The sequence below is a fragment of the Carya illinoinensis genome, chromosome 12 (assembly GCF_018687715.1).
Source record: "Carya illinoinensis cultivar Pawnee chromosome 12, C.illinoinensisPawnee_v1, whole genome shotgun sequence".
NCBI classification, from domain to species: domain Eukaryota; kingdom Viridiplantae; phylum Streptophyta; class Magnoliopsida; order Fagales; family Juglandaceae; genus Carya; species Carya illinoinensis.
The window spans coordinates 23,550,050-23,621,600 of record NC_056763.1 but is presented as its reverse complement, the minus strand read 5'-3'; the positions used below and the strand labels follow the sequence as shown (position 1 = coordinate 23,621,600).

Below are 71,551 nucleotides of genomic sequence, written 5' to 3'. Positions count from 1 at the left end.
CACTAGTTGTTGTGCCATTTGTTTTCTTCTTAATTCATGCGTTGATGGTGGCTGTACACCATTGATCTGGGTACTTTTTTGCTTTTATTTGTAGACCATCTGTTTTGTGCTCTATTACATTTATTTCAAGTTAAGAAGATCCTTGTGGAAGATCTTTACCACTATTTTGACCTTTGCATCAGATGTGTTACTAGAAGCAGCCTTGGTCAATTTCATTGGTCAGAAGACAGGATTCATAGAACCACCAATTTTTGTGTCTTTGTTCATCAATACTCTTTCATCTGTAAGGGTGTGACATTATGTGTTGCTTACTATTTCCTTTCTTCTTGTAGATAGAATTCTTCTGTCATTCATATCACTCAGAAGTCTTTGCCTCTTCATGGTTCCATGAAAAATGCGTGTGACAAGTTCTCTCATTGTATGAGAAACTAGGAATTGTCCCCTGTGATTTTAAAAACCAGTTATTCATGTAACTCTGCACTTTCTTTTCTTTTTTTCTAGTTTTTATTTTGATCCTCTGAATCTGAAATGACTTTTGAACATGCAGTTCAAAACATGATGGTCAGTTGGTCACTGATGACTTAGAAACAGTTCAACTGTGTTTAGATTTATCCTGATTGCTAATCTTTTGTACTACACCTGAAACTGTTTTCACCTAAATTTTGTATAGTGCGCTTCCTTAAACTTGTTTGATGCCATTAAAAAAAAAAGGATGGTTAGCCATGATCATAATATCCCAATGACCTCACATTTCATTTACTTGGGGGTATGTCAAAATTTAAGAAGAAATTTTGCTTCTAAGAGCATGCGGTTGTACACAACCCCACAACAATCCAGCCTTAGTAATTTCTGTAAATTAAGTACAATGAAACTTGACTGCTTAATTGCTAAAACTTTCTAACAGTTGGTTGCTAAATGTCTGCTCAGGATATGTCTTTTTGCAAATGAGTGCAAAGATGAAGTATTCCTGACATCAGTGGTTTTGCTTTGAAGCCATCCTCGTCTGCCCACACTGATGGGAGAAAAGATTTCTTCCTTAACAAGCCTGACTCCGGGATTTAATTGCATTGAAGAAATTTTTTTGGTAAAGATCCTTAGTCCATCTACACTTTTTCTCTTACACTTCCTTCGATCAACCCAGGTCCTGTAATACATACATATATAAATGCATGTATTTATGTATAAATAATGTCAGCAGAATATTTTATTAGCAATTTCGCAAGTTCTTTCTATAATGTGTAAACACATTGAGCTTATCAAAGCAGAGCTTGGGTTCAGTTTGGCCTGATTTCAGTGAAACCACCAAATTAAGCTCAAATTCATCCTTACAAAACTTCAAACTTTACCATCTTTGATTCCTGTTGTGTTGGATTAAACGGCTTGGAATGATGGAATCATTTCAAAGCAAAGGCTCATGTTCAGTATAGTTGTATCAGACGCAAGTCATATGATTTCCCCCCAACCCCCTTTGGCCACACCACCCTCTAGCTGAAGTGTCAGCTCTTTATATACAACCCCTAGATCGACTTACAAAAGAAAATTTGTACATTACTCTGAGTCTGGGAAGGCTCCTAACATTATAACTTGAAAAGGAATCAGAAAAACAAAGCGCCCCAGAAAGTTAGAGTAGGATTTATAGTTTCTACGGGTCAGTGAGTCTTAACAGCATTCCATGGCTCGGAGGTTGGTTTTGTGTTTGGCTACCCCAGGATCAAAGGTTCAAACTTACTGGAGAAAAAAAAGAAAAAAAAAAAGCATTCTGCAAAATACACTGGGATATGCTCTCTTTCCTATAGAAACATTTGCATTAAGATGGATTAGCATTAGTTTATTCTGATTTAAATAGCGATGATCAGAATCTGTATGAACACACCTAAAGCATACCGTCTCAACCATGGCTATATCCTCCATTGACATAACATGTTGATAGAGATACTTGACACTTTTCCCAGAAACAAAATATAGTCATTTGCTCAGATACGATCTCCAAAGTTTAGCATGGAAGCCAAAGTCAACTTGCCATAGAGATGGCTCAATCAGAATTCAATTTGGATAAACAGATTTTAGTGTTGGATTGCTACATTATCTACTAGATTCTTGCCAAAGTTATTAGTTCCCATGGAGACTTGTTGATTGTTATATGCTGTTGAGGATTTGAACCATGACATTAGATCAGGCTTGCAAATTGATTTTAATTAATGGCATTGTTTTCAGGATTCCATTTAGAATGCGACTGCATTATTATTTCCGAAGACATCCATGAGTGATGAAATAATATTCCATATTATTTTTCATTTTGTATTAATGTCAGGTTATTATTGATGAGATCATGACAAAAAACCATACTGCATTATAATCTTATTGGCAAAGATAAGATTATTTTAAGTCCTAAGTGGTCATCCTTAAATTGCGAGAGCCTTTTCCTGATAATTTGATCGGAGCTGATGCTATATTTTATTATGAATTTTATAGGGGATGTAACAAACTCCATACTGGAAACATGAAGTATGCTTAAAGTCTGCCCTGGCCAGAGTACGCAATGATCAGATAAAACATCTCGATCTCTCTGTGAATATTGTAGTTCTTGTTGGTGCACTCATACTGAACAGCATGCCAGCAACGATGGTTGGCCTTGATAATTGAATTGAAGAATGCTTAATTTACGTGCAAAGGGACGAACACTCGGGAACTTTTAGAACTGGAGAGTGTGATCTTCTTCGCGTAGAACACTTGGGATTTATCTTTCATTCTCCTCCCTATACCGTGGGATATGTTTCATCTCCTTTAAATTTAGTACCGTGTTAAAAACATCAAAATCAAGAGAGTTTCGGCCCAAACAATTGGACTGAAGTTCATTCCTGCAAACACTTCATCAGCCCAATCTATATCCTAGTTTAGGACCATTCATTGGCTTGAAGAACCCCATTTCGTCTGTTTAGAGTAAAGTTTTGAATTTTGTTCTAATAATCTTTCTAGTTGAAATATTAAAACGGAATATTTCGATGTCAATACGATCTCTGCACATCGGCCACTTTAACTGGACTCTCTTTCAGCTCCGACATTAACTATTTATACATATGCTTTCTGAAATTAAGCACTTAATTTAAAACAAATCAATAAAAGAAAAGACATGAGATATTGGTGCATGCCGGTCTTATGAAAGACATGACATGCATGCATAAGTAGTATATTAATAGTTTAGAAGTCACGATACGAAAAGGCCAGGCGGTATGTAGTTTCATGAGGAATAAGAGGCCGAGTAAATTGTAATTAATCTTGGCCTAATAATTATATATGCATATATAATATAATTATCTTTAAATATGTCATATGTGCTATTCTAATTAATTCAATTATGCTTCTCTAGATCTCATGTGGTAACAAGGTACGTTAATATTGTATGTAAGTACGTCCATGCAATAAAATTCCTAATTCCATGTCCACGATGTTATATACAGATTGTTAAAGCCACAAAGGGGATCTCGATAATGTATATATTTTTTTTAACTTAATAATTAAGGAAGTATTTTTTAATTATATTATAAATTTTTTAAAAAATATATTTAAACGTATTAAATAATACATTCAAAAAAGTCAAAAATAATAATTTTTTTACACTGTCAGAAATTAGAATGCCAGTCGAGATTCATGTGTGGCTATATATAGAGTTACTCTATTTTATATATATATATATATATATACGGCCACTCTCACGAATGATGTAGCCTATACTTAAAAGGGATCACGACCTCAAATAAATTCAAAGAAGTTGAAGGTTGAGAATATGTCACATCCTGCCATTAATTCGTAAAAGAAAAAGAAAAATTTCAGGCCGAAAACTAAAGTACTAGTCACTTTCTTGCAGTGTGGGAAGGAATAATTCGCTTTGGCACTCAATTTACGCATACATTTTTAATGTATTTGGCCGAGATAAAAGCATAACTTACACATGACAAAAGTAGCTGCATGCATGCCACCTCAATTAATACTAATTATTCCTTATGAAATAGGTGCCATTAATTATTACATTCATATCAATATAAATATATATATATATATATAGCAATATATATTATCTCATGAGGTGTCTTAATTATAAGCTTAATTCCTGATCATCTAGTTATGAGATTAACTTACCATCATATTATATAAATACTTTGATGTTGACATGACCTGCATCCGCTACCTACCTAGCTTTCATTAATTCAAGAGGCAAAGACTTATAATAAGAACGGTACAAACTTTAAGATAAAATATAAAATTCTTATATCATTATAATTTTTTTAAAATTTTAAATAAAAAATAATAAACAATTCAACTTTTTTAAATTTTAATTCAAAATTTTTAAATTTTAAAATAATAATAATATTAAAAAAATAATATTTTATTTCACTTGCCAAACCTAACCTAAATGCATAGATATATATAGCTCGTTGGGCCATTCATACTCACGAAGGGGCAATCCTTTTTTTTATTATTAAATTAAATTTCAGCACCAACTCCTGTCCTTTAGCTAGTGTGGGTCTGTAATATTCCACTACGATTGAAAATATTGAACTTTTTTAATTGACAGCAAAACTGCATGCCTATATATATATACAAAAAGCATAAATCCCATGCATGCATGGCTGATCTTCATAGAATTCTATCTCGCTACACGCTACAATAGATCAGTGAAAAGACTGCATCATAAAAGGTATTATTTTCACTCCCTTCTATGAAAAATATTATTATTTTTTAATTATTATTTTATGTACTTCACTTTTGTTTCCCTTTTTTTCTGGGCATTTCATCGTACATGCAGATATTGTTAATGAGTATGAACCGTCAGTTCTTCATTTTTAGAATGACATTTGCTTTCTGCAGCTCCCATTGGATTGGCTGGCCAGGGCCCAAAGCCCTACCAAGTGGGGGGGCATGTAAAGGGGTCGGATTTCAGGGGCATGCACCTTAATTATGGGCTGCATTTGAGATAATACTCTACTCTAACGTGCATCAATCGTATTCTCGATCAAATCACTACTTAGTATAAAAAAATTTAAATATTAAATTTAAAAATATAAAATATTTAATTAAATAAGATAAAATATAGATTGAAGTTCAAATTTCGTGAAATCATTACTTATTCTAAAAGTTTAAATAAATTTAATTATTTATATTATATTATTAATATTCCCAATAAATAAATAATAAAATAAGTTGAATGAGTGGATCATTGATGTTCAAGAACTAAGCAAGTTGAGAAGATAGATCAGCAGCTTACCCTCCATAAAATAATAATTAATAAAGCGAAAATGCAGTCATTATCAGCCACATGGGCCGCTAATAATAATCATGGTGCATTACCGGCCACAATTTTTCTTAAATCTTTTCAATTAAATTAATGATATTCAAACTCCACGGAATCTATGCTCTATTGCGTGGGGTTTGGACAATTATTTTGTTCTTTATTAATGTGTAGGGACATGACTTTGAAAACAACGCATAATAATAATAATAATATTATTATTATTATTAATTATTTCTTACTGTCATTAGTTGAATATTATATATTGTGTTCACAAGTTGGATTAATTTAATGTGTAAAGCATTTTTCAAAAAGATGGTTTGGCTGTGTTTGTCCATGTGATGATGCTGATCATCAGTCTAGCTAGATAGAGTCCTTTCAAATCGTATATAACTAAGAAAAATGCTATTTCATGTCCTTTTAATATTATCCTCTAACATCTTCATATCAAATAATTAGTAAATAAGAGAAATATAATAAATAGCTTTCTAATAATAATTTGATGCCACTTCATGAGATAATAAGAAAATTGTAAATAAAAAGATGTTGAATAACATTATGCTACAAATAATTTGGTGGTGGTGTGACTAGCTACCAAATATATGTTAATCATATTGCGTTACAATTGAAACTTGGTTTTAGGTTAGTTTATAGTGTTCTATATTGTAAATCCTGAAGTGTAATGATATTACCGTGGTATTCTTCCGTCACAAATGAGGGTTAATTGATAAATTTGAAAATGAGCCGCTATGTGTGTGGCTACCTGCTCTTCATAAAAATAAAAAATAAAAATTTGAAAGAAGTTAGTCAAGGTTAGAATTAAAACTTAGCTTCAACTAGTAAATGTTCGGATCGTATGTATATGACTCAATGCTCATTAGTAAGAGAGATCGAGCTTTAATTAATATCGAAAAGAGAAATGATATTTACAGTTTTAGAATACATATGTAGATCCTCATTACAAGAGAGGTGAGCTTTTGTGACCAAAATGACTATTTCCTACGAAAAACCATAAGAAATAGTCTTTTTGGTAATTAAATTTTGGTCACAAAAGCCCGCTTCTTTTGTAGTGCCTGCACACTACATTTGAAAAAAAGTAATTAAATATATATAAGATCCAAGTGAACAAATTATTTTTTTAAATGGATTCCAATATTTTTTCGAAAAGTGTTACGAGGCTTATTAACTGTAGAATTATACCTAACATTACTATATGTATATATATATAGAAAGTTAAACACTCCATAAGTTTGCAATGCCCAATGCTGGTGTATGTTATGCCCTAGACCGTACTTCATCAGTACTACTGTTTTATCAAATAAGATCAGTACTTCATGAGTAGTCGGTCATAAAAGAAGAAGAAAATGAAAGGAATTGGTTTTTGAAGACGATCGCGTACGTGATTTATTTACAGTATCTAGTACGGAATATATATTTACTGAGGTCTGATCACAATCATCACATGTTGCATGTTTGTTGAACTTCATGAATTTTCTCATCATGAGTTCGATAAATATTTCATGCATGCATGCACGGAACCAGTACAAATATTTCTGAACCAGTATATTATTATACATAGTTTAATATTTGACTTTTAAATTAAATAGTATAATTCTTATCCATATATTGATCCATTTTTTCATCAACATTATTATTATTAAACACAAAAGAGCCTGTTTTTAACGTACGTGCAGTAAATTAATATTGTTTATCTTCGACCAGTTAAATGATGAACGACCGAGAGCTAGATCAGCTATATATATATTATTAGATAAAATAAAATAATATATATATATATATAGTAGCTATATAATATTAATTTGAACAACTCGAATTAATTAAAGATTGAAAAGAATATGTGATCACTTTGTTATAATTAGTGTATATATATATATATATAGATCCAAGTAGGTCTGCGCTGAGTTTTCCTAATTTTATTATTAATCATGATCATGTACGTTTACTATGGAAATGGATTCTTGTGTCTCTACAGAACAAGTCATGCTGATCATCATATTATAAATTATTGGTCCAAAACCAATATATATATATATATATATAAAACTTATCCCGATCGATCATAACTATAGAAATGACATAAAATATAATTATAATAGAAAGCGCTTTTTAACTCATTAATTAACAAAATAAATAACCAAAAACATATGAAAAGTCTACATGCTATCATAGATTTTTCTCAAATCAAATTAAATACACGATCGATGAACTTTGCAACTCGATCAATAATATTTAAATGAAGGTAGTTATAAGTAGTTACATATAACGTCTTTGCAACTCAATAATATATACATATATATAAGTACTCCTATATATGTAGTTGCAAAACATTAATTAAAGTCTGTTTTTCCTCAAATTTTCTTGTACGTGTATGGTTTTGCTGGATTGTTTATAAATTTTCCAGTACGTGCTAGCTCATGTATCATTGTGTTTTGCTTGTGTTTGTTAGTTTTATTTACCTATGTTCTTTTTGTTATTGGAATCGGGTGTCTGGGACAAAGTCCTACTGATCCCGTGTGATGTTATATATACATACTCTTAGTAAGAATGGACTTTCCTGCAAGTGCATTACAAGTAATTTAAAAAAAAAAAATCTCCAAGTTGATGACTTTACAGGTATGAACATAGAATTCTAAACCTAAAATGTCCCGTTTATACGGCGCACCCAATACTACATGAATACACCTGAATTATTCACTTATATTTAGTTTGCTGGTACTCTCATGTGTCATGGATATTGCTGTCAATCGAGGATGCATGAGCCTTTATTGGTTGTGTGTATAGAATAATATTCCCCGGCCTCTTCCCCCAAAAAAATATACAAAGTGCTAAGTAATATTTAAATAAGTTGTTCTGCAAACAAAAGCTAATTGTGGGGACCTTGGATTGATCAAGCTTTACATATATTAGTGGAAGAAAATAGGCAATTTGGCGTTCAAAGACACGTTAATGCGATATTATTGGTCGAGATGATGAATTATCAAATTAAATGACATGCATTGTCAATATTTTAGGCAGAAAGATGACAAGTTGGTGCATCATGTATTTAATTAGACTCCCTTGGGAGCTAGCACTTACTTGCAAGCATCATAGCCCGAGATAGCTAGGTAACTAGCCATATTGTAAAGGGTGATGCCAGCTAGTGTGCCGCCCAGCTTTGACCGTTGAACATGTAGTACAGCATAATATTATAACTTAGTGCTCTCAATTATTTGAGATTGTCGAATATTTATGACATGATCATAACTATATATATATATATATATATATATATATGATTCTGGTTGGTTTCGAGACCCATGCCCTATTCAAAACTCAATGGTTACCTTTCATACAAACGACACATAAATAATGTACATCGATCTTAAAGCATAAATTATTCACACGTCTGAATTAATACTATAAGAAAAACGATTATATGTGATGAATTAGTTGCAACAAAAATGACTAGTTGCTATGAGAATCTAGCTACACATTTTTATTTTTTTTTTTTAAAAAGTAATAATTTTCGTTGCAAATAATTGATGACGTATAAGCATTTTTCTTGTAATATCTCGATCGTGGGTTTCAAACACGGCTTCCCCTTGTTAATTAACTACTTTGTTACATGATCGATTTTACCATTTGATATTGGTACGTCGTAGCAACCTTACATAATTTTATACCAAACTTGGAATGCCATTATGATCATGCTGATCATCGAGGTATGAAAAAGGAATGTGGTCGAGTTATACTGATAAGGAAAATGCATGATTAAAGCTAATATTGGTTTCTCTGATCATCCCACATATTCACATGACTCAAGTACACTAATACCGAAACACCAAAGTTGTTGACAAGCATTTTCCAAATTTTATAGCTCATCATGATCAAATGAGTTCAAAACTTGAAAAACTATATAGACGGCCAGCAAGTACGCTCATATATATGACCCCATGCATGCAAAGAGTGGCTCACGGCATCTAATTCTAGCGGCTCCAGCCCCGTGAATAAGGGTCGGTGCATGTTCTAACATGTCTGCCCAAGCCACCGACAGTCCGTTAACGTACGTTTGACATTTGAGAGAGAGAGAGAGAGATCAGATGGTGTACGTATACGTTGATGTGTGAGATAGACACGAAGCATATATGGCAAAGATTGAGGGTAGAGATTGGTGGAATATCGATGTTTCATATTATATACATGGATGGACTGAGTCTAATCAACAAGGACAAGAGAGATTGGCTACCTGGGCTTTGCTTTCTCTCTTTCTGACTTCACTCTCTCCCTCTCTCTCTCTGCCCCTTTGATTGCTTCGAAGGTCATTCCCTGTGGGTTTGTCTTTTTATGAATTCAAAGCGATCTTACCCTCCTCTGCATTTATAGTTTAAGATTGATCAGAGTGATCAGCCATCAGAGCCTTTAATTTGGTGATGACTCGTGCATGTGTATGTGGGTGTGAGAGAGAGAAATAAAACATGAGACTCATTAAAGAACTGAACCTCTCCGTGGCCTGAATTAATAATCCTTGGCCTGTGAGTCAAAAGACTGCAGGCATGTTCAGCTGAGTTTGGAAGCCACGTGCCACCAAACCGAATGCGTAGAGGGGAATGAGGAGAGACAAATATGAAGGGACCTCCCCGGGATTTAAGGGTTTGAGATTTGAAATATAAAAGAGATCGAGAGAGATAAAGGAGAGAGAGTACTCAGACCATTTCCCAATCCAAAACGACAAAGCTGCCCGTGGCCGACAGCCATACCATGTATGGCCCCTTAAAATGCGACCGAAAGAGATGAATACATTTTTGTGTGCATGATTAAAATTAAACACATCCAAAAATATGGATAGCATAATACTTCTTTTAACTTATTTTATCACAAATTAATGTTATTCATACACAAATTACTATTTTTTAATATTAATTTTTCATGACATTAATTATATATCTATCTAGCTATCCGTTCCAAAACTAAACGATAACTACTCCTAAAACGTACAAGGAAATTAAGAAGGATTCAAAGCAAGCAGTCTTGGTTGAAAACGAGTACCCCAACTACTCGATAAGCATGGACTAACTCTAAAGTCAAACCAATTGTCAAAGCACCGTTGGAACATCGTACATATCCATTTTTATACATATGAACTTATCCATCACTAGCAACTTGCTTGGCCCCTCAGTGTATATATGCACTTGGACCTTAATTCTAACAAATCATATGGGATTGCCTTTGTGTGGTTGAGAATAGTTTGGAGTTGTTCAATTAAATTCTAGCAACTACAAGGAAGACAAAACAAAAAACCATATCTATCTATCTATATATAGAAAATAATTAGGTATATATATGTATATATTCATGTCCATATATAAAACATCGTGACAAAACTTTTATTGCTTCATAAATAGTCTTGTGTAGTTAATGTCTATTATAAGAAAAATGTTTATTTAGCTCCCGAGGAAATATCCCGATGATGGGTCTTGATAAAAAACAATTATTTTTTACTTAATGATTAAGAAAATATTTTTTAATGATATTGTGTTTTTTTAAATATTGAAAGGGATTAAAAAAATATGTGGAAAAAAAAAAGAAATGTACTAATCAGGAGAATCTCTCGGGAGTTATCATCAGTGACTGTAGTGCTACCCTTATTATAAATAATTCATCACAAATATTTATTTTTATTGTAAGGACCATCTAATATTAATTAATACTACTTTTGATGATGTTTTTTCCTTTATAAAAGCGAGTAGTTGTGCATTTAAATGAACTTTAAGATGTACGGAATGTATTTCTAATTTAGTCTACGTACTAAGGTAATATTACCAAAGTATCGATTATATCTACGTACTAAGGTTATATCTAAGAATTGAATTTGATAATTATCAATCCTTTATTCAATTAAATCTTATTTCGTTCCTTTCAAGTACAACATCCTCAAGAAGGAATGAAACGTGGCTCCGCTTCACACTTACACCTTTGCGTAATTCTTTTGTTTTTTATATGTGAGCTTTGACACAAATAAAATCATACAAAACATGCATGTTTTTGTACTAAAAATGTTAACTGTATGCCCATAAAAACGTATAAAACATTTACGTGCATATGAACGTGGATTTTCACCCTTTATATATAAATATATTTTTAAAATGAAAATTATGTACATGCATGTACGTGAAAAAACCATGTAAATGTGTAAATCTTTTAGACGTTTTTATGCATACAGTTAGCATTGCTCTTTTTGTTGTTGTGAAAAACACAAAGCGACAATTACAAGTGAAAATAAATATAAGCAAATCAATCATGCACACAATCGATATAAAATTAATGTGATTCGACAACATGCATACGTTCATAGAGAGAATTTTATTATATTAAAAAATCACAAAATATACTTTAAGGTGAAATCTCACTATTCCAAACACTCATGTCATACTAAATTATTCATTAAGTACATATTTATAGTACTATCATATGGAAAAAAAACCCTAATTTTCCATTTTCTGCATTATTCGTTTGAGCCGGCACGCATCAAAAGAGATCTCTATCCAATTCTTGCTTAAACTACATGTTGAGCGAGATTCAAACGAACTCTCTGCCTAAACTTCACTCGAGCCACCTGTTATATATATGAAATATTTTGTTGTTTGGATTCAGAAATATTTTCAACTCATCTCATCTCATCATTACAATTTTTTTAAATTCGTAAACAAAATATAATAAATAATTTAATTTTTTCAAATCTCAATTTGACTTTTTCAAATCTTAAAATAATAATAACAATATTTTATTCAACTCATCTAAAACCATTTCATCTTATCTCAAAATTCAAACCACTAAATCTTAGTTTAGATCGATTATGTGGGCGCATCCCATCTAAAGTATAATTCTGGCTTCAGCCTTGTTAATACCCTTTAGCATGGTCCTTATCCACCTAATTACTTAAGAAACTCTTGTCATTCACTTAAGAAACTATTGTCACTTGGGGGTAAAATTTCAACTCACGTGGTCTCCAACTTGGTATATATGGCTAGGTGCATATTGGTTAATTGGTTTGAACGTCAGAGTCGTGATTACTTGTCCAATAGTATTGTATTAATATAATAAAATATAATTAATTGTGGTGATCATATTCGGTAACAATTTGAATTGAAGGTCGCAATTGGTGCACTGGTCTGATCCTTCTTTGCTGAATTTTGTCGTGCCTAATAGATATTCTATTCTTTTCAGTAGCAATGAATTCTTTGATCAGTTAGGTAAGCCATGGTCAAGTAAACGTTTATTACAATGATCTCTCCATAAAAATAAAAAATAAAAAATCAACCCTTGGTTCTTTTATTTACTGCTTAGACCTTGAAATTCAGGGCTTAGTACTGATCAATTGGGTCTTTGCGCTATGACTTTGGTAACTAAAGTACTTCTCTTTAATTTTCGGTCTGTCACGTGTAACAAACATGCATACTTTTGCTTAGGTCTATATTTATAGAGTAATATTAGATATAATTTTGGGGTGTGTAAGTCTCGAACAATATTTTTTTTAAAAAAAAAAAAAAGTGAAATCCACCGTAAAAAAAATGATTTTTCATGTGGGTCTCAGATTTATTCATTATTTCAAATGGAGTATTCATGACTTGCACATTACTATAAAAATGTAAATATCATTTCTCATATTTATATTAATATCGAGTAGGGACTCTTCAAAACCTTTTTGCTTATCAAATTAGTTCTCAACTAACAGAAGCTTCTTGTATGAACTCATGAGTTGTCGAAGTCAAGACTCAAAACTTCTATATGAATTTTTTATATTTGTCACATGTACTTATAAACAAGTTGGAAAAATGGTAATTATTAACTAATTAAATGGTCTTTTTGTCACACCTTTCTTTTATTAGAAAATTAATTCGTAACATGGTTATTAATGGTGTCGAGTTTATTTTCGAACATATTGATAACCACTGAAGTCTCACGCCATGTTATGTGTTTGCACATACTTCTATTGAGCAATATATAGCACCACTTGTTAAAAGGCCATGTAATTCTTATTTTAGTTGAGCGATATATAGCAACAAATCATAATTTATATTTTCATGCCATGTAATTTATATATAATTATTAAATGTTTCCGATCGATATTGTGCATATATTTGAGTAATAGCACACTACAAGAAAAATGAATTTTTACAACTAAAATTTTACAACCAAAAAGACTATTTTTGATAAAAACTAGTACGCTTATCTTGTAGTGGCACCACCACTACTTTTTTTTTTTTTTTGAAAATAGATCATTGAATTCATTCAATAAACCGAAGTTGCAAGTTTGCCTTATCAATACAGGGAAAACCAGACTATAAGCCAACCTATGCATCTGCTCTGAAGCATCCCCGCACACATAGTAGCGGACATTGTCTTAACTTCTTAATCTCTCTTAAACGAGAGAAGATAGCGCTCTGTATTAACAGAGAGGAAAGACCCCCTCCACCCTCCCAGGGAGATGGAGTACAGCACGCTGTTACTATAGACACCAAGTCCAATAGCCTAATTCTATGATATTAATAACTAAATCGCAAACTACAATGCAAAACAAAACCCCAAGCACCGGCCTGAACCCTGACAGCACACCTATCGTAGGCATTGGCTGCACGAGCCCAGAACGGCACGAGCACCCAGCTCACGCATGGACAAACAACCTCTACTATAGAGATCGACCATACGATCACCAACCATAACATCGCCTGCCACTCTCGATCAACTCTTACTCCAGATTGTGTTCAATCAAGCAGCTCATTACCTCACCCGGGTAAAACACTAATGGCCCCCACAACGTGGGCTTTTCATCAATTTTTCAATTTTCCATCCACTACACTGTACATACGACTACAACACTACAGCACATGACACCCGTATGTCCCGACAGCGCATCTGCACATTCTCTGAGCAAAAACACATTTTACCCCACTGTCAACCGATTTGCGCAGCTACGTACAGCAACTACATACAGCAAGCTACGTACAGCAAGCTTTTGAACAACTCCGTTTTGAGCAGCTACGTACAGCAAGCTTCTGAGCAGCACCCTTAACCCACTACGTTTTCACCTCCCGCTAAAAACGCTGCTACAGCAAGCTAAGCCACCCTGGACGCCGCGGTGGATGGTACTCTTCCCCTCTACCCACTGCCGTCGAGGGCCTTATTTTCAGTGCTATGAAATAAAATGCAAAACAGTACTAGCAAATACAAATCTAAACGAAAGAAAAATGCCTAGAAATGAACACAAAAAAGAAAACAGAAAACTAAACAAATAAACACTGAAAAACAACAAACGAAACCTAGCTGCGTCACCCCCATTCCGACCACCTTCCACGAGGACTCCACCATGAGTACCGCATGGCACCACCACTACTTGTTAAAATCATTTGGTAGCAAAAGATTATATAATATTCTTTGTTAGCTATAATTGTCTAAATTGCCATTATTGGACGCCATGCACCTCAACTTTGCCCTCACGATGCCTCGGTCTTTTATCCTATCATTCAAGTGATCTGAAAGGCGCTTGAAGGTCGCACGCCACCTCAAATCACGATTTGCTTTGGATAGATTTGTCTCCAGCTCGCCATATATATCCTTCACCTTTTACCAACTCGTATGGTCAGCAGCTTCAGCTGCGCAACGTGACCTTGCGTGGTCTCTGCTCTCCACCATAATTTCACCTCGTGTACGCAGGTAACACCTAGCTAATTCTCACTCGCTCACAGGAGAATCAATTTTTTTGAACCATTGACATATATTAGAAAATCATTTATATATTAAGACAAATTGGCATTATTTTAAACTTTAAAAAAAAATGAATTAAGACTTTTAACCAAACATGCATATTTAATTGTATTTTCAATAGTTGTTTGAATCTTGCATTCGATCCCAACTCTCATGTATTACTTCTCATTTATTAATATACTGTCAATTGATAAATGAGTCGCATTTTAATTTACGTACCGATTAAAATTTTATTACGTATAAGTAAAGTTACATATTAATTTACATATTAATATTAATTCTTTCATATTTAAAATTTAAATTAATATTATTTTTAATAAAATTTATTTTTTAATCAATTGATGTACATATTAATATATAATTATCCTTATAATTAGATTTTCCATTGCATATTACCAAGCCAAAAAAAAAACGTGCGAGGCATCACATTAAAGAGAAAGAAAGACTAGGGCCGTCCAATTTCCATGCATGGTGGGTGAAAGAAGACAAGGCTGGATGGGTCCCATCGCCGCAGCCCCCCCTCTCCCACTTGCCCATTCCTTCTCCTCGTTTTTGTATATAATTTTTTTAAATTAATTAATATTAAATGTCCTCCTCCTCAAGTTTCAACTTGACCCCAAACCTGGTCAACCTCCATACTTTAACCATGGTTAGGTTAATTCGACCCTAGAAAATTCAGACCCCACCATTATTTTCAAATTATATTATTCGACGTCGTCTAACCCCACCCACACACTCACCTCGTCTAGGGTTTATTTGCTCATATTTAATATGCTTGGTGCCATTGGATCACAAAACCTTCCCCACGCGCCCTTCACATATTTTATTTTCTGTTTTTTTTTTCCCTTATTCAATAGGATTGGAATTTAATTAAAATAGAGGGATGCTACTCATATTTTTTTTATTATTTTATCTTATTTTTATTAAACTAATTAAATTATTTTACGTATTATTTATATACTATATACTTGTTATAGAAAAAAACAATATGGTAGTTTAAATATTTTTTTAATAATACTAGATATGTTCTGAAGAATGTAAGTCTTGTCAGACGTATATTTAAAGAAAATAAGGTCCATCATAAAAAAAATTGGAATTTTTTGTATTTTTTACAAATCTCTCATCTTATATATTATAAGAGAGTCAAGATTTGAGTAGATAAATGTTTTTTCAATACCTTTTCAAAAGACAATCTTGTTAATTAAATTCTTGTTGCAAATCTTTGTCTAAAACATTAAGACAGCCTTGATTCCATCCTTTAAGTTATGTTAAAAAAATAATTCCCGACCACTTCATGGATAAAACCCAAAAAACAAATAGAACTGAAAATGAATAAGTAATATTTAACCTTGAATCTTATACTAGGTAAATTTATATATATTGGTGATCGAGATTTTTATTTTTTATTTTTTGTAGTCATTGATTAATGGATAAATTAATTCTATTATAGGGTACATACATGCTCTAATTTGCAGCTCATCTCAGTCCTCATGATCAGCATGTATAGATTTCAATACACTCTCTCTAAATGAGACTCAGATTTGCATCAGATCCCTCCTCTCTCAGTACAAGAAAGCAAATATTATATAATACACCAACATTTCAACTAATTATTATTCTATGCCCAAATATTTAAACTTTTCGTGTGTGTGAGAAATGACTGCGTTTTGAGTCTTTGTCCCCGGCCCTCAACATCCACCCCCCTCCATCTCTTTCTTCCTCTCCTCGACTTCCATTTCTCTGCAGTCTGCACTCGATCTTGCTCTTCTCTTGTCGTTGATTTTTTAAGAAATAAAATCTTAGGAAAATATCATTTTAAATTTGAGCTTCGAGTACCGGAGCTAGCTCTCGATCTTTCTGATCATATTTTCCTTTCTTTCTTATTTATTTTCCTTTCTTTATCCTCTCTTTTTCTTAATATTTTCCCACTTCCCTTAAAATAAGCAAAAGCTAAAAAATAAGAGTTTAATTTGATTATTTTTAATATTTTTCTTGTTTTCTGTTTTCCTTTTGTTTCCCTTTGATGTGTCTATGGCTGGTTTGGATTTAGGCCCTTCCCCATCTCGCTATATGCACCACCTTCAAAGGGCGGACTTTAACCACCAGAGGCAACAACAGCAGCATCATCAACAACATCAACAGAATGATTCCGACGACGACAACAACCAGGGCGGACAGTACTCCGGGGATCACCAGGACGATGGTCACCATCAGGGCCTCGAGCTGGTGGCCGGCAACTCAGCGGGACCTGGCGACATCGTGGCTCGGCGACCCCGAGGCCGACCCCCAGGGTCCAAGAACAAGCCCAAACCACCGGTCATAATCACCCGTGAGAGCGCAAACACGCTCAGAGCACATATTCTTGAGGTCGGAAGTGGCTGCGATGTTTTCGACTGTATCGCCACCTACGCGCGCCGTCGACAGCGCGGGATCTGTATTCTAAGTGGCAGCGGGACCGTCACCAATGTTGTCCTCAGGCAGCCAGCTGGGGCAGGAGCCGTAGTCACGCTTCATGGGAGGTTTGAGATACTCTCGCTCTCTGGATCTTTCCTGCCACCGCCGGCCCCACCTGGCGCTACTAGCCTGACAATATTCTTAGCCGGTGGGCAGGGCCAGGTGGTGGGAGGTAGTGTGGTGGGGGAGTTGACCGCAGCCGGGCCAGTCATCGTCATAGCGGCGTCGTTTACTAACGTTGCATACGAAAGGTTGCCGCTGGACGAGGAGGAGCAGCTCCAAATTCAGCAGCCTGCATCGCAGGATTCGGGTGGTGGCGGTGGTAGCGGAGGTGTGGGGAACAATCCATTTCCGGACCCGTCTGTGGGATTTCCTTTCTTGAATATGCCGCTTAATATGCCGCCGAATGTTCAGTTACCAGTTGATGGAAATTGGGCGGGGAATTCATCTGCACGAGGTCCGTTCTGAGAGAATTGGAGTTCATCAGGATGTTTGCTGTAATGTGATATTTCGGATAGGAGTATTTTAAAGGCTTTATGCTGGAGGCTTTTGGATCGATCAAATGGTTATAAAAGGTCAGAACAAAATCATGCTGTCATGAACATGATTATGTTTCTTCTTTTTCTTTTTTCTTTTTCCAGTTCTTCTTCTTCGGTTGTTGGTGTTGTGACTACTCTTAATTTCTACTTGATCTTCTTCTACTGCCAATTCCTTTTTCGGATTTTGGTCTCTTTGATTTCTGGGCGTAGTCTTCTGTATCGATCTTACTTCTTAATATTAAGTGGTTTGAGGATTCAGCTTTCTAACAACATTTGTGTATTATTATTATTGTTTAATTATATATATCATTTTGTTTAGAAACTTGCAGTGACTGATCTTTTACTGTTAGTAATAGCTAGATTGGCTAGCTAGGTTTCTCTGTCGTCTTCCCCTTTTTGATATGGAGTACTAGGTTTATCGATCTATTCTTGGATCAACTATATATATATATATTATATGTTTATCCTTCTTTACGTTTATAGTTTTCTATATATATAATGAATCTATGAAAGTCATGTGCTCAATTAATTTGTACATCTTGTAGATTTGGGAACATGGGATTGTGTTTTTTCGCATTGTTTTCGGGCAATAACATATAGAACAGTGTTGAAGGACCAGGGTTTTTCCCAGGGTTAGGATTCTAGCTCCTACCTAGTTGGATGGACAACGTGTCGGTGTCAAACCAACAAAACTTACATTAGTGTTCAACCTTGCCAAGAAAAAAAAAGCAGTAGTGTTTAACCTCAATTTCCTTATCTAATCCTTTTGGGAAATGTGGAGCTCCTTTGTTTCTATTGAAGTACTCGATTAACGTCTCTTCTTATCCAAATCAATGTGTTGAAAATACAAAAAAGAAACACAAACAGCCGGGCATCAACTTGTCTTTTGGCGAGTTTCTAGTGCTAAAACTATTCTTCTCTCGCCCATAAAGTACTCCACATGCATGGGTGAGTACTACTTTATGATAATTCATGCATTATTTACTTCAACATTTGTTTTTTCGGATACAAAAGGTCATTCGAGTTCTTTCTTAAAGCTTGGGTATTCGTGTTTAAATATGATTGTCCTGGCCGGCCAGTATGTCTAGTAACCAACGGGCACCATTACCAGCTTATACGTTGTACCCGAAGGAGAAAAGAGTTATACACACACACACACACATTTGATAGACATTAATGGCCTTGGAACCTTGATTAATTCTGCGGCGGTGTCCTCGATCGGAGTCAAGCATCGATAGATAGTAGGTTTAGACTGTTTTGTAACCTCAGGAAACTGCATATATCCAGGCTGCTGCATGCAGTACTACGGTGGTTTGATCATATGCATAAATAGCAGAGAAACTGCTTAATTCGATTCTCGATGATCTCTAGTAAAGTTCTGATCATCTATTTGATATACTTGTTTACTTAGAAGCTAGAGCCTTTAAGTACATTTCCGGCCAGGCGGCCACATGCAGTCGCCTATCCATAACATGCATGATCACACACGCACATGAATTGATCAGCTCATCGATATCTTTCAGTTGATTAATTAGACAAATTCAATTTCCTGCTTTGATGAGTTAACTTCTTATTCTGTAACGTCGAATTATAGGGACAGTGATCTGCTGAATATTACTTACTAGTCATGAGCTGTTAGGTTTGCATGCATTAGATTATCAGGTTAGAACCTATTGTAATAGCTAGTACTCGATCGTGTCTACTGACCTTAAATTTTCTCCACTGAAATGCTTACATATATATCTACTAGCTAGCTAGTGAATTATATTGTCAGGGAAACCTAATTAGGTTACATTAATACGATTAATGTGCATGCATGCAGACTTGTGAGATAGCTTGCATGCATGAGTGTGAATGTGTGTGCGTCTGCATGTCATGATCATATATGGAAAATAATTTGTATAGATTTAGGTCTTGCAAATTGCATGCATGTGATCTATTAAAAAAAGTGGAATTCACGGAAAAAATCTATTTTTTTTTTTTTTCACGGTGGATATATATCACTCTTTTTTAAAGAAGATTTACACGCCTAAAGTTGTATGAAGATTATAGGGATTGAGAAGATCATCAACTCGTAGCAGTCAAAGATCAGCCGTAGCCTTGACATTCTGAATTAGACTAGCTGCTATATTATATCCTGTTGATAACTCTTGATGACTAGTAAGAATCTCTATAGAGATAAATTCCATTTTCTAGATATATAATATATAATATCCAGGAGTTCTTGTGTGTACTACCTCATGTGGATACTTCAGGTTAATATATTAGCCTCGACACCTTATAATCTGGTATATATGGAAGCTGGAAAAACAAATGCTCCAGCCTAATGTGCTCATTTAAGTTCATATATATAGAATACTCTTTTTTTCTTTTTTGGTGGGTAGAGAGTGATTCAGCACGTACGTACGTACACATCCAACTAGAATGGTTTAGCTCATAATTAGTACCCTAACAAAGCTCAATATTAGATGATGAAACCAACAATATGGACGCTTGATCAATATATATTTAGAGCTTATAATAGAGTCAATCATGTTTATTCAATCCAAGTGGTATTTTTTGAAGCTAGAACAGTTGATGGTTTCAGGGTAGATTTGATAAATAAGATGAGCATTTTGAGTTGAGATAAAAGTTTAAAATATTACTATTTTTGAATATTATTATTGTTTTAGGATTTAAAAAATTGAATTGTATATTATATTTTGTGTGAAAATTTAAAAAGAATTATAATGATAATATAAGAATTTTGAGTTGAGATGAAAATTTTGAATTAAGATATATTTACCAAACCTGCTCTACGGAATTAAGCGGCATTTGGAGATCAAATATATATTCCTTAGATCCAAGAAACATACGAATTGAATTTAAATATTAATATTGCACGTGCACGGCTGGATTAGTGCTACTTTAGTACTTTAAATGTGGATTAAGAATTGTAAATTTACCTGTTAATCGGGTACATGATGTGAATGTGAGACAATATATAATATTAATCGAACAGCTAGCACGAGTACTCATGATGTACAACTCGATCGGTTTTGGTGGCCGGCCATGTCCACAAGCAGTACAAACTGTTTCTTTCTCTTCAGAAAATAAAATTAATGATTAAATTTAGGTAAAGCTGTTTTTTTACGTATCTAGTTAGAGGTAAATTAAAGCTGTCATATTTGACATGATGAAGATGATGTTAACATGATCATCTGCATAGATCAGGAGGAGGGAGCAAGCGGCCAGAGAAAAAGAATTTAAGATCTCCTCATAAAAAGAATTAAGAAGATCGAAGAAGAAATTGTTAAAATAAAAAATAAATAATAAAATTTACCTATTTTTATCAATTTAAGTTTTTAGAACAAATGGTAATTCCACATGGTATTAAAATTAGATTCTGAATTCAAATCTTGACTCTATATTCTATCTCATTAAATTAAATATTTTACATGTTGGGCCACTATTTTTATATAGGGATAATATTATATATAATTATTTTTACGTATTGATCTTTATTATATATAATTATCTGTATTAATTTTTTTAATACAAAATTAATCAAATTAATAAAATATATAAAAATGACTATACATAAAATTTTTATTTATATATATAATATCAAAATTAATTGTGGTACGGCTATGCAGCCGCTTGCCCACAATTTGATTGAAGCTGACAACTATAAATGTTTAATGATAAAGAGGTTTTTTAAAAATAAATTTATATATTGATATAATTTGATGTAATATATAAAAATATAGAATTATTTTTATTATAAAATAAATTTAACGTATCATATAAATCAATATCATCAATTTATAAATTTATTTTTTCATATCAAGAATAACTCATGAATTTTATATATATTCCCACAAGATTCGGTAAGAAAATATTTATGTTTAATCAGTTACTTATGATCATAAAAGGACAACTCTAAACAAATACAATAAGAAGTTGTAAAAGTGCAAAAGAATCACTTCTTGTAGTTGTTCTTTCTGTTGCTCTTCCCTAGAGACGAGAAGATATGGAACAACAAGCTAGAAAGGCGATAATGATAATGGGGCCACTGTATAACAGCAAGACTCTCCCTGAAAAATAGACGATGCCAAACTCTTTAGATCATTGTGTAACAGCAAGACGCTCCCTGAAGCTGTGTTCACTCATGTGTAATGGCAAACATTTCCTTTTTTATATTTCTTCCCCTTCTCCGGTCCTTTTAAATCCACCGAATTTCATACCCATTTTGGTTTAACTCGGTGTTTTGATAAGTATCTGAAGTCCTTAATTTTTGGCTGTTCCCTTCTATCAAGTTGAAATCTTTAACGAAAAGCATAAAAGAAAATTTATAACTCAATAATGGGGATTTTTGGTTCAGGTGCTTTAGATGGACATGGATGGAATGAAAATTGTGGCATCTTTCGAATGGTAGCATTTATCTGTCAAGCAAAAAATATCATATTTATTTATTTTTAATAATATAAGGTTGCGTGATTTTGATCCTTTTCACTTCTTTGATCATGGTTGAGACAATCGAATATGAGTAAGGCCCATAAATATGGGCCGCCAAGAGAAACTCTATAGATCTGAATGGGCAGACAGAGATGTTTAAGAAACCCAAAACGAGCCCAATGAGTGGATGGACACGATAGGAGGGTTCAAAACTAGGTCAATCGACCAACTCGATGGGTTGGTGCATGGCCATCATCGAGTGTGGACTTCGGCTGATCAAAGGAGAAGAAGGTCGGCATGGATTCAATCGTCAAGCTCCCATGAACAACATTCACCTCACCGATCGCTATAAGTCACCCCGAGAAAGCGAACATCTGATTTTAATTTCAAAATGCGACGGATGATCGAGTGTCAGCCACATGATCAGGAGACATCTTCTATGGTGTCGTGAATTTTTCTATTCCATTCAACTCTTGGATTTCATGATTTTCAAGTTGCTTGGTCGTATTGACGGGAAAGATTCTTAGGAAGTGCTGCTTCCTGTCTGGGATGCCAGATTTGAAGTTGGGTTTAAATGATAAAATTGGCCTGGAGAAAGAGTCACAAATTAAATCTCGTCCCACGAAAAGGTAATTTGACGACACTTTCTAGTTCTTCCTTTTAGTGTTCCTCTTTAGATGGTCAAGTGTTCGTAAAAAGTTCTCTTCCGTATGCTTTCCATCACAATTACTCATGTTTATGAAATGCTGGATTGTGCCAAGGCAGCATCTTTATATTTTTGTTTGGCCACTCTATCTCCGAAAATGCTGTGTTTTACAGTGGTAAAACACTTGTGCATTTTCCATCAATGTGTGAATTTGACAAGATTTAACTCAGAGAAGACTGTGAGTTTTGTGCCACCTGATGGAAACAATTCAGCTTTGACGTACGACGATGTCTTTTCCACCCTTCTAAAATTTGTTCATCTGTAAATATTGAGTTTCGTAGAAAACAATGCATTAACCTACTAGCCTCCGTTTCAAAAGCATATACAACTTGCACCCATTTTGATTTAAAAAGCTGCACATCTACACTATTTTCCTGGGGAGTGGATCCAAACATCATTGACAGCTTGGAAAAGCAATCTTGTAAAACATTTTGTTCATTTAGCACTTTTCTCTTGTCAAGGTACCTCTATTTTATCATTTTTGTCATTTTCCTCGACTGGTGAGTGTAATACCTTGCCAAGTTCTCTACATCCGATGCCGATTTAGAGGTGAATGAGTTAAAAGTGCACTTGAGTGCTATGTCCCACCTTGGTTCTTTATAGGTGGAAGTGGGCTTATAGTGATTTTGCTTCTAATTGTAACATTAGATATTACTTTGCTTTATGAGCCTAAACATCGTTTATTGGTGGAACTGACTCGAAACATCGTTTGTGCAGGTTCCTCCCATGTTCACAGCATATGGCTTACAGAGTCCATTTACTCAAAGGTAACTTTTATAGTTTCTCAGTATGGTCTGTGTACTCAATTTTTGAACCTTTTGCTCCGTACAGTTTTCAAGTTTGATCATTTTAATTCTTGTCACTCTCCTGTTAGACCTACTAATGGCATCCATTTCACCTGACTCTTACACCAAGTCATCTCTAATGGGATGTTGACACGTGTGGATATCCTATTCGTGCTGACTTGACTTAGGAGCATTTGGCATGGGCTTGATTAATGCGATTGATGGGAGGGCAATGGATGAATTAAAATGATCGAACTTTACAACACTGTTGAATGGGTCCGTTATATTACCAAAGCTGGTTCTTACGAGATTTGGTGTTAGAACTTAGAAGTTGGAAATGCTGCTTAGGTTTTTGAGGATTTAAAAGGGTAGAGATTGAAATATCGTGAGCTAAAAGTCCTGTACATTTTGAAAAAAGAAAGAAAGAAAAAAGAAAAAAGGGGACTGTTACTTGAAGACTATTAAGTATTTAGAATTATATCCACGTTGGTTTATGTATATACATATGTAAAGTCATATTTGCATAATATAAGCATAAATTTAGCTGCATTGGATTATTCATCTTCAAATATTTGACTAGTTATAAACAGTAATCTCCCACACTCTCTCTCTCGACAACACCCCTCCAACGAGATTATTTCTTTCTGCACATTTCCTCTTTCTCTCTACACGGTTTCCTCCTCTCTGAATCTCCATCCCTCTCTTGACCCAAACAACCCCAACGGTTTCCTCTCTCCCTACACGGTTTCCTCCCCTCCGAATCTCCATCAATCTCTCGACCCAAACAACCCCAACGGAAGATCAAACCCGTACACCTCTCTCTCACGACAACTGTCGACGGAGCTTACGACGGCTTTGGACTTGTCACGATTGCTATTTTTCTTCATTTTATTATTATTTTGTCTCAAATATGTATAAACCAATTTGAAAATTTTGTTTGAATGACAAAGTAGATATGCAAAAGAGGTGATTTTGCATATGAGGTGATTTTGCATATGCATATGCATAGACTAATACAAATGCTCTAAAGTCGTGCCTTGAGAGAACGCATAATCGATGACAACGACCTTGTAGAATGATAGCATCTGTATTATGTCGTGATCGTCGTAGAGAATGGTGCAGAAGTTGAGTTTGTCTTCTCCCATGGTAGTACAGCCTTGGGGCGTCCTTCTTGTGCTGCAATTTGTATGAGCTATGCATTATCTAAATCAGATTATTTCAATTGGGTAAAATCGTTAACTTGTACTTCGTTAGAAATCATATCCAATGAATCTTGCTTTTTCATTCTTCTGAAATGTGATAGCAGCAGCTGGAGACTCGAGTCAATTGATTTGTCTATTCATGCTACAACCTCTTGTGCCTCAAAATGCTCCTCCATTTTTACGAAGGACTAATTTTGAATCTTTGATACCAAAAAACACTAAAAAAACATTGGGATTTGGGCATCTTTGCCCAGAAGTCTTATGTAGTTGAAGCTATGCCAGTTCAAACAAAAGATAATATGAGTTTTGAAGTTTGATTATTGATGTGCTCGTATTTAACATTCAAATACAAAATTCTCAAATTATTAAATTTATTTCAATTCAAAATTTCTTTACACGTAGAATTCATAACTTTTTTCACTCAACACCATACTTATACGTACAATCTATAATATTTTTTAACTTTTTATAAATATATCTAAACTTATCTTATATGAACATCATCAAATCTACCATCTCAATTTATTATTATCTATAAAAAATTTAACTTATCTCAATTTAACTCATACTCAACATCTAAATAGAATCTCAAGCTATATTAGTTGCGTTAATCTTAAATTATCTATATATAATAATAAATAAATAATAAAGATACCAGATATAGTATATTATATTTGTCAAAATTACGTTATAAGAACGAATAGATTAGTGAAGACTGTCTTATCAAAATGGCATGAAGCCATAATAGAAGTCTCGTGATTTTGAGAGGGAGTAGGAAGTTCGAGCCCTTGAGTTGACCAATTACGTACAAAATCGACAGAGGATGGGAAAAAAAAATAAAAAAAATCTTTAATTTTATGTTGAGTTGGCCGTTATTATCCATCACCATCAGATCATCTTTTTCCAAATACGTTATTATTAGGATTACCACATTTAAAAACAAAAAACGAAGGAAGGATCGGGTTGAGTCCATTTTAGGAGTTACAGACTTACAGTCTATTTCGTCCTATTGAGTTCCATAGTCAACAGTCAATGCCGGGTGTCGCCATAAACCAAATCAACTTTTTTTTTTTATATTCTTTTTCTTTTTTATTTTTTATATTTTTAAATAATTTTTAAAAAAATTAAAAAATATATCAATATATTAATAATTACCTTCTTAATTATTCAAATAAATAAATAAATATATGAATAATCAAAATGGATAAAAATATTATCATTTTCTAAAAAATAAATACGCATCACATATTCATAGTTCATAATTGAGATTGTGTCACGTGATAAAAGATTCGGATGAAAGAAGTTGATGAATTAATGATACTGATTAATTGGAGTAACTTGATATAATTATAAGTTTATTTTCAATTTAAGAAATATTTTAGAATTAATTTAACCCAAAGCATAAAATTACAAAAACCCTATTTAAATGTAAACCCTATTTTATAAACTCTATAAACTACAAATTTTACGGCTTCTCTTTTATGATTTCCAGTTGCATTAATTCCATCTCCATTCTCCAATCTCCACTCCCTCTTTCTCTCGTAGGTTTGAAGAATATTTACTCCGCTGATCCAATCTACCTGCATTTTCCTCTAATTTACCGCAAACCAAACACCCCAATAAGTCAAGAAAAACCCAAGAAGGAAAAAACCTGTTGAATGGATTCACGGGAACCTCCTCCTCCTCCCCCTCCTCCACAGAACATGATGGTGGGCCCCACGTCGTACTCCATGCTCAACACCATTGCCACCTCTAACAACAATTCCAATGTTCCTATTATGATCAACACCAGTTCCGGCGGTGGGCCCTCGATGATCCCTCCTCCTACCGCCGCCCGTTTCCCTTTCAACACCGCACTCTCGGCGAAGCCATTGGATTCTTTCAACAGCAGCAGCAACAACAATAACAACGCCAATCCGTACGATGGATCGCCGCCTTCGAGGCAGTCAGGGTTCAGCATTGAAAACTCCTCCACCGCGGCGAAGAAGAAAAGAGGCCGGCCGAGGAAGTACTCGCCTGACGGCAACATTGCGCTCGGCTTGGCTCCGACGCCTATCTCCTCTTCTTCCGTCGCAAATCACGGGGAATCCGGCAGCACCATGCCGTCCTCGGAGCCTCCCCTGAAGAAGCATCGGGGTCGGCCGCCCGGCTCCGGGAAGAAGCAATTGGATGCTTTGGGTAAAATCTAAACTTTATTATCGCTCAGTTTTGATTGTTGTTCATTTCAGAAAGGTAGGTCGTGTTAGTTAAGATTAATTTGGTGTTGCAGGAGCGGGCGGTGTCGGTTTTACTCCGCATGTTATCATGGTGAATGCAGGCGAGGTAAATTTTATTGTAGTAATTGATTGCGATGTTGAGACAATTATTGTAGTTTGTATTAGGCTCTATAATGAAAATGTTATTAGTTGGGATGGAATTTTTTTTTTTTTTTTTTTGGTGAGATGAATGCTTTTATTGTCATGTTTAGTTGCACATATTGACAACGTCTTACACCAAAGAATTATTCTTATTTAGTTTATTGCTTTAATTGTTTGAAAGGAAACTGTAATTTTTATATTAGTGATCCGAAATGCTAGAGTTGGGTAGTTTTGAAAATCTTTTGTGGCTTTTGAACATGCAAGTCCTTTCTTTCAAGGCTGTGCAACACATGATGGAATCGTCATAAAAGTGATATACAGAGTTGGATGCACTAAAACGAAGAGGAATCATTTTGATTGCAATGTAAAGAGTACACAGTTGATGCTTTTGTTTTTAATGCTATTTCAATGTGCAAGGTGGTTTATTTGCTTCTTGTAAAATGAAGGTCCCTTAACCACTGTTTAATGCGTACACAAGCATGTACATGCTTAATTATACCCAACTATTCAATGGAGTTAGCCTTCATGACGTTTTTGTATCACTTTCTAGCTCCTAACTTGTGACTAGGTGTTCTCAATTGTGTACTTCCCGTTTACTTGGGCTATGCCCTATTTACTTGTTTTAATAGAACTTTATTTTACCCGTAAAAAATGTACTCAACTAAAACTTAAATCCCCAGATGGGATTGGCTTTATGAATCCTTTATTAGCTCCTTGTGTTTGATGTGTATTTTTGGTTTGATAAGTAACGATCATTTAATTGGTAAAAGCAAGGCATTGCTTGAGTATGTAGGTTGTAAGTAAGACAAACGCTTAGCCAGAATTAGAAGCCAATACAAGGAAATCATGTACCTTAAGTCCACTAAAATGTATGCATGAGTCCATCAAAACAAAGTGTTAAAAGTTCTTTTCTACCTATCAAAAAAACAGTTTTTTATTTCATTCATATTCTGCTCGCAATCTTCAAAACTTTTGTTGTTCCGTTCCCTCTCAATGCACAATAGTAAGCATATGGGAGCCATCTTCCATATCGCTGCGATTTGAGGGTTGTCATATAGACTTCTCCAGGATGTAAGGAAGCCTACTGACCTTCTTGGTATGACCCAAGCTAGCCCCATTTTGCCAAAGGCTATCTCACAGTGAGGAAGTAGGTGGTCTACATTTTCCCATCCTGTTTGATTGATTATTAAAACAAACTCCTACTTGCACATCTTGTAGCTTGCTTCCTTTTGCATTTCAAATGATGAGGGACTACCTTGGAAGTATTTATTTTGGCTACTTTTTTTGGGTCACTGTGATGTTTTTCCAGAATATCAACTTTGTGATTTACCATGCCCATTATGATGCTAGTTGAATGCTTTCATGCATAATGTAGTTATAATAATCGAGTCATAATCTATTTGATCTTGAACCTTGGGTGTTGACACTTAGGGGTCATTTAGGAAGTGAGATAAGATGAGAATTCTGTGAATAGTAGTGAACTGTGAAATGGTTTTAAGATGTTTTATTGGGTTTGGGGTGTAGAGAGAAAAAGTTGAATAAAAATATTATAAAGTTAAAATATTGTTAGAATATTAATTTTTAATTTATTTTTATTTTGAAATTTGAAAAAGTATTATTGCTTTTTGTGTTTTGTCTGGAAGTTTGGGAAATTTGTAATGATAAGGTATTGATTAGATGAAAAAGTTGAAGATTTGAAATTGAAAAGCGTTTGTGTTTGAGTGATGTTTGGAAAAGAAATTATGAGAAATCTTGAGACGAGATGAGATCATCTCACTTCCCAAATAAGCTCTTAAGCTGACATTGTGAGCAAATTGAGTAATACAAATAAAGATTTGAGAGTTTTGTAATCTATCAGGTGACAACTAACCTGTGAATTGTTGACCAAATTTTTGCATTTAAATAGAAATTCACTTGATGTTGTATCAAGTTGGTTGGAGAAAGTGTGGTTGCTTCTCTCATTGGTTGGTTTTTTTTTTTTTTTTTGGGGGGGGGGGGGGGGGGGGGGGTTATTTTTTATTTATTTTTTAATAGGTGGGTGTGGATTTGTTCTCCTGTTAGTTTTGAGGGGAGGACTTATAACTAACAAATGGGTTATTACCAAAGGACATTAGTTGTGTTAAGACAATAAGCAGAGAAGGTATCTATCTCAACCCCCCTTTCAAAACGCATACGAATTCATAGAAATATAGAAAAAGGCTTGGTATTTATGGGATAAAAGTTGTAGACATAAACTCTTAAAGGTTAGCTAGTGGATGTGTTCTTTCTTTCCTTTTTTATTTGCATGTAATGTAAGGTTTGGGATCATACAATTTTTCAGCTGAGCTAATTAGATTTATGTGTCCAAGGGGTGCTACCCTGACATAAACAAATACTTAAGACGGAATTGATTAATCTCAACTTGTTAGGTTTATCTTTTCAAGATTTCACTTTTTATTCGGAATTAGTTGGGACTTTGTTCCAGTCATTTGGTGCTAATTAAAAAAAAAAAAAAAAGATTTCACTTTTTATATACAGAGTAGCAACTAAATGTTACCAAGAGGCCCATTGTAGATTCTTGGATATTCCCCTACACAAGAGCTTGAATTATGTTTTAGTTTCAATTTTGAATTTCTTCCAATTCCAAAAATTGGTGCTTAAGATTTAGTGCTCTATTGTTGGCCAATCATCAAGAATTGGACGACTCTTTGCCGTTGATCTTCTGAGTTTCATTTGAAACTAGGGGGCTATTAGAGTGTGGATGCCATTTTACTGATGAATCACATTGAGTTTCAGGTAAGCCAAAAGGTTAATCTTTTGTTGGTCATATTGACTGGGCATAATATTTGTTTGTGTCAATTGTTGTTGGGCATGAGGATATTTATTGAGGCACAGAACCATTTATGGATAAGTTTGATGCTCTTTCCTGCATTAAAGGAGTTGCAAATGTAATTGATTATCAGATGCAGTTGATGGAATTAAATAGTTTCTGTGCTTTTATTTAAGACTTACTTTTGGTAACTAATGTTTAATTTGTAAGATGTTGAAGCCATGAATTTATTTATCTATAACAAAAGAATCTCTTGAAAATATAGCTCTTGATATTAAATTTTTCAATGAAACATATTAATGTTGGTCCATGCAGGTCTTGATATTAACTTTTTTTTTTTATATTAATTTTCATTAATTATCAGAAAAAGGTCTTGATATTAATTTGTGTGGTTGTGTTCATCATTAAGCTTCTGTTATCTTGATATTAGGGAAGTTATAGCCACCTTTTAACTTCTATTATCTTGCACGTTAATTGTAGTGTTGCATGATTAGTTGCAACTCTTAGCTGGATCTTAGAAGGGAGCTATTTGCTTAACTCATAGCAACCTCCTAACTATTCTAGCATCTTGGTTTTCAGGATATAGCATCAAAGATTATGGCATTTTCACAGCAGGGGCCACGCACAGTTTGTATCCTTTCTGCAAGTGGTGCCATCTGCAATGTTACCCTTCGTCAAGCAGCATTGTCAGGTGGTACTGTGACATATGAGGTAACTTTCATTCTTATAAGATCATGTGAGATAAATATTTTGAGGTTATGTTACATATACACTGATATGAGAACATGCATATGTTAAGGTAGGGTACCATAATATGGAAAGTTCCTAAAATAAAAGAAGATTTATCCCATCATTTCTCTAAATACCAATGTACATGTGTATATATCCCATCCTTGCATTCTACTGAAAACTTATACTCACCCTTTCTCTAATGAAATTCATGCTATTTAAGTATTAATGTGAAAGATCTTGTTCCTTATTTACTGATAAAAAAAAAAAAAAAAAAAAAGTGAAAGGTCTTTTTCACTTGTATTTGCGGAAACTGCATGTCCAAAATTCATATCTGCTGAAGTTTATCGGTAAGAACTAAGGTTGCGTTTGGGTAGTGAGGTGATCCCAGATATTCTGTGAATAGTAGTGAAAAAGTAATGATAAAATATTGAAAATGAGTGAATATTTTATCATTACTTTTTCACTACTATTCACAGAGTATATAGTATTTTGATTTATTTGAAAAACTAATATAGTCATTTCAGATTTGAAGATTGGAATTGAAATTCTTATTATTATTATTATTATTATTATTATTATTATTATTATTATTATTATTATTATTATTTTTTATTATTATTTTTTTTTAATAAATAAGTAAACAGATTGGAATTGAAATTCCTCTAATGAAAAAACAGAGAGGCATCTTTTAGGTAGTTTTACTAGGTTCGATGTGCTTGGCACTATGTTGTTGTTTCATGGACTAAGAGTACCTTTTATAGAGTTCAATTTTGACCAACCAAGCAATGTTTGTGGCACATTTGTACTGGGTAAGAGAGCTACATGATGAGGTCCTTGATCAAAGTGAAATTTGGCGATGTATAGTGATATGATCTTGTGCTTAGAGCGACCCACTTCTCCATCTCTCTCTCTGTGTGGGGTTATAGTTTGTTTAACAATTCCGCAGTGGCTTAACATATGTACTGCTTTCCATACTAGAAAAATGATGTCACATGTCATAGATCAACCCTAATTCTGCAACATAAAATCTTATAGCTCTATTCACAAATTAAGTTTTTGTGGCATTAAAAAACCCTTGCAGCATGTGATCATAAGATACAAGGATACATAAATGGAGCTAATAAGTTTTTGTGCTTCATTTTTCTTGTTCTCGTTTCATTGGAAAACCATGGGGGAGAAGGGAGAACAAAATGAAGCCCCTTTAGGAACGTCAGTTTTGTCATATCGGCAATAAGAAGAGATTGGGATGACATTGATGGGTGACATCCCCAAGAATAACGGTTCCTGGTTTGCACTTGATCCAATTATTTCATCTTGTGGATGGAAGATAATGAGAAAAATGCATGAAAACTTAATAGCTTAATGATAGAGAAATACAGCTTAATGATAGAGAAATACTGTAACTTGAAAAGTTGCAACTGGTTTTATTTCATTGATTTCAATTATAAACGATAAGAATGTACTCCCACCATGCCATAATAGATATATTAATTTAGAATGACATGATTGCTGGTGAATGAAAATTTAAGAACTTAGTTATGTTTCTTAAATATCTTTTCTTTATATATTATAGGGGCATAACTTTTAATATCAGTCTGATTTACTTTTTGTAAGAGGTGTGGGTAATATAACAAATTTATTTTAAGTAATACCACTTTTGGAAACTGGGCATAGAATTTGGGAAGTCTCCAAAATGGAAGTAAGGAAGTAGAGGGGAGCTCAGTGCCACCACACAAGTATACGACAAGGCACGCATACTTCACCTCTTTTGTAGTTATTATACAAGTGATACTAAAGGAAAGTGAGGGGTTGCAAATGGTAGGTATAACAACTTTCCCAAATTTAGGCTATATAAAAATTTCATAAAAGGTACCCAAAAAAAATTGAAATTGCCGTCCATCTTCAATGCAAGCTTTGAAGTGAAAACTGATGTTTACAAGGAAAGATCAAGAGAAAACCACATGGATACTTCAAGATGGCTCTCGATGCTAAGTTTTCTGTACAGAGTGAGATTAGTTCCCTTATTAAGATGGTGAGTATTATCTTCCAATTTGATCCATGTACATGAGAAATACAGTGAAACATCCTCTGATATGCCTTCTGCTTAAGATGATACTTTGCAGTTTTTGTTTCATGTTTACTGCAAAATGGGACCCAATGCAAACCAAAGGGAAAAATTAGTTTTCCATTTGAACATGCTTAGATTCTACTGTCAAAATTTGTAGCTTGAGATTTTTGGGTGTTCTTTTTTCTTTGACACATAGAGTTGGAAAGATCTCCAATATTAATTACATAGTTGCCCTTGCTGTTAGTTTTTCTTTTTGTTTATTTTTTATGTGTCTCATAAATAAAATTAAGATATACTTTATGAGTAGAATGGTGGATAATGTGATAACCATGCTGCATGATTTTAGTTAATGTCTGGGTTTAAAATTGCACATCTATTAATGAAAAGTTAAAAATATATTGTTTTTATTCAATGCTTCATGAAATTTCAATGGAAAGGCCATTGAAGAACTGGAAGCTGCTAATGAAAATTTGGAATATATGCTGAACAAGCTAGACTATAGGTTTTCTTTCGCGGTTTATTCTTAGTTCCCTTATTCACAATTTGCATCCTTCATGGTCAATTTTCTTTGCAGGGTCGATTTGAGATTATCTCTCTATCAGGTTCCTTTTTGCTTTCTGAAAACAATGGCAATCGTAGCAGAACAGGCGGTTTGAGTGTGTCCTTGGCAGGTTCTGATGGTCGAGTTTTAGGTGGAGGGGTTGCAGGAATGCTAATGGCAGCTTCACCTGTTCAGGTAATTCTCAATTATTTTTTAATGCATGCATCATTTATGAAGCCATGGTGAAATATTCACCTTCTGCACATCTAAGATGTTTTTGAAGTGGACATACTTGTGCATTTTGCTATGGATTCTGCAAAGTGTCCAGCCACCTGAAGAATTGATAATGAAACACAGACATTTCATTTTATATCTCTCCTAATGATTTCCAGGTCATTGTGGGTAGCTTTATTGCGGATGGAAAAAAACCGAACTCAAACAACCCGAAATCTGGGCCTTCATCAGCGCCAGCACAACAAATTTTAGACTTTGGTGCACCTGTCACAGCAGCCAGCCCTTCCTCTCAAGGCGCCTCAAGTGATTCATCAGATGATGGCGGTAGCCCTATTAATAGAGACTCTGGATTCTACAGCCATGCTGGTCAGCCACTACATAACATGCAGCCGATGTATCAAATATGGACAGGCCAAACACAGCAGTGAAGATGCTACCTGTTAAACAGTTCATTGTGCTGGGTTATTAACTTGGATATGTTCTGCATAGTGGATAGGGAGGTGAATTCCAAAAGCTAACAAAACGAATTACCGAAGGCATAGAGGGAGAGATCTATTTGAAGTTCTCTTAGCGGGTTACTTGTTCTTTCATTTTAAGCTAGTCCTTTTTTTTCCTTTTCACATGATTTAAAAGACGGCTATTGTTGATAGCTGGAAATGCCACCTGATTTTTAGGATCTCATCAGTTCAAATTGCTTTTATATTACTTTTGAGTTGCATCTGTCCTCTCCTGTTCGCAGTTTGTGAACTTAATATGCCAACTTTTCTAGGATTATGAGATTTATAGCTGCATGTAATATAGTTGGGCGCGATTGTCTTGCTGTAGTTTCAATGTGTTTGGCTTCTGTCACTCTATATTCAGGAGTTTTAGCTTTTCCTTTTTTTATTAGCAGGAGCCTCCAGTTTTCAGAACAAGAACAATCTATACCGCGGTATTATTTATGTCGATTTTGGGTGTTCTAACTATCAAACCATGTTCTTGTTTTCTGTAATTTGGATCTAGAACATGCAGGTTAGAACACATGCATGTTCTTGTTTTCTACTCCCTGTGGCTTCCAATCACAACCCCCCTCCAATCCACCTGCGGGGTCTATAGCAAATTGCCTCTTCTATTGGTCCATGCATTTGGCCGAGTCAAGGAAGATGAGCTGGGAATATTGGTTCATTACTCGTGTTCGTTTTTCTCCTCTATTTTCATGCTGTGTTGATTGTAATGAGACTTATTTATAAAAATGATTGGTCTATACAGAAATTGTACAGAAGAAAGTTTATACACCAACATGGTTCAATGCAATCTGCCAGATTGTAAAGCATTTTTTTATTATAAAGTAATTTTAATATATTACATCAATTTACGTTAATTTATAAATTTCAAAATATAAAATTTTAGCATAGAGTTAGCACTTTTCTTTATTTATTGAATAATTCTATTTATTATTTCTACACATATCTATTTTAATTTTTTTGTCTATATTACGTATATGATATATGGATTATAAATAGGATAACTTAATTAGTTTAATAAGAAATAAAAATAATTTAAAAATATATAAAGTGTTGTAAAATAATGAGTTACATTTTCAAAAAGCATCCCCTCAAGAGTAAGAGCATCCTCATTGGCTTAGCCAAATGAGTAGGTTTGCCAAAATTTGAATAATGTGTCAAAAAAAACCTCACATTGGGTTGGGCATATCTAAACTAATTTAGACTTAAGCCAAGTGCTTGGTCAAAGATAGATAATCACTATTCATTCATTAAACATTAAACTATTAATTTCTCATTCTAAACAAATAAATTAAATTAATTAGAATATAATTAACATTTAACATTTAGAATATAATTATTATTAACATTTAATAATATTTTTAATATTAATATAATATAATATAATTATTATTAACATTTAACAATACTTTTTAAAATATTAATTTAATTAGAATATAATTAATATTAGCATTTAATAATATTTTTTGTAATATTAATTTAATTAGAATATAATTATTATTAATATTTAATTAGTAGAACTACAAAAATGTGATAAAATAAAATAAATAAATAATTATTAATTTAATAATAATTTTTTATTATTTAGAGAATGAATAGTTAATTTAATATGAAAATTAAATTTAGATAGAAGAGATAAATATAAAAAAATGTTAATATTAAATAAATTTAAAGATAAATTTAGTCAAACTAATAATGAGATGCTACAAGCTGATGGACCATCCGGAGCGGTCCAATCCGACGTGTAATGGAGGTTGGACTGTTAAATCTGCTCTTTAAAGCTCCGGATGCGCAAACGTGAAATTCAGAGCTCCATAAGTCATAATCCAATTCCTAACACCGACACATTCTTCTTCCTCACACCAACGGCTCTTTTGCCACCGAATTAAACCCTCAAACCACAAATTTCATTGTTTTTTGTTTTTTTTTATCTCTCCAGCCGTTGGTTTATCCTATTCAAATCCAACCTCTCTCTCTCTCTCTCTCTCTCTCTCTCATCATCAATTTCCTTCACTTTCATTTCCAGAAGCAACCAAAGAAGCCCAACCTCAATCTGCACGCATTGAGTATATATATTCATAACACATCTGATCCCTATTCATAAGTTCACGTATATATAGGTATTTGTTGTTTTCTTTTCTTTTCTTTTTCTTTCCTTTCAAATGGGTTGCTTGGTTTTGCCCGTAACTATCTTGAAGAAGTGTTACTCGGGGTCTCGGCTGGGCTACCGGCCTTTAACCGAAGATGGTTTCGGCGAGCCAGGTAGGCTGGTGACTGTGGTGGTCGGCAAGGAGAAGAAGGAGTTCTTGGTGGATTCCTTCGTGTTAGAAGAGAACCCTTTTCGGGTGTTGATCGAGATGATGATGATGAAGAAGAAGAAGAAGAAGAAGAATGAGAAGGAGGATATCCATGTGGCGGAAAGCAGGAAGAAAGGGGTGATTTTTGTGGATGTCGACGCCATTTTGTTCGAGCACTTGCTGTGGCTGATGCGCAATGATAGTTCTTCTCTGCTTCAGCTCAATCTGGAGGAGATAATTGATTTCTATGCTCAAGATTATTAGAGAGAATACAAGGTGGAACATCAAACAGATTTAGGTATCCCATATTATATATCTATATACATGCATACATATATGTATTTAAAGGTAGAGTTCAGAATATTATAGATCGAGTTTATACTATGAAGTACTACATGAGCATGATGAATTCGTTATCATCTTACTCCATTTTTCCTATGTTTTCTGTCCTTTTTATGAGATTATCGATGGATTGGGTAAGGTATATGACTTTTGAGTTTAAAATTAGTGATTATTCATGTCCATATCCAAGAGCGTCAACCTTTGTGCCCTATAATCATGGCGGATTACAACTATTTAACTTCTCATTTTGATGTCCTCCCAAGTCATGTTCTTAGGGTTGGAAACTTTTAGATAGATGGCAAAACCTGACATGCATGGATTTATTAGTAAATTATCGATTGAATACTTTTGACTCAATTGATTAAATGGGTTAACTCATATATAAATGACCTGAGAATTTGACATATATTAATATAATAAATGGGTTGAAATTAAAGAATCTACGTGTTCAATTAAATGATGATCAATTGGATTAAGATTGACTCATATACCATATATATGAATTTAATTCGATGAAATATGATACGATAACATGAATTACCAGCTGGCCTTTTTTATGTACCCAGCCTTTCCTTAAGTTAATAAATCATGATATAGATATTACATATATGGGATGCACCAATATATATTGCTCGATCCCTAGCTAGCTAGAACCAACCCAATGTGCAACGCGCGCGGTCAGACGTTCATGACGATCTGCATGAAAAGAAGGTGAGCTGTTCGATGCTTTTGTGTCGTCGAAGAAGTCAATTTCTAGCTTTTTGTCTAATATTTAGGGACGGCGGACAAACATTGTGAATTCTCACCAAAACATAAAACATGATTAATTAAGAATATGACCATTCACACCGATTGGCTAAAAAGTCCAAGATAGGTTGCTCTCATTGAAATAGGCAAAAGAAGCTGTGCATGTACATGGAGACGTTGGATTGCTATCCAATAATCAAACAAGTGCTCAAACAAGTGCTGGGGATTTATCACATCAATCTCCTTGATATAAATGGGCTTAATTTCTCCTATGCATCAATCTCTTGTACAAATAGGGAAATATTGTAGCTACAAAAAAATTACACAAAATGAATCTCATAAATTAATTTGGCTTAATGAGGTTCGTCAAATTGTAAAATTACTTTTTTTATAAAACATATATAACAAATCAGATAAAGCCACATCAGTTTGTAAGATTGTTTTTGTGTAATTCATTTATAAATGTAGGTGTACTCGTACAAATAACTTGCATAAAGCTCGATCAATTAAATTTTGTTAGATCTTTAGGCCCTAGTAAATATGACCAAGAAACTTGATTAGTCAAAACCCCCCATTTTAATATAGAAATAGTTTATCTCATCTCATCATTACAATTTTCTTAAATTTTCACACAAAATATAATAAACAATTCAACTTTTTCAAATTTCAAAATAATAATAATATTATTAAAAAATAATATTCTAATAATACTTTATTCAACTTTCATTTAAAATTATCTCATTTCATCTCACTATTTAAACTAGAAGACGTGTATGTATTCTTGGAAGGTTTTCCAAAGTAAAACTTGTGGCTGAAATCTTGATAATGATCATTTGTATTTTGAAATTAAAATGAGTTGTTCGCGTTCTAGGGGTGACTTAGGAAATCGGTGCATGTGGTGAATGTTGACGATTGATGAATCCATGTTGAACTTTTCCAGTGACCACTACAAGCCAACCACACACCCATAGATGATGGGAATGTACCAACCGATCGGTTTTCAACCTTCATTTATATTGCTGGTTTTGGCCCATCACGTCCATCTATTCGTTCGGCTCATTTTGGGTTTCTTGGACAATATCTTTGTCTGCCCGCCAGCTCACCCACCGACCCATCCATCCCGGCCATATTAATGTTCATTCTAGATGGAAATTATCTGGTGAGCACAGAGCTAGCTCCATCGCCTTTTATCATATACTTAATTTATTGATGAGTATTCTGGTCCCTTGATCATGAGTAGTGTGGGCTGTGCGCATTGAACAATTTAAAAAATTACTTTTATTATAAAATAAATATAACATTTTATATAAATTAATTATACCAGTTTATAAATTTATTTAAAAAAATACTATATCAATTCTCATTTTGAGTCATGAATTACTTTTGAACCTAACCCTAGCTAGCCTACCACCTAGAAAGTTTCCTGCCAGGTTTCATCCAAAATATGGAATCATCGACATAGTGCATCCAGTGTGATTAATTCTGGTGGAAATATAAAATTCAGTTTCTCTTGGATTTCTTAACAAAAAGTTAAGAGCTTAGATCAATCAAAATTCTGTGCAAGCTGCATAGACGTACCACAAAATTAGTTTTGATATTATATACTGCAAGACAATCGCACCCAACTCTATTAAATATAGCTATAAATCTCATAATCCTAGAAAAAGTCTTACATATTAAGTTCATAAACTGAGAAAATGTGATAACAGATGCAAATCAAAGTAATATAAAAGCAATCTGAACTGAAGAGATCCTAAAAATTAATGAGGTTGCATTTCCTTTCCTCAGCTATCACCAATAGCCGTCTCTTAATCATGTGAAAAGGACAAAAAATAAGACTAGCTTTAAATCAAAAAACAAGTAACCCACTAAGAGAACTTCAAATAGATCTCTCCCTCTAAGCCTTGGGTAATTCGTTTTGTTAGCTTTTGGATTTCACCTCCCTATCCACTATGCAGAACATATCGCACGCTGTGAACCGTTTAACAGGTAGCATCTTCACTGTTGAGTTTGGCCAGTCCATATTTGATACATCGGCTGCATGTTATGTAGGGGCTGGCCGGCATGGCTGTAGAATCCAGGGTCTCTATTAATAGGGCTACCACCGTCCTCATCTGATGAATCGCTTGAGGCACCTTGAGAGGAATGGCTGGCTGCTGTGAGAGGTCCACTAAAGTTCAACATTTGTTGTGTTGTCACTGATGAAGGCCCAGATTTCAAGTTGTTTGAGTTCGGTTTTTTTCCATCCACAACAAAGCTACCCACAATGACCTGGAAGTCATTGGGAAAGATAAAACACAAAACTGAAACGTATTTGTATTATCATCAATCCTTTAGATGGCTGAACACTTTTTGGAGCCCATACCATAAATTATAATGCATAGGTATGTCCGCTTCAAAAACTTCTTAGACGTGCAGAAGGTGAATATTTCATGATAGCTTCATAAATGATGCATGCATTAGAAAATAATTGAGCAATACCTGAACTGGTGAAGCTGCCATTAGCATTCCTGCAACCCCTCCACCTAAAACTCGACCATCTGACCCAGCCAGGGACACACTCAAACCGCCTGTTCTGCTACGACTGCCACCGTTTTCAGAAGGCAAAAAGGAACCTGACAGAGAGATAATCTCAAATCGACCCTGCAAAAAAAATTGACCATGATGGATGCAAGTTGTGAATAAGGGAACTAAAAATAAACCGAGAAAGAAAACCTATAGTCTAGCTTGTTCAGCATATATTCCACATTTTCATTAGCAGCTTCCAGTTCTTCAATTGCCTTTCCATTGTTTAAATACTAAAATTTCATGAAGCATTCAATAAAAACACTATATTTTTAACTTTTCATTAATAGATGTGCAATTTTAAACCCAGACATTAACTAAAATCGTAGCAGCATAGTTATCACATTATCCACCATTCTACTCCATAAAGTACATCTTAATTTTATTTATTAAATACATAAACAATAAACAAAAAGAAAAACTAACAGCAAGGGCAGGCTATGTAATTAATATTGGAGACCTTTCCAACACTAGGGGTTAAAAAAAAAAAAAACAGAACACCCAAACATCTTAAGCTACAAATTTTGACAGTAGAATCTAAGCATGTTCGGATGGAAAACTGTTTTTCCCTTTGGTTTGCATTGGGTCCCATTTTCCAGTAAACAAGAACCAAGAACTGCAAAGTATCATCGTAAGCAGAAGGCATTTCAGAGGACGTTTCACTGTATTTCTCATGTACATGGATCAAAATTAGAAGATAATACTCCCATCTTGATAAGGGAACTAATCTCACCATGTGTAGAAAACATAGCATCCAGAGCCATCTTGAAGAATCGGATGTGGATTTCTCTTGATCCTTCCTTTTATAAACATCGTTTTTACTTAAAAGCTTTAGCTGGACAGCAATTTCAATTTCTTTTTGGGTTCCTTCTATAATATTTAGCCTGGGGAAAGTTCTATTACCTACGATTTAATCCCTTTTACTTTCATATGGTATCACTTGTAGAAGAACTACAAAAAAGGTGAAGGACGCATGCCACTTCCTCCATTCAATTTAAATGTCTTACTTTCATTTTGGATACCTCCCGAATTCTATGTACAGTTTCTAAAAGGGTCTTAAAAAATATGTTATATTACCCATACCTTTTTTGAAAAGTAAATCAGACTGATATTAAAAGTTATGCCCCTATAATATATAAAGAAAAGATATTTAAGAAACATAACTAAGTTTTACATTTTCATTCACCAGCAATCATGTCATTCTAAATTAATATATCTATTATGGCATGATGGGAGTACATTCTTATCATTTATAATTGAAAACAATGAAAAAAAACCCACTTGCAACTTTTCAAGTTACAGTATTTCTCTACCATTAAGCTATTAAGTTTCCATACATTTTTCTCATTATCTTCCATCCACGAGACGAAATAATTGGATCCAGCGCAAACCAGAAACTGTTATTCTTGGGGATGTCACCCACCAATGTCATTCCAATCTCTTCTCATTGCCAATATGACAAAACGGACCTTACTAAAGGGACTTCATTTTGTTCTCCCTTCTCCCCAGGGTTTTCCAATGAAAAGGGAACAAAAAAATGAAGTACAAACAATTATTAGCTCCATTTATGTATCCTTGGATCTTATGGTCAGATGTTGCAAGGGTTTTTTATGCCATAAAAAACTTAATTCGTAAATAGAGCTATAAGATTTGATGTCGCAGAATTAGGGTTGATCTATGACATGATATCATTTTCTAGTATGGAAAGCATTTCATGTAAGGCACTGCAGAATTGTTAAACAATCTACAACCCACACACAGAGAAAGATGGAGAAGTGGGTAGCTCTAAGCACAAGATCATATCACCATTGACCCCCAAATTTCACTTTGATGAAGGACCTCATAACTTAGCTCTCTTAGCCAGTACAAATGTGCCACAAACATTGCTCGGTTGGTCAAAACTGAACTCAATAAAAGGCACTCTTAGTCCAACAAACAACATAGTGCCAAGCACATCGAAGCTAGTACAACCCACACACAGAGAAAGATGGAGAAGTGGGTAGCTCTAAGCACAAGATCATATCACCATAGACCCCCAAATTTCACTTTGATGAAGGACCTCATAACTTAGCTCTCTTAGCCAGTACAAATGTGCCACAAACATTGCTCGGTTGGTCAAAACTGAACTCAATAAAAGGCACTCTTAGTCCAACAAACAACATAGTGCCAAGCACATCGAAGCTAGTAAAACTACCTAAAAAATGCCCGTATTTTTTCATTAAAGAAATCTCAATTACAATCTTCAAATCTGAAATGGCCATATAAGTTTTTCAAAATAAATCAATATACTATAAGAATCTTTTTTTGACAAGTCAATATACTAGAAGAATATTAGCATGTCCTGGACGGTTTTCCTTTTTATTCATCTAACAACTTGTGCTGGCCTGATATAACTCAAACACGTCAAGGAGTGTTAAAATTCAACTCAAACTTTAGGCATATTCATTTATATGAGTTTTTAAGCATAACCTATTTAGTAAAGAGAACCTGGTATCATAAAAATTTTCAAAATTAAGATTTACAGGGCATATATACTTGCAGGGCATGGTCTTTCATACAACTCGTGATTGAATAAACATTGAAGTCTTAAAAAGTAGATTTTCTAGAGATAAAGAGTTGAAAATAGCACAAGTTTATGAAGTATCCTATTTAAGCTAAGCCACGAATAAGCCATCTACTTCTACCCGTGCTATTTAAAAATAAAAAAGTATGTTCTAAACACCAAAAGCAAACACCAGTATCAATATTGATTGCCACCTTAAAATAATTATCTCACATGATCTGATAAGAATTAAAGTTACCTCATATGTCACAGTACCACTTGACAATGCTGATTGACGAAGGGTAACATTGCAGATGGCACCACTTGCAGAAAGAATACAAACTGTGCGTGGCCCCTGCTGTGAAAACTCCATAATCTTTGATGATATATCCTGAAAACCACGATGCTAATATAATTAGGAGGTTACCATGACTTAAGCAAATAGCTCCCATCTAAGATCCAGTAAAGAGTTGCAACTAATCATGCAACACAACAATAAACGTGCAAGACAATAGAAGTTAAAAGGTGGCTATAACTTCCCTAATATCACCAGCGCTTCACTCAAAAGCTTAAAGATGAACACAACTAACCACAAAATTAATATCACGACCTGCATGGGCCAACATTAATATGTTTATTTTCCTTGTCATAAAAAAAATTAAATATCAAGAACTACATTTTCAAGAGATTCTTTTGTTATAGATAAATAAATTCATGGCTTCAATGCATGTAAGACGGCATCAAACTTATCCATAAATAGTTATGTGCCTCAATAAATATCCACATGCCCAACAACAATTGACGCATAGAAATATTATGCCCAGTCAATATGACCAACAAATGAATAACCTTTCGACTTACCTGACTCAATGTGACTCATCATTAAAATGTCATCCACGCTCTAATAGCCCCCTAGTTTCATATAAACTCAGAAGATCAACAGCAAAGACTCATCGAATTCTTGATGATTGGCAATCCAATTATAGAGCGCTATTAAATCTTAAGCACCAATTTTTGGAATTGGAAGAAATTCAAAATTGAAACTTAAATATGATTCATTCTCTTGTGCCGGGAAATATCCAATTGTCTACAATGGCCCTTTGAGTAACATTTAGTTGCTACTCTATAAATGAAAAGTGAAATCATTTTTTTTTTATTGGCACCAAGTGTCCGGAAAAAAGGCCCAACTAATTCCAAATAAAAAGTGAAATCTTGAAGAGATAAACCAAATAACTTGAGATTAATCAATTCCATCTAAAGTAATTATTTATGTCAGGGTAGCAACCTTTGGACACATAGATCTAATTAGCTACGCTGAAAAATTGAATGATTCCAAACATTGCATTACATGTAAAAAAGGAAAGAAACAACAAATCCGCTAGCTGACCTTTAAGAGTGTATGTCTACACATTTTATCTCATAAATTCTATATTTCTATGACTTGTAATTGTATTGAAAGAAGAGGGAAGAGATAGATACCTTATCTGCTTATTTTCTTAATATAACTAACGTCCTTTGGTTATTTCCCATTTGTTAGTTATAAACCCTCCCCACAAAAACTAACAGGAGAATAAATTCCCCCCCGCCCAAACAACCGCAATGAGAAGCAACCACACTCTCTCCAACCAACTTGATACAGCATCAAGTAAAATCTCTATTTAAATGCAAAAATTTGGTCAATGGTTCACAGGTTAGATATCACCTGATAGATTGCAAAACCCTCAAATCTTTATTTGCATTACTCAATTTGCTTATGATGTCACCTTTAAGTGTCAGCACCCAAGGTTCAAGATCAAATAGATTATGACTCAATTATTATAACTACATCATGCATGAAAACATTCAACAAGCAATATAAGTGGCACGGTGAATCAAGAAGTTGATATTCTGGAAAAACATCACAACGACCCAAAAAAATAGGCAAAATAAATACTTCCAAGGTAGTCCCTCATCCTTTGAAAAGCAAAAGGAAGCAAGCTACAAGACGTACAAGTAGGAATATGTCTTACTTACCTATCAATAAAAAAAATAATAAATTAAAAAAAAAAATTATCAATCAAACAGGATGGGAAGTCCGGGCTCTTTGGAACAATTTTTTGGCAAAATGGGGTTAGCTTGGGTCATGCCAAGAAGGGCAGTAGACTTCCTTACAACTTGGATATGTCGGAATGACAACCCTAAAATCGCAGTGATATGGAAGATGGCTCCAATATGCTTGCTATTGTGCATTTAGAGGGAACAAAACAACTAAAGTTTTGAAGACTGCAAGCAAAACATTGATGAAATTAAAAAAAAAAAAAAAAAAACTATTTGTTTGATAGGTTAAAAAAACTATTTCTTCAACACTTAGGGGTTGTTTGGAAGAGGTTTCATCTCATCCCATCCCATCCCATCTCATCTCATCTCATTTCCACACATCATTCAAACACAAATATTTTTCAATTTCAAATATTCAACTTTTTCATCAAATCATTACCTAATCATTACAACTTTCTCAAACTTCCAAACAAAACACAAAAAGCAATTCAACTTTTTCAAATTTCAAAACAAATATAATATTAAAAAATTATATTCTAACAACATTTTAACTTTATAATATTTTTATTCAACTTTTTCACTCTCCTTTCCTAAAACCCAATAAAACATCATAATTCAAACCATTTCACTACTATTCACAAATTTCTCATCTCATCTCATTTCCTAAGCATCCCCTTAGTTTCATTGGGCTCATGGATACATTTTAGTGGACTTTTTCTTTTTCTTTTTTTTCTTTTTTTTTTTGATAAGTAAGAGAGAGATATTATTGATCAAATGAGCGATGAATTAAAGACAAGAAATCATGAACATTGTCCCCATTTAGTGCAATAGTAGAAAACCAAAGCAGTAATTTTAGAGGACTTAAGGTACATGATTTGCTTGTATCGGCTTCTAATCCTAACTAAGTTTTTATCTTATATACGACCTGCATACTCAAACTATGCCTTGCTTATAGGATCCCCTTTTTTATGACCAAAATTGATACATGTCTCGTATAAAATATACATTGATAAAAGCTTCTTGTTGCATTTTACTAATTAAATGATCATTCTTATCAAATCAAAAATCACACGTCAAACACAATGAGCTAATAAAAGATTCATAAAGCCAATCCCATATGGGGATTTAAGTTATAGTTGAGTATAATTTTTTTATGGGTAAATAAAGTTTTATTAAAACAAGTAAATAGGCATAGCCTAAGAACATGGGAAGTATACAACTGAGAAAACACCTAGTTACAAGTTAGGAGCTAGAAAGTGATACAAAAAAGTGATGAAAGTTGGCTCCATTGAATAGTTGAGTATAATTAAGTGTGTAGTTGTGTGTGCGCGCGTGTGCATTAAACAATCTTTGAAGGATTACAAAAGAAAAAAATCTTTTGTACTTCCATGGACGCAAATCAACCATTTTGCACATTGAAATAGCATTAGAAACAAAAAAATTCATTGTGTACCCTTTACATTGAAATCAAAATGAATCCTCTTCATTTTGGTGCATCCAACTCTGTATATCACTTTTATGATGATTCCATTACGTGTTGTAGGGACTCAAAAGAAAGGACTTGCATCTTGAAAAGTCATAAAAGATTTTCAAAACTACCCAACTCCGGCATTTCGAGATTTATGGCTGCCGGAACCCTTTTAGGTTCACTAGTGTAATAATTACAGTTTCCTTTCAAACAATGAAAGCAATAAACTAATTAAGGATAATTCTTTGAAAAGGATAATTCTTTGAACTATAAAAAAAAAAAAAAAAAGACGATGTCATTTTTCTATAAGTAAGACGTTGTTAATATATGCAACTAAACATAACAATAAAGCATTAATCTCACAAAAAAATTAAAAAATAAAATCCAGCCCAGGTAACAACATTTTCCATTCTAGAGCCTAAGACAAACTACACTAGTGTTCGTAAAGACATGTAGTCTCGACGTCGCAATTAATTACTACAATAAAATTTACCTCGCCTGTATTCACCATAATAACATGCGGAGTAAAACCGACACCGCCCGCTCCTGCAACACCAAATTAATCTTAACTAACACGACCGGCCTTACCGAAAATGAACAACTATCGAAACTGACCGATAATAAATTTTAGATTTTACCCAAAGCATCCAATTGCCTCTTCCCGGAGCCAGGCGGCCGACCCCGATGCTTCTTCAAGGGAGGCTCCGAGGACGGCATGGTGCTGCCGGAGTCCCCGTGATTTGCGACGGAAGAAGAGGAGATAGGCGTCGGAGCCAAGCCGAGCGCAATGTTGCCGTCAGGCGAGTACTTCCTTGGCCGACCCCTTTTCTTCTTCGCCGCGGCGGAGGAGGTGTCAATGCTGAACCCTGACTGCCTCGACGGCGGCGATCCATCGTACGGACCGGCGTTGTTGTTGTTGTTGCTGCTGTTGAAAGAATCCAATGGCTTCGCCGAGACCGCGGAGTTGAAAGGGAAACGGGCCGCGGTAGGAGGAGGGATCATCGTGGGCCCACCGCCGGAACTGGTGCTGATCATAATAGGGGCATTGGAATTGTTGTTGGAGGTGGCAATGGCGTTGAGCATGGGGTATGACGTGGGGCCCACCATCATGTTCTGTGGTGGTGGCGGAGGAGGAGCGTCCCTTGAATCCATTCAACAAGCTTTTTCTTTCTTGGGTTTTTCTCGACTTCTTGTGGTGTTTGGTTTCCGGGAAATTAGAAGAAAATGCAGCTAGATTGGATCAGTGGAGTAAACATTCCTCAAAACCTACGTCGGAGAGAGACAGGGAGTGGAGATGAAATTAAAACAACTGGAAATCAAAAGGCGGAGCCGTAAAATTTGTAGTTTAAAGAGTTTATAAAGTAGGGTTTAAATTTATAGGGTTTTTGTAATTTTATGCTTCGGGTTATATTCTAAAATATTAAATATTAAATTTATTTCTTAAATTAAAAATAAATTAATAATTTATGTCAATGCTTGGGGTTAAATTCTAAAACATTAGAATAAATATAAATTCATAATTTATTTATGAATTTTAAAATAAATTTATAAATATATCCAATGAATCATTATCATCAATCAACTTCTTTCATCCTAATTTATAAATGCATGTCCACGTGACACAATCTCATATAATATAATTGCCAATGAATATGTGATTTGTAGTGTTTTGATATGTCATGCCTCCATTTTATGATCATTTTATAATCTGATTTAGGCGATTAAGAAGTGGCACATGATAATCATCACTCCTCTTTCCAAATCACCTATGTAGTCTGATTCATGCGTCATTTAGTTAATCAAATGAGATGAAACGATATGAAAGTTAAATAAAATAATATTAGAATATAATTTTTATTTTAATATTTGAAAAAATTGATATTATTTTATTGTATTTAATGTGTAAATTTAAAAAAATTATAATAATTAGATGCATGAAATGATTTGTATAATCAAACAAGACCCTAGATGATCAAATAGGATAACCTCATAATAGCCTAATTAGATTATTGTGCGAGAAAAATGTCCACATTTATCGTTAGGGCGGTAAATAAACAAGGCTATTCGATAGACAAATCAAATTCGATTCGATTATGAAATAGATCGTTCGCAAATACATAATTTGATTCGATTATTCAATGATATAAGTTTGTATAAAGATCGACTATATACGTGTATACAATATTAACTATAACTTTTCGAATGTTATACAAGAATATATGATTACATATAGAAATAGTAGTATTTATGGTTACAGTTATCACTTATTAGGTATTATTGGTAGCATCTTATTTTTAAGTAAATGCATATTTGATAAGTTCATATTAGGAAAATTAGTAAATGCATATCTAATAAGCTCATATTAGTAAATGCATATTTAATAAGCTTGTATTATTTTTAAGTAAATGCATATTCATATTTAATAAGCTCATATTAGTATTCACATGCATTGCTAATAATTAACAAGCTCATATTAGGAAAATTACAATTAAAAAAAAATCAACACATTTAAGATTCGGTTTAGCACGTAAGAATTTTCATCTCAATCTCAAAATTCTTATTTTATCATTACAACTTTCCCAAATCCTTATACAAAATATAATAAATAATTTTTTTTTTAACTTTTTTCAAATTTTAAAACAATAATAATATTAAAATATAATATTTTAATATTTCATCTTAAAATTCAAAATTCTCATCTCAAAATTATCTATTATCAAACCGAACCTTAACTAAGTTGAACTGAACTTGAGCTTGGAGTCAAACTCGATCTCATTTTTCATTTAAACGAGTCAAACTCAGATAGAATTCTAGCCTCAACTTATAATCGAGCCGAGTCTAAGTTTGTTTACTTACTAAATGAGTTGAGCTTGGATAGCTTAAGTTCACCCAAACCCGGCTCATATATAATACCATTTACACTCACTTTTTAAAGATAAAATTTATTTATCACAAAGTTATCTTAAATAACCCAAATTAAGCCATCATGGGATAGCTCTTTGGCCAACTTTCACCTCCACCCCTTCATTTTTTTGAAGGAATTGTTGGTTTTTTATCTTCTTGTTTTGTTTTTTAATGTAGCAAACCCAATAATATCGTATTTGGAAAGAGTAATGCTTATTGAACCGATATACTTAAAAGATCAATGGTTTTGACCAATTTTTTTTTTTTTTTAAATTTTTTTTCTCAGTGATTAAGAAAGTAAATATTATTAAATTTATGTATTTTTTTAAGGAAAAAAAAAGTATTTGAGAATGTTAAAAAAATATTTAAAAAAAAGAACAGAAAAAAAAAAAACTGAAACTGCACTTTATCGGTTGGACCATTGGTTAGTGATGATCCGATAGATTATATTAAAACAATATAGTGCACAAGTCTTACATATACCCTTTAAAAAAAAAGTTGGAAAAATTTGAGACCCATATAGAAAAATCTAACATTTTTTTTAATGTTAAATGTACTTTCTTATGTTAAAATGATTTTAGTGCATGATTTGTATGTACTAAAATTTTATCTATTATTATTATATTTGGTGCATTTTTTGGCCTCAAAAGTATAATGGAATGACTCTCTCATCTCAAAAGAAACGTTTTTATAAGATGAGTAATACTATATGCAATCGTAAAGTGTACGAATATTATGTAATCATTTTGAAAAAGAGTAAAATTTATTATTAAAAAAATAATTTTTTTTTTCATATAAATCCTGTATTTATTCACTTTTTTTAAAGTCATTGTGTGACACTTGTATACTTATGATTGTAAGTATAATTTAGTGAGGCGTAGGTCCATGAGTCTTGGGAGTAAAACACACAATAAACATGGTTGAATATAAGCTCTCCATTCACACTAAGCTCTATACAATTACTCAGCTCTGGGAAAGTAGACTCGAAGCTCTTGATTCTGCCCCTCCAGCGGTCCCTCCAGTCCTCAAAGGTAGCAAATCCTTCTCTCTGTTCCCTCCCTCCCTCCCTTCTACAACACGATTCTTCTTTTATTTGTCTTATTCTCCAGCTTTATATCCAATCAAGTCTGGCTTTAATCTTCCATGATCCTTTGGTAGGCTTCATTTTACCCAATTGACATAATCTGGTTTCGATGATGCATAGCTCATGGAAATTGCAGCACAAGAACGATGCCCCAAGGCTTTACTACCATGGGATAAGACAAACTCAACTTCTTCACCATTCTCTACAGAGGTTGAGGGGATTAAAAACCTAGTCATGACCGGAGTGACGGTCACAAAATCTGCCTTTCCGCCATTGTCATCGATTATTCGTTCTCTCTAGGCAAGACTAATGCTTCATAGCCTGAAAGTAACAGTCAATTTATTTATTTATTAATATCTATAAACGAAAAGAGTCGAAATGTACCAGGATTTTTAACTCACGTAATTGTGACAAATCATTGCAGCAATATCATTTAATGCACACAGTACCAAAGCTATTTTCGTACTGTATGGTATATGTTACAGAAAAAAAAAAATGATAGGCTCCATAAAAGATATATTATCATAAAGCCACCAATCGCATCCTTCAAATACAGGTAAAATATTTCAATCTCCACCATTTTAAATCGCCAAAAACCTCAGCAGTATTTCCAACTTCTAAGTTCTAACACCTAATCTCGTAAGAACCAGCTTTGGTAATATAACGGACCCATTCAACAGTGTTGTAGCCACTCTTTTCCCATACCTGCAAAAAATTTTCAAGTCAAACTAGTGAGGTAAATGCCACATTTTTTAATACAGTTAAATTTCAGTAGAACTTATTTACTCCTTGTGATTTTAAGTTTGATCATTTTAATTCATCCATGACCCTCCCGTCAATCCCATTAACTGAGCCCATGTCACGTGGCTCCAACGTCAAGTCAGCACCAATAGGATATCCGAACATGTCACCATCCCATTAGTGATGACTTGGCATAGGAGCCAGGTGAAATGGACGCCATTAATAAGCCTAACAGGAGGGTGACAAGGATTAAAATGATCAAACTTGAACTCTGTTGGGAGCAAAAAGTTCAAAAATTAAGTATACAGACCAATATGTCCATTAAGCAAAACCATGAGGATATACTGCGAAATTATAAAAGTTACCTTGAGGAAACGGACTCGTAAACCAGAGGCTGTGAACATGGGAACCTGCACAAACAATGTTTCAAGTCAGTTCCACCTATAAGGCTCATAACCCAAAAGTAATAGCTAGTGTTACAATTGAAGCATCTTAGAATCACTATAAGCCCAATTCCATCTATAAAGAACCAAGGTGGGGACATGGGCCATGGCACTCAATGTGCTTTTACTCACTCTACCTCTAAATCAGCATCCTAATTCCTATGTAGAACTTGGCAAGGTGTTACACTCATCAATTGAGGAAAACGACAAAGGCGAAAGATATTTCTCAGCTCAATAGAAAACAAATATTGTGCACAGAAGACGAGAAAACAGAGGCAAATCCAAGTAACTTTGGATTAATAGAAAAACCTTGACAAGACAAAAGCGCTAAATGTACAAAATATTTTACAAGATTCCTTTTCCAAGCTGTCAATGATGCTTAGATCTCTTCCCCAGGCAAATAAAGGAGTAGATGGGCAGCTGTTAAATCCAAAATGGGTGAAAGTTGTATATGCTTTTGCAACAAAGGCTAGTGGGCTAATGCATTGTTTTCTACGAATCTCAACATTAACAGATCAACAAACTTTAGAAGGCCAGAAAAGACATCATCGTAGGTCCAAGCTGAATTTATGGTCTCTAATTGTGCAGATAGCAGATTCTGCTTTTTTTTTTTTTTTTAATTTTATTTTATTTTATATTTTTTAATTTGGGTCAATCTTCTAGAGTTTCTTACGTTCATTGGACTTTCAATTTTCTGTTTGTCAAGGTCTGTTGTATACTTCTTGTCTACTTACTCAGTGCCCCCTTAGCGTTTGTCAATGCACCCTATAAATTGTCGGCTAAAAAAACATATCCTCATTTAATTTTTTTTTAATGGATAACAGTAAGAATTTCAGGGAACATATCCAGAGTACTGGGAAAAAGGACTCCCACAACTTGCATTTGTAATGGGAATGTGGATGTGACAAAAGTAATCGATTAAGCACCTGGAACTCCATCTGAATTGGTGGCCTTGTCCAAGATTTCTTTTCTGCCATCGTAGAAATCAGCTCAACTTCTGCACTCATGGTTGGCTCAGTTTGACCAGGAAATTTTCTTATCCTACGAATTGAGCAACATCAATTAAACTATAACTAAAGATGAAACATACAATCGTGGCACATAAATGAAGAAAGAAAGCAACAACCTAATTCTACTTACAAAAATAATATAAAAATAACTACTAGAGAATTTGGTGATCACATCTACATCAATTGATGAATACATAAACACATGTTGGCTCAATCAATAGGTACTGGTTCATCAGGTACAAGTATAATTAAATTACCATCCTCTCTCTCTCTCTCTCTCTCTCTCTCTCTCTCTCTCTCTCTCTCTTTTTTATTTTTTTATTTTTTATTTTTCCATTTTGCAAATTGATTTGATCTTAATCTATATAATGATTAGCCTGTGTATGATCTCTGGTCTCTCTAGCCCAGCTCTGTGATACCCTATATGATAAGGGTAGGTGGTGTCTCACATTGCTTGGGAATGAAAAGTTCTTACTCTTTATAAGGTTCCAATGGGACTCCAACTGTATCGTTGACTAATCCTTTTGGAGTATAGGCAATGTGGTTTGAACCTTCCATGGGGCATTACGAGCTTTGTGTCATATTTAACACAAATTTTAGATTAGTTTTTTTGTCTTCCCTTTTCTCTTGAGGTAGTAAGAGTCAGCAAAGAGTCATCCTTTCAAAAACCTGCATCTTCCTGCCATCATCCCCTTTTATGTTCACATAAAAGAATTAAATAGCACCAAGGGTGTGCAACCCAGGTACACTAAAGACATTCCAGCCCAAGAGCTAGAAACACTAAATCTTAGATTTAGTTATTAAAAAAAAAAACAAAAACAAGAATTAAAGTAGATTAGGAAAGAACAGAAGCAGCTCAAAAGAATATTTTTTCTACTTGAATAAAACTAGTAATTCCCCGCCTGCATCAGGATTTCTTGGGTACATCCATGTTTAATATGGGAAAAATGCAGGAAGCAACCTTCCACATACCACACATGAATAAAACTATGTCATTGCAATGATGAAACAGATTAAAAGGAAGTGGGAGCTTAAAATGTTCGGAGGTTTGTAAACTAAGACACTCACTTCCAAACCAAGCAATCAATAGCCGCATTGTACTTTGCTCGACCTGATGTCACTTGAAAACTTGTTTTTGCTGTTTGTTTTGGCACAGGAATTTTGATAACAACGCCAAGAGCAAACATTTTTGCACCAAAGACACTTTTTACCTGAAGATAAACATATATAAGCTAATGGAAATCTGCTTCACAATTTAAGAGATGGGAAACTTCAACAATTATAATTACAAACCTTAACATTTACTTCCATGCGTGTTCTACCAAGTTCCTTAATTGTTGGCAATACCCGGAATGGAAGATTAACACCCTCAGTGATACGATACCTACGATAGTATGATGAAAAAAGTAAGCAATTAAGGGAATGCTTGGAAAATGAGATAGGATGAGAAATCCATAAATAGTAGTGAAACGGTTTGAGCTATGATGTTTTAATGGGTTTTGGGAAATGAGGGAGAAAAAAGTTGACTAAAAATATTATAAAGTTAAAATATTATTAAAATATAAATTTTTAATATATTTTTTGTTTTGGGATTTGAAAAAATTGAATTGTTTTTTATGTTTTGTTTGGAAGTTTGGGAAAGTTGTGATGCTTAGGTAATGATTAGATGAAAAGTTGAAGATTTAAAATTGAAAGTGTTTGTGTTTGATTGATGTTTGGGAAGGAAATGGGATGATATGAGATGAGAAAGGATGAAAACTATTCCCAAACAACCCCAAAAAGTTCAAAAGATGAAAATTCAGGCACCACAAAGCAAGCAGGGCACTTTATCTATATCATGTACTACTTTGTGCGTTTATTATATCCCCTTGAAGTGTGTGTCAGATTCACAGCAGCATATTGGCACCTCCTTTCTGATCTCCAAAAAGTAGGGTGATTGTATCATTGATAGAGCCATTGATAAGAAAGAAAGAGAAAAAGATGGGATTCGTAAATCTTTCTGGCTACTGAATTTAAATATACTTGAAATAAAATTAAATACTGGTGGCTACAAGAAAACAATCACAAATTCAAAACCGTTATTTTCCTTATCAAAACTCTAAAATTCCTGTGCATTGAGCTGATAACCTCAAAACTGGATAACCAGAAGAGCAAGTTTACAAAATTGAAAATTCCCTTCTTTTTTTTTTTGGGGGGGGGGGGGGGGGGGGGGAGTCAGGTTCTTTCATGCATTACTGCCTACTAAAAAATAGTACAAAGGTTATACATTATAATGCAATGTGAGAAATTTGAGAGCTTACTTCATCAATTCAAATTCCCCATCAGGTGGCACAAAACTCACAGTCTTCTCTGAGTTAAATCTTGTCAAATTCACACATTGATGGAAAGTGACGTCATCAAGCTCAATTGTTTTACCACTGTAAAAAATGACATTTTCAGAGATAAGAGTGGCCAGACAAAAATATAAAGATACTACCTTGCACAATCCAGCATTGCATAAAACTTGAGTAATTTTGATGGAAAGAATACGGAAGAGAACTTTTTACAAACACTTGATCATCCAAAGAGGAACACTAAAAGGAAGAACAAGAAAGTTCATCAAATTACCTTTTAGTAGGACGTGATTTAATTTGTGACTCTTTCTCAAGGCCAATTTTATCATTTAAACCCAACTTCAAATCAGGCATTCCAGACAAGAAGCACTTCATAAGAATCTTTCCCGTCACATCACAACGCAGAACGCTCCCTATATTGACCAGACTGTTTTTTAAGTGATAAAATTAAGAACAGCCGTGCAAACTACCACCAAAAACCAGTACCCACCTTTTGAAGACATGAGAAGATTTACACTTTCCACAATATCCAGAAAGACCTGTACAGAATGAGTCTTAAAATAATCCAACAGAATGGCTTTATCCAAAACAGAAAAAATATGGAAAAATTAAAATTACCTCGTTCTTTTTATAAACTAGACCTTCTCTCCGCCAACCAACAGCACCCGTAACTTGTAAGGTTGCATTGGGAACAGGTTTATCTGTAGGCTTTTTTCGTGCATACGGTAGAAAAAAAATTATCAGATCATCTTTTACAAGCATTTCATGCATAAAATGAAATATACTTCTTGAAAACCTAAAAATTACACAGAACAAATCCCAAAAAGGCTGCTAACAGACATTGATGGATCACCAAATCCTGAAACATTTAACTACCAACCTTGGATGAGAATGGTGATCGCACTCCTTCCTGAGTGATGTAAAGCTTTAAAATCTCCGGAGATAGATTTTGTGGGTAACCAAAATCCATAATTTCTGCAATGAGAGTAGCATTATTCCTTAACAACTTTATATGATCTTGATCACAGTTAATATAAATTACGTGAATTTTCATTTGCTGAATAATGATATGCGAAAAATAAGCAACTGGTTATTAGTCATACCACCTTCTAAGTGGTATGACTAATAAGTGGTCTATTAGCAGAAATGTATGTTTTGAATTATGGCACGCATGTATTCCACATGAAGAACACATTTTACAGTGAAAACTAAATACAAACACGTTCATTACAACCCAGTTAGGTCACATAGGTCATTGAAAAACCAACCCTGCAAAATGGCTTTGGGTGGGTTATGCTAACATCTGATGGAATAGAAGAAATGGATCGGTCTGGGTTCTGAGCCGAGTTCACCAACCCAAACCATCCAGGTCAGCTTGAGTATAATAACCATGACTAAATTTATGCATATGAAAATAATTAGGCGTATTTTCCTCTCCAATTACATACCATCCAATAACTCATAAATGAGAACAAAATTATTACGGATTGCATCCTCATCAAATGCTCCACCAAAATAAGATTTAAAAAGTGCAACAGCCTGGAAAGGAAACAGAGAAAATTATTAGCAACAACTACCAAAAATTGTGAATATTTTAAAAGCATTATTAAGCACTAAAAGCACAAGGGCTGAAGACACTAACCATAACCTAACACCAAATTGAGGATAACAGGATCATGTTTTCTGTATCAAATGGAATACCACTAGATGATTTTCATATTTTAAGTCACCCTTACACCCCAATGAGTCTTGAACTCATAACCTAAAAATACACCTTTTGACATATCGACTGCCTCCCCCAAACACTAATGCATATAACTTCTAAATCCAGATCAATTTATTTATTCATTGATAACATTTTAGAAGCTTCTAGAAACCTGAATAAAAATAAATACAGAAAAAAAAACTTACCAAAAAAAATATTGAAATTCAATTCAGATAGGAAAAAGCCCAGCCACAAAGAATGTAAACGATAAGAGGAAGCTAAATACCTCGACAACAAACTTGAAAGCACAAGCTACATTTGCATTGCTGCTGACAACAATGACAATGTAGACATTGCTGATTCTCATATAAAAGAAAGAGCAGCCCCCAATATGCCGCACAGGACATGTACCAAGTTCTTTGGTTTGCATTATATGCACCCGGAAAGCATCAACCATATTTCCCCTGACAAAAAGAATGAGGGTGGAAAGTCATGTGATTATTTTTAACATATGGGTTAAGAAACAACTTGATAAAAGATGGATCACAAAGGAAATGACAAGCATAATAAAATAATATGACATGATTAACGCCAACAAAAAATGCTTTGCATTAATGAATGGAAAGATCACAAATACCTACCATAATGACTCAAAGAAGAAAAGTTCATTCTTCAGAGCAACTCATGACTAGAAGATTAATGTCTTCACTGAGTTCTTCAATCTCTAGTAATCAAGTAGATTACACCTTAGAGGAGCATATATTCTCTGGGCTTTTTCAAGAAAAGAAATTTCACTACTCAATCTTTCTATAAGGTCCTAATCCCTCAAGATAGTAACCCCTTCTCTAGGAAGGCTTTTGGCGGCCTAAGGTACCTTCAAGTGCAGCTTTTTTATTATTATTCTGTTTGAACAATATCCCTAGTGAAGATTCTCGCTATGGATAAGCTAAGAAAAGATAGGAGAATATTTTATAGCCATGTTGTTCATAAATAATTGCGCAAATTATTGGGCAAAAAGCCCTCGGTCCGGTAGCATATTTCTGTGCAACTACGGTTTCTTTCGTTCCTGCCATGCCCACATCGTATCATTGTGGAAAGTTGGTGCTATACTAGCAAAACAAGCGAGGAATTGTATATCAACTTTTACTTCATTGTGAGATGGCCAATGCCTAGTAGATAGGGCTGTAATTGAGCCGAGCCGAGCCGGTCTTTGGCTTGCCAAGCTTGGCTCGACTTAAAAAACTCAAGCTTGAGCTAGAGATTTTTATTTAATCTTTGTTCAAGCTCAACTCGATAAGCTAAATTCCCAACTCGAGCTCGAGTCAAGCCGAGCTCGAGCTCAACTCAAGTTGTTATTTTTTTTATTTTTTGAATAAGGTTTAATAATTAATAAATTAGATAAATAAAAAACAAAAAGCCTAATATTGAATTTGTATAATTAACAAGTAGAACCTCTATTGAATTATAAGATTTTAAAAATTTAAAAATAATTAATATCTAACTAGTTGATACTTATCCATAATAACAATATATTATTTGCCTACATAAATTTTTTTTTTGATAAGTAATTTGCCTACATAAATTATTAATACATACACATAATATGATAGTATATATTTATTTCATATATGGTTTCCACATGTTAGTATATGAAATTATTAAATCTTATCGACTAATTATTTAGCTATGAATCATATTCAATATATAGGCATAAGTAACTAGGTTACATATTATATATTTAATTATTAAAGTGCTATACTTATATTATTAGCTAATACATTTATGTATATACATAGGTGTATGTATATGTTTATTAATATATGAATGAGGTTTTATCAAGTCGAGTTAATGAGTCGACTCGGGCATAAACGAGCGGGCCTTAATGAGCCTCAGTCGAGTTGAGTCAAATCGAGTTTGTCAGGTATGTATCATTCAATAATCAAGCTGGTATCTGTTTTCAAGGGTGAGTTTTTTTTTTTTTCACAAGTTGAGAGTTTGATTCGACTTTAACCGAACAAGTACCGAGTGGGCTATCGAACAAACTGCTTCATTTACAGCCCTACTAGTGGAATAACTTTTTTGGTAGTTAGATTGGCTTGGGTTATGCCTCAAACGTTAGTAAACCTCTTTGAAAATTGGCGAGGGTTATATGAAAACCCACAAATTATGGTAGTATGAAAGATAATCTCCATCTGCCTAGTGTGACACATTTGGAGGATAGCCAATGCCTCATGAAATGACTATTTTGGTCGAGTTAAATTGGATTCGGTTATGCCTCAAAGGCTAGTAGACCTCTTTGACAATTGGTTATGGTAATATGGCAACCCATGAATTGTAGCAATATGATTAATACTCTCTATCTGCCTAGTGTGGTTTATTTGGATTGAAAAAAATGTAACGCCACAAGGGAGGCTCAAGCCACATCTGGGCCTATAATTCAAAAGGACTAGTCAATGATACAATTGGAGCCCCATTGGAACTATTATAAAGAGCAACAATTTCTCCTCCCTAAAACGATGTGAGATCCCATACAAAATCTACCATTTTTCACTTCTCAGTCAATATGGGGTATCACAAGGAATGATACAAATTTTGAGGATCGCAAGCAGGATGAACTTAAAACTTTCTTTCTCAATACTTTGCTCCTTTGGTAGCTTCTATAGATCTTCATGGGCTGAGTTTTCAGGATTTCTCTGTTCCACTTCTTCTAAGTAGGTATTACTCTTGTACGCTAACTATGTACTCAAACTACACCCTTTGTTTTTATAAAAAAAATCTTTGATTATTTGTAAAAAATGACCCAAGAAAAGATAAAACCACATTTGGACTTATAACTCCAAAAGAACTAGTTAAATTCACAACAAGAGCTAATTGGAATCATTATAAACTGCAAAAATTCGCCAATCCAGATAATGCAGGACCTCATTCACTAACCTTCTTACACTTGGTCTTGACCGTTATAATCTCCTCACTCAAATCTCGGGCATTCTCCTTAGGCCATTCTAAGCTGAGGTTACAACTAGAACCTCTCAAAATCATCATAAACCATAAGAACTTCTCCCCAAACAATGCCAATCACATTCATCACCTTTCCTATTTGGGTGTCTTCGTACTTCTACAGTACACAACAAAATGAAGAAGTCTACCATGTGATCTGCATTTTAGTACGCTTTGGTTGCTTATTTGTGACCAAAATGATAGCACAGCGTACCCCCTACCCCGAATGCATTAACGCACAAACAGAACAAACAATTCGGAAGTACCCAGATACTTTTACCCCGATATAAGTCAACGCATTATTGAAAGACCTTTGAATAGATGAACACAACTATTGGCATCAAAATTTTGTCACATCGATGCCCCACATCCTAGAATTAAACAATATTCTACACATAACCAATCCCATCCTATATCAACAGCACCAAATTAACGCGAGCGGGAGAGAAAGAGAGAGTAATCACCCAACGTCGTCGCGATAAAGGCGGTTGATGAGAACATCGCCCCGGAGGTTCAGGAAGTATATAGCCGAAGCGGCCACCGGCATGGCTGATCCAGTGGGTCGCGTCCAAAATCAAGACACAAAGACCCAACCCAGATTGACGGTGCAGAGGCGTAGATGGGATACCAGATCTGCTGAGCGGAGTACGTTGGGCACGCGGCTACAGCTTCGGAAATGGTCGTAAAGAGAACGGAAGAAAATGAAAATGAAAAAGTTCCGTCAGTTGTATTTAAGGGTATAAAAAAGTTATTTAAATTGCATAACCTTCGTATAATTATTTTTAAAAAAATAAATAAATTATGAGACTAACATATATTTAATTTGAAAAAATTTAATTATAAGTATATTAATATATGTATTAATTTAATTTGATTAGTTAAAAAATATATTTTATTAAAAATAATATTAATTTAAATTTTAAATATAATAAATTAATATTACTACGTAGATTAATATGTGATTTTATTTATATATAATAAAATTTATTTAATTTATAAATCAATCATACGATGCTATGCAAAGAAATAATGATTGAATAATAATTACGTTCAAAAAATATTGAGAGAATAATAATTTCGCATTAAAGAGATGTCAATAAGGTGGTGACAAAAATATCCATAAATAAAATTTATTATATATATTTTTTAAAAAAGTTTATATTATTTTTGTGTTTGTTAAGCATGTATATTTATTGACACTCTCTGAAAAATGCAAGAATATTTTCAGAAAATAAGGCCTGGTTTATTTTGGTACATATTTAAAATTATTTTATTTTATTTTAATATTTTAATATAAAAAATGTTTTAATTTTTAATTTTTTTAATCTAATTATTACTATTTTGAATAAAATATAAAAAAATAATTTAATTTTTTTAAATTTTAAAACAAAAATTATATTTTAATCATATTTAAACTTTATAATTTTTTAATTAGTTCTTTTCACTTATTTTTTAAAATCTCGTAAAAATTTAACTGAAATAATTCTAGTACTAGTTCACTCATTTCATCCTATCGGCGTAACCAAAGGTGGACTAAAGTCACTAAACACGACGGAAACCATTCACCAAATACTCTCAAATTTTCCGTGCAAACAAACAGCAAAAGCAAGAAGCAGAAAGATCGCCTACCACCAATTATCCCCACTTCCCAAGCCCTTCCTACCTCTCTCTATCTCTTCCAAGATATCCATCTTCAACAACCCTGCTTTGTCCTTATTTATTTTGAATAATTTTCTTCAATCCACAATCCTGGACCACCACTCTACAGGTCTTCTTCTGTACCCATCTATCCATTCCTCCCGATGGGACTGTTCAGGAAAATAGCGGGATTTCTAGGGCTTGGAAAGGATGACGGCCACGAAACCAGAGACGAAGAGGGCGATGAAGACAACAACAACAATTCCGATACCCGGACCCATGATCGTGCTCCTTTCCAAGAAACAGGGCTTCCTCGTAGAGGCTTTGGCGTGCCCATCCAGGTCGTTGTCGACCGGTCCCAGCTCGGCCCGATCCTCGTCCCCTGTAACCCCAGCGACGGCGGTATCCAGGTCAATCATCTTACCTCTCCCTATTTTAACATTCAATTGTATTGTTCTCCACTTTTGATTATTTATTGGCTTGATTAGTGATGGACAATTTACATTGCTAAGAGATCAAGGTTGTATATATGGAGCTGTTTTAGATGAAGTTACTTGATGGCTTTCATTTAATAGTGCATATTAAAGTGAGAAAAGCTGCAGTCGATACTGAAATGATTATCATATCATTGATCATTAAGTCATCGACTTCCTCTAAAAGAAAAACTGCTACTTAAGTGTTGGAATCAATATGCTTCATTAAGGCGGAGTCATCTGTAGCCTTTTGTATGTTAGAATGGTTAGTGTGTTAGTGTTAGAATTCCACGTTTCTTTGTAATTGTTCTTATGGGCGGGGGCCATAGTTTGTAACGGACTATTCTATTGTAACCTCTAGCTAGGTGTTCCTCATGTATACTACATGTGTACCTGGGCTTTGTCTATTTTTATGAATATAATTTCTTGACTAACTATAAAAATAAAAATAAAATAATAAAAAAAAAAGAATCCCACGTTGCTCGAGAATGTCTTTTATATAGCCTTTATCCTGCTATATATAGGTCACCTTTTATAGTATATTCATTGTATGATTAATTAAGCATATTGACTCCAACATGGTTACTCTTTTGTCCTTCAAATTGATACATGCTTTATAATTTATTCTCGCATGAGTCCTACGAGTACTGTATTGTCTTTGATGTGGTTTACTACATGCCCCACCAGGAATTTTGTGGTAAGTTTATAACTTTATGATTAGGAGATGGGAATTCTGCTGGTTCGTATGGGTATTATGCATTGAGAAGAGAGGATGGGTGGTCCATGCGTCAGAAAATGCAAATTGGCCTCTATCCAGGTTGATATCTTTTCCATTATGTTAAATTTCAGACCAAAATTTTTTTGGATAAGTAAATTTCAGACCAAAATGAATAGGGTATATGGAAGAACTAGTTTTGACGTATGGATCAGAGTTCTTCATTACACCAATTGTCAACAAGGATACCATCAATCATCTTAGCCCAACTTCTGGGATATGTGTTCCATTAAAACCTTATGTGTTGCTCCCCATGGATGGTTGCAGTGATGTCGGGAATATCAGCTGTTTTTGTGGTGACAAAGGGCTTGAAATCTCAGCAAGGGAGAAGTTCTTCTTATGTAAAATCCATTTATTTCAAGAAATTTTGGTGATGGAAGGCCAAAGTGTGCTGCTTTGATCTCCATACTTCCGACTCAGAATCCAATGTTTTAATGAGAGGAAGTACCAAATCAGGCTGTCCATAGTCTAGATTATTTTAATATAGATTTCACTTCTCCTCTTTGGCTGGGGTTCATTTCTGGTTGGAGAATACAAACATATCAGTGTCAGTTCTCCACGCTTATTAAAAAAAAAAAAAAAAAAAAAAAAAAGGTTCTCCACGCTCATTGCCAATATGTACTAACATTGACCATGCATACCAAAACTTGAATCTTTTGTTGCCGTAGGATATGGACGGTAAGTTATAGATTCCCTTGGTCGTTGGCGTTTGGCATTCTTGACAATAATTTTGGATCTATACATAGATCGGCTACCCTTTGTATATTTTTCAGGCTTGGAAATTACTTTATGTGAGAAGGAACTCCATTTTGGTTATCATGCTCTCAATATACTGGCAAATTGGCAATTCCTTTTTATCGACTACTAGCATGTTGCTGGAGTGTTGACTGCTCTTGCAAGTACAAATATATTTACCTTCTGTCAATTTTGGTGTCATGTAGTTGTAAAATTTATGGTTTAGTATCTTTTGGAATCCAGGGTCTGAGATGGTATGCAAAGCGACTCAGGATAGATGAAGATGGAGATGTAGCAGATGAATTCATTGACGAGCTCCTGCCGGAGAGGTTGACCAATAAAGAAGATCATCCACGGCCATTCCCCAGGTTTGAAGTGAAGAACAGTACCAGGCCGGCTAAAGTGAAGAACCTGGTTTTGTCAGCTAATGGGAAAATACAGTGTGTGGAACACCAAGGTGGGGAAAGCCTCCAAAAATTGTTCCAAGTAGAACCTTTACAAAGAGAAAAAAATCTCACTTAGAAAAAATTGATTCGTTCGATAAGAGAACATCAAAAGTATCAAATGGATAATATGTAATTACTCATTTCTATAATTTATCATATTTCTCGTTTCTTAAAACCCAACCTTCATTGAACTTTTCTTGGTTTATGGATTTTTTTTCTTGTTTGGAATCTTTTGGCACACTGTAAAAACTTTTACTTTTATATTAAGTCATTAATTTATAAAAATGTTAGGAATGCTCCCTTATTATAAAAAACATACCTATTTTTTGAGGTCAAAAATGTTTTTCTATAATCTTTGAAGAGTGTTTATAAATCTTTATTGACAATAATGGTTATAATTGCTTATAAGAATTTAAAGAGCTTCTTAAGAAACTAAATTTGATAAAATTCTCTCTTGATGGATAGTTTTCCAATAAAGATTTAAGTCGATTATTAATTAAGAAGGAAATATAAAATCTTAATTAGTAAGTTTTGCTTTGAAAAATGACAGGAATAATTGTAAAAATTAAAACTAAAATAACTTTTTTGAATTTTACTTTTTAAAATAAAAAATTAGAAATATTACTTATCATCTTGATTTCTGATATTATATACTAATATGTGATTTGTCATTTTTATTTAAATACATATTTATACATTAATATATATGTGTTTAAATAGAAGAATAAAAATAATAAATTACATATTAGTATGTGGCATGAAATATGAATGATAAATAGAATTTTTCATAAAAAAAGACCTTATTCAAAATCTTCGCCACATGCCTAACGACCAATTGAGTCAGTCATACGATTGATCCACAATCTACTTATTTATCAGCCGTATCTTATCGAATCAATTCATTTTTATTAAAATTTATTTATATCAAATGCAAACTCGTTTATTTCTTATTGTGTTGTGTGGAATTCACATCAAGGTTTTAAAAACCGTTCCGTTCCGGTCGGAATGGCCGGAATTTTTCGTGCCGGAACAGTGACCGGAACCGGATAGGTGTCTATTCCGTTCCGGGTCAAATTCCGGCCGTTCCGGTCAAATTCCGGCCGTTCCGGTCAATTCCGGCCGGAATTTCGGTATTCCGGCCGGAATAGTAATTCTGGTCCCCCCAAAAAAAAAAAAAAAAAAAAAAAAAAACTCTCTTGTAAATAAGTTGAAAAATAATAAATAAAATTGTACTTTTAGAATTCAAATACTTCTTTCCGTGCACTAGAAGTATTGTTACTTTTAATAATCTGTCTATTCTTTAATTTTTTTCCTTTATTTTTGTGTCCTAACTCAAGTTTATGATTTTTTTCAATATATATTCATTTTATAAATCTTTAATTCTTCTATATATATACACATATACATATCACACACTTACATATATATGTATTTATTTTATTAATTGTTAATTTATATATACATATAAATATTTATATATAATATATAATTAATCCCGAAACGGTACACCGAAACGTACCGGTACCAAAATATTCCGTTCCAGTGCCTCGACCGGAATGGTCTCCGAAACGGATTTCAAAACTTTGATTCACATTACCATCCCTAATAATCGTATAAGATCAAAATTAACAATGTATTTTTAAACGATCGAATGTTGATTGGATCGGACGGTCCATAGCTCCTTCCTACATATCACTCTATATAGACGTGGCCTCTGGATCACTATTTCTTTGCGTTATCCCGATACCGAGCAAGAGAAGGGTGCGACAGAGAGCAACGATGGACCTTACAGTTGCTTGCAATCCCTCCTACACTGCGGTGTACCGGAGACCAGCGCCTCGCCTGCAATTGGCTTCGCAGAAGAGTTCCTTAAAATGTCGCCGAAAAACGACGTCGGAGATGCAAACGCCCGCTGGATTCACCGCTCAGGCCGGCAACAGCCATTCTCCGTCGATCCCGACCCATAAAGTCACCGTTCACGACAGACAACGTGGAGTGGTGCACGAGTTCTTCGTTCCCGAGGTACTACTAACCAGTTTGGTTCCCAAGAAAATGCGCCAAAAAAACAAAGAAATCAAATTGTTTCCGAATCGTATACACTTTCTTTTAGAATTTCTTGGCCTAGTTGAGTTCTTAAAAAAGTAAAATCTATGATATATAATATGTGTGTGCGCGCGCGCGCGCGTTCTTGTGAGTGTGTATATATACATACACACACACACACACACACACACATATATATATATATAATATTCTCCAATATAATCAGTACTTTCGAATTCACGTGTAGTTCATTAGGTTGTAACTGCAAATGCAGGACCAATATATACTGCACACTGCTGAATCTCAGAACATCTCCCTTCCTTTCGCTTGCAGGCACGGTATTGTTCTCTAATTCATTGGTTCACTAACCATCTTGTTAGAATAATAAGTTAATAACTATACCGTCGAGTTTTTTACTCTTTTCTTAGCGTAGTGTCTTGAGATACTTTATCATGATATCAGAATGGAGGCTCACCTTTATGCCTCGTATAACCATGTTAATGATGATATGTCTTATATTTTCAAGATCAGACATTCATTTATATGTCATTCTAGGCGGAGTATGGTATTTGCCGTCACAGTATACTCATAGCATCATAAAAAAACTTGCGATGTCCTATCTAATGGATAAATTACAGAAAATAGTCATAGCAGTGTAAGTCATAGCCAAAAGACGCATTAGTTGGATGTCAATGTTGCACCTCCTCAGGCAGCCAGAGGGTACATAGACTCCAGAAAATATGCACGATTTCCTGTATTGGGCAATCGACTTATCCTCCCAATAATGGTATGTACTAATGTAGACTAGCCGTGAAACATTAGTTGAGATTTGAACTTTGACTATCAATTCCAGCATAAGGAGTGCTGGAATCTCCAGAAAGCCATGTGGTGGTAGTAGATTTGAGTATTTGCAGGGCTACCTTAGTGATCAAATATACTGGTTCATAATTCCTACTCTTTTTTTTTTTCACTTGATATTCTATAAAACTAAAGTTTATTTGTTATTCCAACACTTAAAAGAAAGAAAAAAAGGGTGCAAAAACCGACTATAACATGGGCCTTGTCTCATCACTTTTAAACTTGCTCTTTCTGAAGAGCTTCTTCTATGTGGCAGGTTGTTGTACTAGCTGCGCTGTACGTGTAAAATCTGGACAACTTAGGCAGCCTGAAGCGCTAGGAATATCTGCAGAATTGAAATCAAAAGTACGTATTGTTACCTTCATTTGGAATTGGATCACAATTCCTTTTTACTTGCAGGTTTCATGTAGTGACCATGAATGAGGATCTCAGTTCTGAAAGTTCTCTATGTGAATGCTCCTCTTGTATAATTGTGCTTGAAAAATCAATTTTTTGACTCCTAGATTATGATCTGGGGTGGTAGTCCAAAGAATTGATCAATTTGACAGAAGAATGTCAACTCTGAGATGATACAGTGCAGTTTGTCTGAGATGATTTTGGAAGTTAGACAAAATCGAAACTGTCTTAGAAATGTTGTTGTTGAGGACCCCAACTAATTGAACAATTCCACTAGATCAAGCTTTACGACCATCTTACATGTGTAATAGGCACATTAAGCTGGATATACTTTGCACAAATGGTCATTTAACTGACAGGGTGCTATTACACTTGCTTTTCGGCGAAAGATTTTAGCCTGCTAAATTACTGCTAGATTTTTTTTCCAGCATTCATTTTTCTCTAAAACACTAGCAAAGTAAGCAAGAAAAGAAAACAATATGCATGGGAGTCAGAGGGACTTTGTCAATCACAAAGTGAATCCATATAAGTTAACCTAGTATGCAGAAACATTAATAAAGAATGGACGTAATTGCTTTCAAAAGATCCTCTATACTAGCCCAATGCATTGGAAAATGCATGGATCGATACAAACAAGGTCAATAACCCCCTGATATCATTCAGCATCCTATATTAGATGTGAGGCACTTTCTTTTTACCCTTTTGGATGACCCTGTGGCAACATTATACTGCAGAAGCACATATGCGGTTTACTGTGTACGGGGGATCTTTTGTAGTTATATGTTTCTTCATATATCTTTTCCTCCTTTTTTCCTTAAAAAATGTGTTAGGTTTGTGTTTGTTTCCTCTGTAATGCAGGGGTATGCACTGCTTTGTGTGGGCTTCCCATCATCTGACCTTGAGGTGGAAACACAAGACGAGGATGAGGTAAGACAAATAGTTATAACCATTTGATTATATAGAATACTAACCTCATTTTTGGATGTCAAATAGGAATTGCAATTATTGCTTTGAGACTTCAATATGTAAACTAAGTCCTTGGTGATTGTGCTTTTTGTGTAATCATTGAGGTTGAATTGTATAAATGCCTGAAGTGATTTTGGTTCAGTTCTCTAACTATATCCTAGAACGAAACTAAAAGGAGGGCTAAAAGAGTGGTGTATTTTTTAATTATTCTTCTTATTACTATTTTGATCTAACATACTCGGTAATTTGAAAATTTTGGTGTATTCAGGTATACTGGCTTCAGTTTGGAAGATATTTTGCCCGAGGACCAGTTGTAAGCCCCTAATCCTTTAACACCCCCCAAAAATAGGAATTTAATGAGCAAAAACGGAGGAATACAGGTGTCAATAAAGAACAAGAAAATCAAACAAACTCACCCTTTTCATTGCGTTGAATGTTGCAGGAGAGGGATGACTATGCATTGGAGTTGGCCATGGGTGACGAATAAGCAATGTACAATATCAGTTTTGGAGTAGAATCGATGGAGTAAAACATGCAATCTCCCTCTCTTTTTCTAGTTTCCTTTCCAATTCTCACCTCTTCCCTGTATTTGCCCCTGTTAATAACGTATGCGGATTACTAAGCAAACATTATATACCATGTATCATCTGCAGATGGATATTATTGTTGAAGATATTTCAATCTTCCAACTTAATACTTTTTCATGGTAGTGTCTCGGTGTCTTGATGATGTTATTCTGGATAGACCTTTGTATGCACATTCCCTTTTGCCAAGTTCTAGTGTCAGCAAGATATCTTGACGTGATGACATCTGGTTCTTGTACATCAGCAAGAAATAGTAGCAGTTTTTGTTCATGGGCAACAGGTCAAGCAATCTTTAAGCTGTCAATTTCTAGGAGTTTTTGTTTTGCCCCAGAGTTTCATGAAGAAGGGAAAAAGGGAAGGAAACTGGATATTTGTTCAATCAATGGCGAGCTAGGTATGACTTGGTTTTAAAAAAAGAGAAATGTTTACAAACTAACGTAGGTTGATATGGTTTGTTAAATTATAAATATACTTTTATAGTAAAGTATATTTTTTATATCATATGAAGCTATGTCAGTTTGAGAGTTTATTTTTGTATAATTTCTTTGTGGCTGTAGTACTTCTCTTTAAAAAAAAAAAAAAGTCTTTAACTTTGAAATACAAATCCACTCAATCTCACCCTCACTCGCCCATATTTTTCATATTGATGTGGATTCAGTTCGCTTATCTCGACTAGTAGGGTTGGGCGGATGCTCGTATGCAATTGGTGTTATGAATGAAGTCAAATGCATCGTTTGGTGTTTTGTTGTATTAGGCACCAACTGCAGCCTACAATCTCACTCACCCACTATCTCTGCAGCAAGGTCGTAAAATGCTGCACCTAATGCAGAGATTATAGGCTGCTCTCTCCTATAAATAGGAGAGAGCTCAATTGTGGGGGTGTGCAGCAGATAAGTGCAGAGAGAAAACAGAGTGTGTGCGGACTGAGTGTGGCAGAGAAAGAGAGTGGGTGAGCAGAGAGAGTTTACAAGAAAGATTTTTTGTAAAAATTATTTTATAGTGAAATTACAGCAGCTGTGGACGTAGGCAATTGCCGAACCACGTTAAATTTTCGTCCCTCTTTTATTTAGAATTATCTCTGTGTCAGAACAGTTCTCAACAACTGGTATCAGAGCACTGGTTCGAGCTGTTCGAAAATTCAAGTTGTTCAAAATCAATTTTTGACAACTCCACAGTATTCCTCGCATCGAGACGAATCCGTTGCCGCAAACGGAATCGAAAACGGAGGTCGGACGAGCCTACACGCGCCCCTAGAAGATCGGCGCGTGCATCTGCTGCAACCCACGCGCCCCACGTGCTCCAGAGGTTGAAGACGCGTGATCCACATGCGCCCACGTGCCCTCACGCGCTCCAGAGGTTGAAGACGCGTGACGGACACGCGCCCACGCGCCCCCACGCGCCCCCACACGCCCTACAGAGGTTCAGCGCATGTATCACACGCGCCTCACTCTCTCCCACATGCACACAGTGTTATAGCGCGTGTAATACACGCGCCCACGTGCCGCCCACTCGCACTGTGCAGCGCGTGTATCCCACGCGCCAGACAGATCACAACCGTCCATTTTTTAGATCTGTTTTGGGCTAGATCTAAGCCATTCGGAGTCCGATTTCAACGATCAAATAGTGCTTTCCAACTATTTGGATCATTCCGGACTCATCCGTACGGTCGAAATTTTGAGATTCAGCATCAGTACATTGGATCTGAACCATCCATGTGTTGCAGATCATTTTGGGTTAGATAACGCCAGTTGGAGTTCCATCGCGACGATCAAATAGTGCTGACAAACTATTTGGATCATTCCAGACTCGTTTCCAGCTAATTCGAGTGTTTCGGACGTAATGGTGATCTTTGTTTGTTTAAATTTGAACTCATTTGTAAAGTTATGGCTGGAGAAGAAGCTAAAGATGTTGGTATCGAGAAATTTGACGATACAGACTTTGCCTACTGGAGAATGCAGATAGAGGATTATCTCTATGAAAAGAAACTACATCTTCCACTCCTAGGAAGAAAGTCAGATGACATGAGCAATGAAGATTGGAGTTTCCTTGATAGACAAGTGTTTGGAGTCATTCGACTAACACTGTCAAGATCAGTTGTACACAATGTGGGAAAGGAAAAGACCACAGCAGATTTGATGAAAGCTCTATCAGACATGTACGAGCAGCCATCAGCCAATAACAAAGTGCATTTGATGTACAAGCTATTCTACTTGAGAATGACAGAAGGAACTCCAGTTATTCAGCATCTGAATGAGTTTAACACCATCATCAATCAATTAGCTTCAGTGGGAATTGAATTTGATGATGAAGTACGTGCACTGATTGCTCTAGCTCAATTGCCAAAAAGTTGGAAGGCCATGAGAATAGCTGTTAGCAATTCTTATGGCAAAACAAAGATGAAGTATCAAGATATCCGGGACCATATTCTTAGCAAGGAGGTTCGCAGAAAAGATACAGGAGAAGCATCAACTTCCAGTTCTGCCTTAAATCTCGAGACGAGAGGTAGAGGAGCTAGTATAAGTTCAAATCGGGGCAGGTCAAAGTCCCGAAGAGGCAGAAGTAAATCTAGATCCAGAAAATAAGTACAGTGCTAGAATTGTGGCAAGATTGGCCATTTCAAAAATAATTGCAAGGAAGCAAAGAAGAAGAATGAGCATGACTATGCTAATGCCACAACAGAAGATCTCCGAGATGCCTTACTCCTTTCAGTCGACAACCAAATTGAATCTTGGGTGTTAGATTCAGGAGCCTCGTTCCACACTACAGCACACCGAGAAATCATGCAGAATTATGTCACTGGTGATTTCGAGAAGGTGTACTTAGCAGATGGTGAAGCGTTGGAAATCGAAGGCATGGGAGATGTACCAATCAATCTGCCCAATGGAAGTGCATGGTTGCTACAGAAGGTGCGACATGTTCCTAAACTCATGAGGAACCTGATTTCTATAGGACAACTTGATGCTGATGGGCATTCGGTACTATTTACCGGTGGCACGTGGAAGATAA

At 34.5% G+C, this 71,551-nt stretch overlaps 7 protein-coding genes and 1 long non-coding RNA gene across 10 annotated transcripts in view; 6 read left to right on the top strand and 2 right to left on the bottom strand.

Annotated features, from left to right (window-relative positions):
• The window catches only part of LOC122289492, a 4,565-nt gene extending 1,700 nt beyond the window's left edge, over positions 1 to 2,865 (top strand). The window contains exons 2-4 of one of the 2 annotated variants that reach the window (XR_006236176.1): positions 183 to 283; positions 928 to 1,084; positions 2,473 to 2,865. This is a non-coding gene — a long non-coding RNA (uncharacterized LOC122289492). The remainder of the gene's footprint in view (positions 1 to 182; positions 284 to 927; positions 1,085 to 2,472) is intronic. The other variant, XR_006236175.1, reaches the window with a different exon arrangement.
• Positions 2,866 to 16,685: 13,820 nt separating this feature from the next.
• On the top strand, positions 16,686 to 18,312 carry LOC122289106 (AT-hook motif nuclear-localized protein 23-like). The gene has a single exon (XM_043096049.1). It carries the CDS (start codon positions 17,081 to 17,083, stop codon positions 17,969 to 17,971), a length of 891 nt encoding a protein of 296 aa, XP_042951983.1. The 5' UTR covers positions 16,686 to 17,080; the 3' UTR covers positions 17,972 to 18,312.
• A 4,397-nt stretch (positions 18,313 to 22,709) lies between these two features.
• Positions 22,710 to 34,737, top strand: LOC122289954 (AT-hook motif nuclear-localized protein 8-like). 2 transcript variants are annotated; one of them, XM_043097410.1, is made up of 7 exons: positions 22,710 to 23,108; positions 23,903 to 23,952; positions 26,718 to 27,350; positions 27,442 to 27,494; positions 30,918 to 31,049; positions 33,713 to 33,874; positions 34,072 to 34,737. In XM_043097410.1, the coding sequence occupies exons 3-7, from the start codon at positions 26,831 to 26,833 to the stop codon at positions 34,339 to 34,341; spliced, it is 1,137 nt and encodes a 378-aa protein (XP_042953344.1). In that variant the 5' UTR covers positions 22,710 to 23,108; positions 23,903 to 23,952; positions 26,718 to 26,830; the 3' UTR covers positions 34,342 to 34,737. The 2 variants fall into 2 exon arrangements, with proteins under 2 accessions (XP_042953344.1, XP_042953342.1); XM_043097408.1 differs by lacking the exons at positions 22,710 to 23,108; positions 23,903 to 23,952 and having other exon boundaries at positions 26,624 to 27,350.
• A 1,486-nt stretch (positions 34,738 to 36,223) lies between these two features.
• LOC122289979 lies at positions 36,224 to 37,193 on the top strand. Its single transcript, XM_043097465.1, has one exon. It carries the CDS (start codon positions 36,579 to 36,581, stop codon positions 36,975 to 36,977), a length of 399 nt encoding a protein of 132 aa, XP_042953399.1. The 5' UTR covers positions 36,224 to 36,578; the 3' UTR covers positions 36,978 to 37,193.
• A 2,214-nt stretch (positions 37,194 to 39,407) lies between these two features.
• LOC122290098 (AT-hook motif nuclear-localized protein 8-like) lies at positions 39,408 to 47,767 on the bottom strand. The gene is made up of 5 exons (XM_043097634.1): positions 47,053 to 47,767; positions 46,908 to 46,960; positions 43,169 to 43,300; positions 40,284 to 40,445; positions 39,408 to 40,073 (listed from the first exon to the last, which is right to left on the bottom strand). Exons 1-5 carry the CDS (start codon positions 47,564 to 47,566, stop codon positions 39,801 to 39,803), a joined length of 1,134 nt encoding a protein of 377 aa, XP_042953568.1. The 5' UTR covers positions 47,567 to 47,767; the 3' UTR covers positions 39,408 to 39,800.
• A 3,040-nt stretch (positions 47,768 to 50,807) lies between these two features.
• On the bottom strand, positions 50,808 to 60,352 carry LOC122289466 (AP-2 complex subunit mu). The gene is made up of 13 exons (XM_043096471.1): positions 60,096 to 60,352; positions 56,921 to 57,098; positions 56,378 to 56,468; positions 55,810 to 55,904; positions 55,548 to 55,637; positions 55,420 to 55,468; positions 55,204 to 55,342; positions 54,897 to 55,013; positions 53,890 to 53,980; positions 53,665 to 53,807; positions 52,513 to 52,627; positions 51,509 to 51,553; positions 50,808 to 51,107 (listed from the first exon to the last, which is right to left on the bottom strand). Exons 1-13 carry the CDS (start codon positions 60,176 to 60,178, stop codon positions 51,027 to 51,029), a joined length of 1,317 nt encoding a protein of 438 aa, XP_042952405.1. The 5' UTR covers positions 60,179 to 60,352; the 3' UTR covers positions 50,808 to 51,026.
• A 787-nt stretch (positions 60,353 to 61,139) lies between these two features.
• LOC122289467 lies at positions 61,140 to 63,983 on the top strand. The gene is made up of 2 exons (XM_043096472.1): positions 61,140 to 61,679; positions 63,496 to 63,983. Exons 1-2 carry the CDS (start codon positions 61,434 to 61,436, stop codon positions 63,772 to 63,774), a joined length of 525 nt encoding a protein of 174 aa, XP_042952406.1. The 5' UTR covers positions 61,140 to 61,433; the 3' UTR covers positions 63,775 to 63,983.
• A 1,434-nt stretch (positions 63,984 to 65,417) lies between these two features.
• LOC122289465 (ferredoxin C 2, chloroplastic) lies at positions 65,418 to 68,670 on the top strand. Its single transcript, XM_043096470.1, has 6 exons — positions 65,418 to 65,720; positions 66,016 to 66,079; positions 66,856 to 66,944; positions 67,854 to 67,922; positions 68,230 to 68,274; positions 68,404 to 68,670. Exons 1-6 carry the CDS (start codon positions 65,478 to 65,480, stop codon positions 68,446 to 68,448), a joined length of 555 nt encoding a protein of 184 aa, XP_042952404.1. The 5' UTR covers positions 65,418 to 65,477; the 3' UTR covers positions 68,449 to 68,670.
• Positions 68,671 to 71,551: the final 2,881 nt, after the last annotated feature.

Excerpts from the sequence above, each read along its gene's own strand:
- LOC122289106 (XM_043096049.1), top strand. The coding sequence starts at position 17,081 with ATGGCTGGTTTGGATTTAGGCCCTTCCCCATCTCGCTATATGCACCAC.
- LOC122289954 (XM_043097410.1), top strand. The coding sequence starts at position 26,831 with ATGGATTCACGGGAACCTCCTCCTCCTCCCCCTCCTCCACAGAACATG. Across the intron at positions 27,351-27,441 it reads GAAGCAATTGGATGCTTTGG|GAGCGGGCGGTGTCGGTTTT; the intron begins GTAAAATCTAAA and ends TTGGTGTTGCAG. Across the intron at positions 31,050-33,712 it reads GTGGTACTGTGACATATGAG|GGTCGATTTGAGATTATCTC; the intron begins GTAACTTTCATT and ends TTTTCTTTGCAG.
- LOC122289979 (XM_043097465.1), top strand. The coding sequence starts at position 36,579 with ATGGGTTGCTTGGTTTTGCCCGTAACTATCTTGAAGAAGTGTTACTCG.
- LOC122290098 (XM_043097634.1), bottom strand. The coding sequence starts at position 47,566 with ATGGATTCAAGGGACGCTCCTCCTCCGCCACCACCACAGAACATGATG. Across the intron at positions 46,961-47,052 it reads GAGGCAATTGGATGCTTTGG|GAGCGGGCGGTGTCGGTTTT; the intron begins GTAAAATCTAAA and ends TTGGTGTTGCAG. Across the intron at positions 40,074-40,283 it reads TGGCAGCTTCACCAGTTCAG|GTCATTGTGGGTAGCTTTGT; the intron begins GTATTGCTCAAT and ends AATGACTTCCAG.
- LOC122289466 (XM_043096471.1), bottom strand. The coding sequence starts at position 60,178 with ATGCCGGTGGCCGCTTCGGCTATATACTTCCTGAACCTCCGGGGCGAT. Across the intron at positions 55,905-56,377 it reads CATTTATGAGTTATTGGATG|AAATTATGGATTTTGGTTAC; the intron begins GTATGTAATTGG and ends CTCTCATTGCAG. Across the intron at positions 55,014-55,203 it reads AAATCACGTCCTACTAAAAG|TGGTAAAACAATTGAGCTTG; the intron begins GTAATTTGATGA and ends CATTTTTTACAG.
- LOC122289467 (XM_043096472.1), top strand. The coding sequence starts at position 61,434 with ATGGGACTGTTCAGGAAAATAGCGGGATTTCTAGGGCTTGGAAAGGAT. Across the intron at positions 61,680-63,495 it reads CCAGCGACGGCGGTATCCAG|GGTCTGAGATGGTATGCAAA; the intron begins GTCAATCATCTT and ends TTTGGAATCCAG.
- LOC122289465 (XM_043096470.1), top strand. The coding sequence starts at position 65,478 with ATGGACCTTACAGTTGCTTGCAATCCCTCCTACACTGCGGTGTACCGG. Across the intron at positions 66,080-66,855 it reads TCCTTTCGCTTGCAGGCACG|GTTGTTGTACTAGCTGCGCT; the intron begins GTATTGTTCTCT and ends TCTATGTGGCAG. Across the intron at positions 66,945-67,853 it reads CTGCAGAATTGAAATCAAAA|GGGTATGCACTGCTTTGTGT; the intron begins GTACGTATTGTT and ends TCTGTAATGCAG.